A 72,089-nucleotide genomic window follows, 5' to 3' on the forward strand; every position below is an offset into this window, starting at 1 on the left:
TGTACAGAAAAGTGAATCCCTTGCATGTGGAATCTAAAATGATGGTACAAATGAACTTATTTACAAAACATAAACAGAGCCACAGATGAAGAAAACAAACTTATGGTTATGGTCGGGGGTGGGGGGGGGAGCCGTAGGGGGAGGGCAGAGATAGAGGATGATTTTCTATGCTTCTCTCCAAGTGGTCTTGGCTCAGAACCCAATAAAGAGGGTCCCTCTCTTCCTAGGAGTCTGTAATGGCCATCACAGCCTGAGCCTGTGTGAGAATCCTCCCACTTACCTGTTTGGCCGGTTCAGCTTTGTTCTGATCAGAACATATTTTTTTCTTCGTAATGTTATTCCAGGGTCAAATTCCTAGCTTCCCTGGTGTAAATAAATCGGCTGTGTGTAACTTGTCTACAACAGAAGGCACATCACCGTATATAGAATGTAAGAGAGATTTCCCTTTGATGAAATAAAAGAAGTTAAATGTTTATAAGAAATTCTGCAGGTCTGGATACCATTAACTTTAAACAATTAATAAAAGTGACACTAGGACACAATAAATTCTAGTTTTCAAAGAAACAATTTGACTTTCTACGTTGCTTCTGCCTCACTGATGTTTGAGATGAAAGGGACAGTAATTGAAATGAAACTCATCAGCATTAAAGAAGCCCTCATGGGGAGAAGCGGAGGGGGGCAGTGGTTAAGAAGGCAGTGGAATCCTGCAGCACAGGCAGGGGCTCCGGGATCTGAGGGAGGCAGCCGTGGGGACACACATCTACTTAAGGGCCAGACCAGGACCTGGTGAAAATATTTTTAAGTTAAAAAAAAAAGAGAGAGAGAATAAGCAAATGGTGGACAAAGTACTTTTTTGCATCTTATCCTCCTTTGTTCCAGTTTCGTTATTTAAAAGAAACTCTCATGCTCTTTTTTTAAACTTTCCATTTTATATTAGAGTATAGTTGATTAACAACGTTGTGTTAGTTTCAGGTATACAAAAAAGTGATTCAGTTATACATATACATGTACCTATTCTTCTTCAAATTCTTTCCCTATTTAGGTTGTTACATAATATGGAAAAACCCTCATGCTTTAACAAAAGAGTTTTATAAAACTGACTCTAGAAACCAATGGAAGAATAGATTTATTATGCAAATAAGGAATAATGAATATGTAACCTAAGGTGGTCCCAAGTTTTCTCACCAGACCTGGGCTTCCCCTTTGTTTGAAATCTAAATAGTTCTACTGGCTAACACCTGTTGAGTGCTTGCTATACGCTATGTGCTGATCTTCTATCAGCCTTTACTGGGACCATATCTAATCTTACCGCCCCTACTCCCTTACTCCTAAAGAGCTGAAATGATCTTTTTAAAGCGAATCTAATTGTCTTGCTGTGTTTCCAACCTCTCAATCTCTCCTCATTACTCAGGAAAATATCCCAAAGGTTTGATCTCCCCTGCAGGTGCTGCAGGTCTCCAGACACTTTATGGCCCTATCCTGCAAGCACTGTGCTCCCCTTCTTTTGGGAGCTTCAGGTTGCTGGCCTTTCCATTACTCTGGTGCTCACAGCATCTCCAGCCTCAGGGTCATTGTGCACGCTGGACCCTTTCCCTCTGCTGGTAGTGATGAACTCCGCATATTTCTCAGATTTCAGCTGAAATGCCACATCTCGAGAAGGATATCTTGACTCCCCAAGTTAGATCAGGTCCCATATCACTCTCTCACTGCATCCATATTTCTTGTTGTCCTTATCAGAGTTGCAGTTGTGAGTTTTGAGGGTGACCCTTTGATTCCTGTGTGTCTAGACCAGATGCACTATGCAGGCAAGGTCATCTCTAGTTTTGTTTACCAGAGCTCCTCCCAGCATCTAGTACAATGCCCGGCACAGAAAAGGCATTCAATACATGTACGGAATGAATGGCTGGACAGATGCTGAATAAAAGACCAACCTGACTTGCCTTAACTTGGGACTCGTATTAGAAGAAGCCAGCGTGCCCATGGGCAGAAGCACCTGCCACATCAACTGATCTCCTCTCAAGAGGCTACATTGTTGTTGTTTTCAAGGAACTCTAGACCCACTAATTTAAGCCCCATTTTCCTTGTTGAAAGTGGCTTTACCTGAATGCATCACTTAGCAGTGGGAGCACTGGGGTTATTTAGAGCCTGTGTTCCATAGGCTGCATTTTACTTAAGGCTTATATTAGTCCCAGCATCCTTTCTCTCTCCAAAGTATTTCACAGTCCTTCTACTTTGGCAAACTGTCTTCACCACAGTTGCATCCCTCCTACATTTTTAATGAAAAAAACTTCTTTCCTTTGAAGCTCATAGTTGACTTCAATTACTTTTTACCCCCTTGCTAGTGCATCACATTCCTTGAAGATGTAGGTGCCTGGGCTCATCGTTTGCCTCTCTGACTCAATTCCTCTTATGATCTGGGGGATTTCAATGTCCTTGAAGCTAATTCATACCAAGCGCTGTTCTAATAGCTTCCTTCACCTAGCACAACTATAGGCACACCTAGGATCCTCTGCCTCAAACCAGTTTCCACCTGCATTCTCACCCACATCTCCCTCAAGCTCACACTCCCTCCTAATGCAACCACACAAACTTCCTGCCCTATATTTCCTCTACTTCTAGTAGTCAGCACCCTGTACTATCTCTCCAGACTCTCATTGCTCTAGAAACTTTGCCCTGAAAATCTCCAACTTTGCATTAATCTCAACACACACCATCTCCCTTCCTGTACCAGAGCTTTAATGGAGCTCAACTCAGCTGTGCAGGTTGGTGGTCTGCAGTGGCAGCTGAGCCTGCAGTTCTGTTTGGAATGTCTTTCTCTCGTCCTTGACAGCACCCTGTGTTGGAAAGCTCTTCTCTCCCCCTTCTCAACCCTCACCAACACTCCATGAAGACTACCTGGTCTCCAACTCTATCAAGGAAATGACAGAGAAGAAATGGGAAGGATTTCATCATCCATTGCCCTTCCATCTTCAAATGTGTGTGCAGGCACATCCATCCCTCTGCCTGCCTAAACCCTACGGGCTGATGTCCTCCCTGCTGCCTCAGGACAGCCTCCTTCACCTCTGCTTGTGATCAGATCTCCCTCCATTCTCGCTCTTCCTTCCCCTTGCCTTTTGGCCACACTAAGCGATGACCTGTTCACTCTGCCTCTGCCTCTTTGATGAGCCTGGCGAGCTGGCAGCCACACGTGCAGGGGCCTCGTGTCCCGCACTGCTCCAGAATCCCTTCCCCTCCAGCTCCAGGATTGCTGTATCCCATTCTTCATGATGCGCTCTCAGATCATTGGCCCACTTTCAGATGCTTTGCCCTTGTGCTCAACTTGTATTTCTTCAGGGTGCTGCTTCTAGAATCCATGCTTTAGTTCTAAGTATGGAAACCTCAGGTACTAGCAATCTGTCAAAAGTGCAGAAATCCTGGCACTTGACCTTGCCTGGTACAAGGCTTTGAGGTTCCCCCTCCCAAATTAAGAAAGAATAGAAGTTTAGGCACTTGCATTTTAAAAATGCTCTCTTCCTCTTTGAGTACTGTCTTCTCTCTTCACTCAGAGTCACAGACTTAGAAAACAGACTTATGGTCACCAAAGGGGAAAGAGGGGGAAGTGAGGGATAAATTAGGAGTTTGGAATTAATATATACACACTACTATATATAAAATAGATCATCAGCAAGGACCCACTATATAGCACAGGGAACTCTACTCAATATTCTGTAATAACCTCAATGGGAAAATAATTTGAAAAGGAGTCTATCTACCTATGTATCTAGCTAGCTAGCTATCATCTCTGAATCACTTTACTGTATGCCTAAAACTAACACAACATTGTAAATCAACTATACTCCAGTATAAAATAAAAATTAAAAAAAAGCTCTCTTCTCTTTGAATACTGCCTTCTCTCTTTATTCAAACTTTCGGAGCAGAGTCTACATAGGTGACCTACTCAGACGTTTGACTAATTCAACATGGGGTGAGCTCATTCAATGTGAATGCAAGACAGTTTGCTTATTGGTAGGGAAGGGGGCAGGGAAAATGAAGGTATGAATAAAGGAAGAAATAGAAATTTAAAAAATCAAAACTTAGACACCAGGGCATGATACAGAGACTATGGTTCATTACTCTTATTTTCTATGTCCATAAGGTAGGATCAAAAACTGGGAATTTCAGAAAATAAATATGTGCCCATTATACCTTGTCAAAAAAAAAAAGAAAAAGGATGAAATAAAAGAAATATGTCCTTAAGTCTATCTCCTGGAAAAATATAAGTTTGGCAAATAAGGGAAATGATGCACTTTGCTTGAAGGAGCCTTGGAGACAAAGGATTCTCATCTGGTGAGCTGGACCTAAATTCAAGATCTAAACTCTGTATGACATGTGTTCATCTTGGTGGGCACAGGAGTAGAAACTTAGAAAGATCTTGACTAACTTTTAATTCCATATGCACTTCAGATTTACATATAATAAAAATGTGGTGTTTCCTCAAAAGTCAGATAACTTCAATGAGTGAGAAAAATTTGTTAGAGAAACGGTTTGTCTGAGAAGTCAATTCATAATCCGATATCTCACCAAACTGCCCTGGCAGCAGAGCTGGGATTGTGAGTGTGAGACCACTCTGACCCCCTGGGAGAACAGACAGTCTGCAGGGCTCTCTCTGATTCTGCAGTTAGCATAGCCATCTTTCCAAACAAGTAGTTAAAACCTTCTGATTGTATCCTCTTTTCTCTGTGCACCTAAAATTTCACGTAGACTCTTCTGTTGTTCCAAAGGGAGTAAAGGGAAATCTAGAAGGGAGGATGACAGCATGGCAGTGTGGGGTGAGAGGCACAGTTTGGAAGTGATGCTGAGTCCAGGTCTCCCCAGCATCCTCTCCCCAGACCCTCCATCTCTCGGGAGAGGTCCCTCCCATCTGCAGCCTCTTGCTTAGCAATTCTGCCTCCTGCCTTTAGGAAGGCTCTGTGTGATATTTTTTTTAAACAAGTTCTAGGGGACTGAAGTTTATGTTTTTGTTTTATTTAGTTTCTTTTCTTAATCCCTCAAATATGTTTCTAGAGGACTGGTTCCCAGACATTCATGAATAATTTTCCTTTAATTGAGAACATAGTTTGCTCTAGTGCAACAATTTTCAAAAATCCCACAGAACTCCTAAGATTATCATAGTCTCCTTTAAAACAGGATGTTATAACACTAATCATGTAAAATGGAGACAGGTCTTACATCACAGAACAATCTCTACCACAGGAGTTGAAAACCTTACACAGATGTATTTCAAAACACAATACTATCTTTATTTTTCTCATTTTGTCTTAACCTGTTTGAAACTTTTCCACAAATTAGCAGTGGTGCATGAACCAGCATTTTGCAATAACATTACTCATTTAGGGAAGACTCCTAGATAAAAACTGACGGCCCTTTCATGTAAATTTTTAATGCTGCTCTCGCATTAGTGAACTCACACCAGAAGGGTGGGATCACTCCTTTCTCATGCTGTATGTGTGTTGGGCACATTTTAACATGGCACATGCTGTAGTGCACTGTCTTCCTCTCACACATATGGGGAGGGCAGGGACCCTTTCAGGCTCTCCACGCTTCTGCAAAGAAGCAGGATGGGATGGTTTTCACTGGGAGCTATTCTTTTGTGTGTTGAAGAGGGGCCATTGTCCACACTCTTGTCCACAGACAAAAGCCCCGTATCTCCGGTCATTATCCGTGACAGGAAGCCAGAAACTCGGTCTAAACATTATTGTTGAGTATAGAAATTATTTTTCCCAAGTCAAGTGGATGGATTTTTTAGAATAAATACGGGAATGATAAGTTTTGCAACTGAGTCCTTCTGTGTTCTGTTTCTGATTTCTAATGTTAATAGATGCATTACAGTTTTTAGGTAACTTTTTTTTTTTTTTTTTTTTACTGGTTTAAAACCGAATATATCGGATGGGAGCTAAGAAACAAAGTTTAGCTGGCAGCGTGATTGACAGCTGTTGAATTTTCTCAGGGAAATAGACCCCAGAACTTGAGGTGGAGTGAGACAAAGAAAATTAACTTGGCTTGCCCAATAAAACAAGGAGAATTCAAAAATTTCATGGCAGCTTAAAAGGAAGGCAGTGTGAGGGCTTATGGATGAATGGGGAGTAGGGAAGGATGGGGGCCAGCTGTGCGGAAGGAGGTCCGAGGCGGGGGTCAGCCAGGGAGCTGCTTCCTCTGGGGGAAATGGCCAGGAGACTTCCAGGAACAGGAGGGTCTCATGTGCACTAATAGGCAGTTTCCAGCCATCTGCTGTACGGCTATGTGAGCTCTCTCCCTAATTTTGACTCCTTAGGAAGCTTTGTTAAAACTACCATCTTGTGTGGGTAATACCTTGTGTGGAAAAATTTATGGAAAAATATCCGTGTTTCCACATTTGGTTTGATGCAGAATAGAGTGAGGAAGTGGTTGCAAGAGATGAGACTCTAAGTGAAACAGATCATTGAACAGCAGGAAGATATTAGGAGAGGGAGCCATTATGAGAAATGGAAAGTCCCTGAGATTCCTGAGAAATACAGCTAAATGAGGGATGGTGGCGAAACTCCTTTTTATTTCAATATTAGAAAGAAGGGTACTCCCATAAGATGGGGGACTTGGAAATACCTACACAGCTGGTTCTTGGGTTGGACTAGTAATTTATCTGATGTTTTTAGAAATGGCATCTTCTCCTGACTTGTTGCTGAATGAGATGAGTGATGTTTTCAACTTTACAGTGTAAACAGGACAGCGAATCCCACCCACAGTACCCAACATCCTCACCTCCTGGGAGAACCATCCTAGAGTTTTACTCAGCACCCAGAACCTTCTGTAGGAAAATAATTTTAATGGTAAAACTCTTTCAAAATAAACTGGTTTAGTGATCAAGCCCATAAAACTATATTTTTTCCTCCAGAAATTATTATTATTATTATTATTATTTTTTTTTTTTTTGAGAAAGGAACATCAAACAGAAATTTCTGAGATCAAGAACAGGAAATGAGTGATTCAGCAGGCTGGATTTTGCCCAAGGAGCTGTCTTCACAGTTGTAGAGAATAGCTGAGAAAAGTTCCAGGGGACTTGCCTGGTACTGCTTGAAAGCAGTCAAGGCTGGGAACCACAGAGAACTCTTTGGAGTGTGATGGAGAACGGTTGGAAAGCCCAGCTTAGGCTCCCCAGAAATATGTCAGCCTAGTGCCGCCGCTCCACTGGAATATCCTTTAATTGCCTCTGATCCACATTTGGAGGTGGTCCAGGGTGACTCAGGATTTGGGAGAGACGGAGACTTTTCCCAGGCAGGAGCATCCAGGTGTTTGTTCTGCTCCACGAGACTAAAAAGACAATTGACCCTGGAAGCTGGCACTGCCATGCTGTGTTCCAAAATTGACCATAGTGCTGGTTATTGAGGGGGGACTACACTTCAGGTAGGGCTGGGGAGCTCAGCTACCATGGATTCTTCTGCTCAATCGCTCTCTTTTTCTCTCTCATCATAAAGTGCAATCAGCAAACACCTACCTTTGCCTGTTATCATCTGATGATTCTGAGTGCCCAACTCTGCAGTCTGTGGGGATCATTTTGGAGGGCATTGCCTAGGCAATATGACTGGAGGCTGGCCATTGGAAAAAAGGAATAGCCCTTAAATGTGCCTTCTTGAACCCACTGTGCCTTGATTTCAGCAAGGAGCAAAACCTTCTACATCCTGTAAGCACTCCTGGAACTTGATCAGTCCCCAGACTTGTCCCATACATTCTTCTCCCACCACAGGTACTGGCCAGGTACTCTTCAACCACGTGCCCAGATTTCTGTAACAAAGCTGTTTAGTGGGTCTCCTGGCCTCCAGATTTCTCACACTCTCACGCATCTCTCTAGCCATGCTCACTTTAATCTTTCTCAAACATTATTTTCATCATGTTACTCTCCTGCTCGAAAAACTTCACATGTATCTGTAGTATCTTTACAATATCAGATGGCTTTTCCTGCATCTTAATTGACGTATTTTTTATGCATTTTTAAATTTTTATGCATCTTATGCATTTCAGCCGCTGCACACAACCTTTTCAAAATGAGCTGGGGTATATACACAGGGACACATACGTGCGTAGTAGGCAATAAGATACAAGTTAGACTTTTTCTGCCATCCAACACTTCTGTCAAAGCCCCAAGCTGAGGACAAGGCCTGATAAGTACCCCCAAATTCTTGTAAGTGCCCATATAACCTCTTTGGATTACTAGGAGATGACCAACGTGGTCTTACAAGTCTCTGAACCAAACCCCAGGTATTCATAAAAAGAGATGACTAGAAAATTGAGGGGGGTTTACTATAGTAGAGAAGTTTTGGTAGTTTGGGGATTACTCTGCTGGCTGAGTGGGGAGTGCCAATCACTTCTCCTCTCCCAGACCAGGTCGACATGTTTGCCAAGCTATTTTGTCTTCAGGCCTTCCCTCGGGCTGGCAGCCCAGCAGAGGGAAATCTGATGAGAGAGTCCTTGGAATAATTTTATGTGTCCCCAAGAGTTTGTGGTGCTTGTGAATGTGGGTAGTAATGCTCATTTCTCACCCAGGGAATCCTGAAGGCAGGAGACTGGGTTGAACAGCCTGCAATTGCAGGGTGAGGAAAAAATTCAGCAGCTTGGCGAGGGTGCTTGAGTTTCTCCAGGTACCCAGATATTGAAGAATGTAGCAACCTCCAGACTTCTTAAAGGTGCCTCTATGAAAAGGACCACCTTCAGGGCCCCATGCCAGCTGTAACAGTCTTTGAGGGGTAGGAGGGCGTCCTCCTAGGGACAGGGAATTGAGGATGGTCAAGAGGAGAGAAGAGGAGAGCTGGAGAGTAGCACCTACGTCAGAGTCTGCACAGGGCTACTAGAGAAACAACACATGAACCCCAAGAGAAATGTAGCCTTAGCCTGGCCTGTGTTGACCAAAAGCATCATCAGGAACAGTTATGTTAAACAAACATTTTTTTTTTAACCCCATTCTCCATACTTGAGAGGGACTGTGGAATCTGGCCCAGACATTGCTAAGGGAAGGGAGGGCTGATACAGTATGTTTAAGGCAGTGGATGGACAAATAAAACTGTTTCTTACTTTTGCTCCAATGAGTTTTAGACTATAGGATAAATACTTTATCCTATAATTTGCACAAAATACTAGAGCTAAAATTTTTATTTTCAAAACATTGATTCAATAAGCACTTTGCAGATCTATTATATCTTGGCAAGATATGTGTCACCTGCGCTATAGAAGGACATAATTAACAGATCTTTCCTTAAGGAATCCATATGAGGGATGCTGTCATGAAAACACATAAACAGAGGGTAATATGTGCCGTCAGTTAGCAGGCATTTCCTGCTTATTTTCTGTATATGAGAGTTTGCAGTAAAGCAACGTGATGGGAATGCAGAGGAGGGGGGCATCCAATGGATATTCCCAGCTCTGATGACTTGGTCACAACCGAACTAATCAATTTCACTTATCACTTCTTTAAAAATCTGTTGCTTTGGTTTTCCCTAGAACAAAACTCATGCTTCTCTCTTCTTGTTTTCTTATTGACTTATTTCCATTGAAAATCCCATGCTTCCCACTCTGTGCTTATGAGATGTTACCCATCTTTGAGTTCCAGCTCAAGTGCTGCCTCTTTCCCATTTTTCTCTCTCATTGGTGCCTAACCATATGGTGTCTCTTGACTGTTTTTTAATCATATTGTGTCTTCTGACTGTTTTTTAACTTTAAACTTGTGACACCACCGTTTGCCAATTAACAAGCACTCCCTACTTTAAGGGTCAGATACACAGTTTTCTAGCTTCCTTTCACTAGTCATTGGTAGGTGACTTTCTCCTGGTCAATGAGGCTTGGCAGGAAATCTGCATCTCAGAAGAGAAAATCCCTCTACATCTTTCTCCAGACACTGTTTTGACTGTGTCATACTTGACACAGAGCTGCCATCTTTTGACTATGAGAGACAGGCTGGCCAGGCATTAGGTGAGGCATCCTTCAGGGCCCAGTCAGGAGACAGTCATTTGACTAGAAGGTTTAATAGAAGGGATTACTAACTGAACAGAGAGTTAACTCCTAAAGTGTAAGGAGAACTCTAAGAATCCAGGAATGGGAGAGTGTGGCGTGGCCCACTGGACCATGCAGAAGTTAACTGAGGTACCCCACGGTGGGATTGGCAAGCAGGAACCTGCCCATTGACATGCAGACAAGACTCACTAGGGAAGCACCAGACTTGCAGGAGAGCTGCTACTGGGGGTGAATGCTGCCACTCACCAGGAGCCGGCTGAGGTGCAGGCAGAAACACCTAGAAAGCTATTCTCTGGGATGCTGTTGAAACTCCCTGGGAACCTGCCTGCTCGGATACCCACTGGGATGCTGACTGGGGCACCGGCAGAATTCATTGGGAGTCCATCCTCTGGAGTGGAGGTGAGCACTACAGGATGCCTTGGGCACTGCCAGCCTCCAGGTGCTGTAGGAGCCAGCAGGTCATTGCTCACCAGCACCAGGAAGAGAAGCCCTTTCCTCCTGCAATGTCGTCAAGTGCCGTCTACTGAAAAAACTTAGATTTGTGCCTTCTGGCAAAGGAGAAATTTTTACAGAGCCAGCATCACGAAGCAGAGCAAGGAAGGGTGAATTTGAAGCTGAGAGGCAATATACCTATAACAGGCACCGGTGAAGAGAATTAATAAATGGAAAGACACCTGCAGGATGGCATTGACGGACTGCCAGTGCAAGCCCCAACCTGCTCTGTTTCCAGATCTCTTCTTGTGTGAAATCACAAAATTTTTTTAATACCGCTTTTACTTGGAAATTCTGTTACTTGCTGCTGAAAGCACTTTGATTTAAAGCTTACTTGTTTTGCTTTTATCAAAATACTATATGCACATGGCTAACAAACCTAAATAGTACAGAGAGACAGGACTTCCCTGGTGGCGCAGTGCTTAAGAATCCTCCTGCCAATGCAGAGGACACGGGTTCTATCCCTGGTCTGGGAAGACCCCACATGCCACGGAAAAACTAAGCCTGTGCACCACAACTACTGAACCTGTGCTCTAGAGCCCGGTAGCAGCAAGTACTGAAGCCCACATGCCTTGAGCCCTTGCTCTGCAACAGGAGAAGCCACTGCACTGAGAAGCCATCACACCTCAACAAAAAGTAGCCCCTACTTGCCACAACAAGAGAAAGCCTTCACAAAGACCCAATGCAGCCAAAAAGTAAATAAATAAATAAATATTAAAATAAAATAAAAACATACAGTTAACATTATATTAAAAAATAGTACAGAGAGACTTTTAATAAAATATGAGAGTCCCATATTCCACTTATCTCTAACCTGGAGACTACTAATTGCAACCTGTTCTCTATCTACAAAAAATTTTTAATTGTGGCAAAATGCACATAACATAAAAGTCACCTTCTTAATGATATTTATGTGCACAATTCATTGGCATTAAGTATATTCACATCCACACAGTTGTATAATTAATTCTGTTTTATAATTTTATTTTGGTTGCCTTCACATAACTGAGATATTTGCTTCATAACATGCTGGATTTATTTATCACCTGAATATATTATCTTTTTTACTGGATCCTAAAATACATGCATTAAGTTTACTTATTTGATATCTCCTCCTTCTTCAACCCAAATAACTACATAACTGTTTCATTTGAGACTGTAACTCTGTTCATTACTTTAAGAGTTTAACACGTAAGCAACCATTTCTTTCCTGTAAATGGTAGGAAACATTTCTCTCATTGTCCCTTTGAAAGTCAAATATGCCTCATTTTCTAATGGTAAAAGGAGATTTATAAAACCAGTTTATTTACCAAACGGCCATGTAATGACTAAGTAAACTTTTGGATTTTTTTACTGGAATGCCCAAGTGACCCAAGGTTACAGGTAGAAGGCCAAATTTCTGTGTTTTATTTCCCAGCTTAACTGTATGAAGGCTTCTAAATAAAGTCAGTCCTTTTCAGTGGTGTCTGTTTTGCCAGGGAAGGTCCGGGCATTAGAGATGCTGTGTGTACCCCTGCCAGGAATTTATGGCTGAGTGTCTCTAGTGCGTTCAAGTCATCCTTTGGGGGAATTCTGGCAGCATTTGCACTTGTGTTTTTGCTGCAGAGCCTACTTCACAGCTCTTATTCTTGGGACCTGATTTCTGCACTTCTTGGATTTCATGTTTTCCTCTTTTTGGGTAAATCTTGTTTTCCTATGGTATATGCTTTAGTAGCTTTTTAAGAATGGTTGCATGACAGGTACATTTTTTTTTTCTTTTCTTTTTTTTTTTTTTTTTGTTCATTTTCACCAAGAACTTTATTGAACAGTGTATTCACCCTTTTGTTACACTACCTTCTGCCATTATTCAGGCAACTTCATAATTGCATCTTCCCAAAACTTTTCATTTTTTTGAGCAAAGAACTGTTCCAGGGGCCTTTTACAGCCTTCCAGGGAATAGAATTTTTTTCCGTTAAGAGAATTTTGTTAAGACCAAAATAAATGGAAATCTGAAGGTGCAATGTCTGGTGAATATGGCGGATGAATCAGAACTTCCCAGACAAGCTGTGACAGTTTTTGACTGGTCATCAAAGAAACATGTGGTCTTGCATTATCCTGATGGAAGATTATGTGTTTTCTGTTGACTAATTCCGGGTGCTTTTCTTCAAGTGCTGCTTTCAGTTGGTCTAATTGGGATTAGTACTTGTTGGAATTAATCGTTTGGTTTTCCAGAAGGAGCTCATAATAGAGGACTCCTTTCCAATCCCACCATATACATAAAAAAGGTACATTTTCTAAATTTTTGCATAATTGAATTGTTTTTATTTGCATGTACACTTAAAGAATAGTTTGAGTATTTTGATTGTTGTTGAATACAATTCATCTAACGTAAAATTCGTCCTTTTAAGTATACAACTCAGTGGGTTTTAGCATATTCACAAAATTGTGCAACTTTTGTCACTAATTCCAGAATATTTTCTTTATCAACTTGGTATTTAACTTATGTATTTCTGTGTCCAATCTCCTATGTAACTTTCTGGGAGCAAGGACTACACATCAAGTACCTACTGCTAAACAAAAGCAGCTGCTCATTTATGTATTGAGTAAGAAGAAAGGTAAATGAATGTGTAGAGACTTCCATTGCTGGCTTGATGAAGCAACCACCATGCTGGGAACAACCACCATGCAAGCATCACATGGTAAGGACTTGCAGACAGCCTCCAACCAACAGCCAGTAAGAAGCAGAGGCTCCCAGTCTTACAACTGCAAAGAAGTGAATTTTGCTAATAACTTGAGTGAGCTTGGAAGAAAATTCTTCCCCACTAGGGTCTCCAGATAATAACACAGCTCAAGTAACATTCTGATTACAGCCTGGTGAGATCCAGAGGAAGACTCGGCTAAGCCACGTCTGGAACCCTGATCCACAGAAACTGCGAGATAATAAGTATGTGTTGCTTTAAGTTGCTAAGCGTGTGATAGTACATGATACAGCAATCGGAAATTAACACATCTGGCCTTAAGACCTGTTGCTCAGTGAGTACTCCTGCATCCTGAAATTGCGGCAGCCAACCTTTATCCAGCCTTTGCCAGCACAAGAATGGGACCTTATAAGTGGAAGAGAAGTCATCGAGATATTATTATGAATTTTACTCCAACTTTTAAAGAAGTCAATATTTTTTATATTCCTTTGAAGAACAGTAGCCTGAGCAAGGTCCAGACATGATGAATGTCTTCAGGAGTCTTTCCTCCCACATGGAAAAGCCTAAGAAATATAGGATTGATGTTAGCAGTGCCATTGCTAGGACTGATAATCTGAACGAGACAGAAGGTATAAATCCCCTCGTCCCGCCCCTGAGATATGATAGGAAACAGCTTGATAGAGTGTACAGAGCATCAGATTTGGAGTCTGGTAGACTTGTGTTCAAATCTCACATCTGCTACTTCCTGACCTTAAAAAAGTTACTTAATCTCCATGATTAAATCATCTCATACGAAGGAATGCAGCCAAAATTTACCTTAAAATTTTCTTGTGATGAATAAATAAGTAATCACTTATAATGCATTGGCACTTAGTACATGCTCAATTCCTTTTATAAACTTCCCATTCCCACTCCATTCATGGTCACACAGTTAGCCAGCCTATATACAAAGGTTTTATTTTGTTTAACTTTTCCATCCTAATTACTACAATGTTTCACCAGGAAGCCTCTGACCCAGCCATGGTGGGGTTTTTGTGTAGCATACCCCACAGTGCATTGGCAGAAGGTTGGCCATCCAGGTGACTTTGGAGCTTGCGTCTTGAGGTTTGCAGCTAAACAGGAAGCAAATATTCAAAGAGACAAAGTGTTGGACTCTATTTACCTATTGGGATTTGCTTTTCTATATTGAAACCTCCTGATCTCAGGTTTTGGGGAATCTCCTAGGAAACATGGGGTGAGACTCTACCTTTAACCTGACTCCAGTTTGCACTTGTCCAGATACCCAAGGTTCGTATGACTCTCAAACTCATTAAATTGAATGGAATTGAGGGTCGTGTCTTCACTGCCTGAGTCTGACTTTTTTCTGAGGAGCCCTTTTATACTTTCCAGGGACACATTTTTCCTGAATCTGTATTACTAAGGTTTCTGGGCAGAAGAAATAGCAGAAAAAGCACTGAGGTGGGGAAATATTTGGAGCATTTGAGGAAATAAAATAAAGTCAATGTGTTTGGAAAATGATAAATGAATGTTAGAGTGGCAGCAAATGAAACTGTAGAGGTAGAAGGAGGCCAAAATAAATAAATCCCCACTGCTTGTGGTAAGTAATTTGAAAATTTTCCTAATTGTAATGAGGTGTTTATCTTTTAACAATTTAATTGACCAAATAAACAACCAAATTTAAGCAGTGCACATCACCTATAGTGCCAGCTTGCCATTTTCCTGGAAGGCAGTCTCTTTAGGTTCTTTCTCTTAGCTGGGTAGGATTCTACAAAGAATGACTCTTAACTTGGTATCTTCCATGTCTTACTCTTCTTTTTTATATTTTCCATCTCCTTATTTCTCTGCTGCATACCAGGTAAATTTATTCAGTTCTGTCTTCCAGTTTACTATCATTTCAGTTGTTTAATCCACTGATGATATTTTCCTTTAATAAAATAGCTATATCTATTTCTAAAAGATTCTAAACAAGTCTGCCTGATCATTTTGTTAGTTTTGCGTTTCTTAGTAATATTTTATAGTCTGTATTTGTCTTGAAATATTTCATACATACTGACTTTATATTCTAAATTTTACCATTTTAATATTAGTAGTCCTTAAGGGGCTCTGATTTTTGTTCTTTATCTGCTTGCTTTTCTCATGAAGGACTATTTCCTTGAATGTATGGAAATATATTGTTGTAAGCTCATATTTGGTTGAACATGAGCTTTGGAAGCACTGGTGATAATTTTCTTCAGAAAAGATATTGTTTGATTTTAATAACCTGTTAACATTTTAATTAAAATTTTTGGGCTTGGAGCTCCCTGAATTCAGGTAGTGTGTGTTTGAAGTCTAGATCTGTAGGAGAGCAGGCTTAAGATTGCAAATTCTTAGTTAATCGTTATTATTATATTCCATTTGCAACAGGAGAAAAAAGACATGTTTCCTTATGGGCAACTGTGTATCAGTCAGAATAAACTATGTAATGCTGGGTAACAAACAACTCCAAGGGATTTACTCTATACTCTCAGTGACTTAGACTAAAAGAGTTAATTTCTTGTGCAAAGTCCAATGTGGGTCCAAAAACTCTTCAGGGGAGTTGTCTTAATGCAGTGGTTTAGAACAAACACTTCTTCAATTCCATGGCTTTTCCAGCTTAATATGATGCATCAGGATTTACCACAGCAGTGGAAAAGAGCTTGGAGAAGTTAAGCACCAAGAGTTCTACATAAGGTGACACATGTCACTTTCACTCCTAGAGTGCTGGCCAAAGCTGTTTTCATCCATCTGCAAGAGGGCTGGAATCTTGGTCCAGCAAGGAGAAGAGAGCTAGAAGTATTCGTGAGTACTAATAATATCTACCACACTCTCCTTTGACTGGCATTGGATTCCTTTTCATTTCTTAAGATTGTCCTAGCTTAATGCAGAAGACTCAGATTTAGCTCCCTGACCTTGTAGAATCCTATAGCTTAATCTATTTGTGGCATGCAAATGTTAATCCCCTAAATTCTATGTTCTTCATATCAGTATTTGGCCCAGGGCAGTCTTCATTTTTATATTCATTTACTACTTGCTACTCTATTTTTCAGTTCACTACTTTTTCCTTTGGGGACTGGGGTTTAAGAGAAATTTTTGGGGATTTCCCTTATCTTTTTGCTAGCTCCACAATTGATTTAAAAGTATGTTCATGGTAATTTGTCCAGAATTTGAGTTGTATTAGGGGCACTTTTGAGACTAGCTAGGTGATATTACTTCCAGAAACAGTTAAAAAAAATATATTCCCAAGTGGCAAATGACAAAAGAATTTGAGAATGATAGCAGGCCACTAACTTAATAAGAAGCTAATGAAGACCTAAGCACTGCTCAGTGGTTATCTGCAGCATGGTGTTGGGGTAATTGGCATTCACTTAGATAGACTTTTGCATCATGTAGAATTATGCTATATGTTTAGTTCTAATGTGAAACATTTTTTTATGGAGTAGTATCATATGGTAATGCCAAAGGACTTAACAAGGAGCTAGGAGGAACATGTCAGTCTACACATGCAATCTTCAGAAAGCTGTTTTGGAATTGCATGGTAAGAAACTAGTTAAGGATCCAAAAATCAGCTTGCATTAAAGGAATCTAAAACCAAGGGGCCAATATTGATATGTTTGATAAAGCCTTGATTCTGCTAATATTGCTCCCACTGTTCTGCTATATCAGAACAGCTTCACAGGGGAATCAGATATAGGCCTTTCTATGGCCAGGCCCGGATCACACACATGCTGCTCCTTCTGCTTCAAAGCAGACCCTGTGCTCTCACCCATGTCTCTTGACTTGATGGCAGTTGCTCCTACTCCATCCCATGGGTGGGGATCATAATTCTCCCTCCTCAGATGGGCTCTGGAGTGGAACAGTCCCCAGGCACACGTTCTCATCCCTGCCTCTGATGGTAGGCTCCTTTTTCATAATAATGGCTTTATGAAGGAGAAAAAAATGTAGTAAACATAAAGACATTCTGAAACATTTGTAATCGAATTTTCTAATTGTTTTAGCTACTGATTTCCTTTCTAAGAAGGAAATTGGGATCTAGATTGTTCTTTCTGTCCATATAGCAGAGAAGGACTTATCAATGTTCTTCTTCAGGTGTGATCATAATCCTTCCCCCCAGGAATTCCCCTCCTTCCTGGAAGGTATGCTGTAAGATGCCACCAAAACTCAGGTGAGTGTTCACACTTCTGAGGGCCAAGAGAATAAATTGAGTCAGACCCACTCCACAGAAGCTCTTTCCCATAAACATGTCTTAACCAATGTGTCTTTGGGAAATTGTTGGAGAGCCAAGTAGCATAGCGCTAAAGAGTTGGACAAGTTAGTTCACATTCTGAGTGGAACTTAGTAAGTGGCCACACCTACAAGCAAAAATCAGGAAAAGAAGCTGGGAAATATCATCTTCCATGCAGGTCTATGTTGGAATGTGGAGAATTGATATTGGGAGGAAATTATCAGTCTCTGTGTCTTCAATAGTTACTTAACCAATAGCTATCACAGACACATCCTGGCCAGTCTCAACACCTTGTTACGCAACTGGGGTATGAAAGTGAGAAAAGATACATACTGCGTCTGCTCATGGAGATTATACCCTCATGAGTAAAGCAAACATTAAACAAATTAATCCATAGTTAGTGACAACAGTTTAAGTACTAGGAAGAAACATCACCATCTTTTTCTGTACTAGGAAGAAACATCACCAACTTTTCCTGTCCTGTATCTTTCTAAACTCTTCAGCTTTTCATTTGTTTATCAAACTCTTTTTCAGCCTCATGTGGGATTTTCCTTCCCAACTGGTGTAACCATCTTGATATAATGCAAGGTCACATTTAGTGCAAGTATGTGGGTTCTGGCCATGCACCAAGTATTACTCCAACCCTGCTCCATACCAGAGATGTCCATCCCTGTGTCCCTGAGGGAAACTACAGATACAGGAAAATGACCAGCAAGTGGCACAAGGAGAAACTTTGTTTTTTAGCTGGGACTTTGGTCCCAAACCATAGCGTAGAGCTTTACAAAACTGGCCTGCACCATGTGTCACCCTCCTGTGCTTAAACCTGTGTGAGCTGGGGGATGGCTGGTCATTGCATCCTATTTAAAAACACTGATTCAAAAACTCTTAAAAAGCAATGCAAGACTTTGCTGAAATTCTGGAAGACATAGCAAAAGGTTGAATTACTTCAGCCCGTGCTCAGTATCCTAAAATTCTTCATACCTCTATCTCCCTTAAGTCCCTCCCAGCAGGTTAGCTGCCCTATTCTCTCTTCTTTCTCTTCTTGTTTATTTCTGCTTCCCCTCAGAACCTCAAAGTCAACTTGCAATGGCTTAAAGTTCTCCATCTCTCTCCTGCATCCCCCTCAACCCTCCAGATGGACTGTTTGGCCCTTACTCATAAATCCCATTAGAAATTTACCATTTCTTTGTCAGTGCTGGCTCAGCTGATTTCAGCCTGGCACCTCTACCTGGCTCTTCCACAGTCTCTTTGTAAGGTCTGGTTTGGTCTGCCAGGGACTCTCTCTCAGGTAAGATCTGGAAGGCATGCTAGAAGAAGACATCATTCTGGAAGAGAAGCAGTAGTTGCAGGTAGTTGCGTGGCCAGAGGCGGATCTCAACAACCACCCGCTTTGGCAGCCAAGAGCACTGGTGACTGCTGGCCCAGCAATTCCTAAGATTCACTGCAGCTTTGGGGCTGGCTTCAGGAGCCCCATCCCCAACCCTTGCTCCCTAGTGCGCCTGGTGGAAGTAAAGCTGTCGTTTCCTGTACAAAAGCCCCTCCTGCTTGAAATGTCTATAGTTACAGTGCTCAGACATCTGCTTTACCTGGGACGGTCCCATTTATACCTGTTTTTTCCAATTAATTATTAATAATGCCCTCTTTGCTCTCAAGGTGTTCCAGATTGAGTGATAAATTATAAGATGGCTTTGCCTAACAAGGCTCTTGTTTCTATGATGGAATCCTGCCTGATATACAGCCTTGTATAATTCTCTCCACTCATTGGCCTGTGATACAGGCAACAGAGAGGTCTGTGAATGCTTCCTTTCTGTCCCTGCCACACTTCAGATGAGGTATCCCCAAGTGGAAACCTAAAGCAGCCTCTGGATGGAGACTTCGTGTGCCTCTGGTCCCTGAGGCAGGTTCCGGGTACAGCAGGGGCAGCTCTCAGAGAACTGCTTTGAGTTTTTTTATCTGAAAAAGAAAGCCCACACCCACAAGTGCTCGGAAACTGCTGTGTTAGCTCCACCACTAGAAACATGGCTCAATGACAGGGCTTTGAACTTGACCAGACCAGAACATCAACTCCCCCCTTGGGGGTGAAGAGAAATGAATTAGATGTGAGAGATGGTCTTGACTTCCCTCAAGAGAAAAAAGTATCTGTGATTTCATGCTGAACTATTTCCCTCTTTGCTGACAAGCAAAATTTTGGTGGTAGGTTATTGTGGTTAGTCAGACCACAATAATTTCAGTGCTAGGTGGTGAGCTCGAGATGAGATGTGCTGGGAGCAAGTTGGTGAACAGCCCTCACCACCACTCCAAATGCAGCTGGATGTCTTCAAACTGTATTTCAGCAAGAGAAAAAAAAAAAGGAGATAATGTAAGATATTGAAAAATAACATCAAGGAAGACACATTGCCTCATTTTGAAGTCAGGGGGCCAGTGCTGGCCCAGCTAGGGTCTCCAGAGATCCCCCCCACCCCCAGCTTTGGGAATCACCGCTGGTCTGAATGCCAGACAGTGAAAACTCTGGATCTTGGCTCTGTATCAGTGGGATGTGCTGAAGATAGAATTTTCTCTGGACCCCGAAATGCTTTCTCTTTCTTCTAAGTTTGTCCTCTAAAATCTTTGATCCCTAGTCTTTGGATGTGGGAGAAGGGTGAATCAGAGTTAGAGGCTATAAATTTTATCTACTGAAATAGTGCTGTTTCATTTCCTAAATGACAAGAGAAGGGAATTTAATGGGATGAATAGAAATGAGAAAGAAAATGATTCGTGTAAAAAAAAGTAAGCAGAAGGAAAATTGTAGGAGGCGAAATAAAAAAAGAGCCTTCCCTTGATTGGAGAAATGGGAACACAGTTGAGGCTAGGATTTGTCAAATGGTAATACTGTCACATTTTTTCCCCCAGAGCTATAAATTCCTGTCACTTTTGGGAGTGGTAGTTCTGAAAGGTTCATATTTCCCCACCATGGAAGACAAAAAACTTTTGTATATCACTGTTTTTAATTCTCAGCTAATTTTGGATCTACACAGTTCAGTTTGAAGGGGAAAGCTGGGAAATGATTTGGATCAGCACCAAGGGCCAATTTGGATACTTAAGGATCTCAAAGGTGACTTTCCTTTTTTTAATTCCAGTTTTCTTGAGATATGATTGCCATGAAGCATGGTTAAGTTTAAGGTGTACAGAGTAATGGTTTGACTTCCGTACATTATGAAATGATTGTCACAATAAGTTTACTGAACAGGTGTCATCTTGTATAGATACAAAATTAAATAAATAGAAAAACATTTTTTCCTTGTGATATTAACACATTGTTTTAGGATTTACTGTCTTCACAACTTTCACATATGATGTAGAGCAGTGTTAATTCTCTTCATCATGTTGTACATTACATCCCTGTACTTACTTATAACTGGAAGTTGGTACATTTTGACCACCTTCATCCAATGCCCCCTCCCTTCACCCTCCACCTCTGGTAACCACAAATCTGATTTTTTTCTATGAGTTTGTTTTTTTTCTTGTTTCTGAAGTATAATTGACCTATAATACTATGCTAATTCCCATTAACGACATAATGATTTGATATTTCTGTGCATTTCAAAATGATCTTCACGATAATTCTAGTTCTGATATGTTACCATACCAAGATACAAATATATTACATAATTGTTGAATGGTAGAAAACATTATGGATTCCTCAAAAAAATTAAAAATAGAAATACTGTATGATCTAGCAATTCCACTCCTGGGTATTTATCTGAAGAAAATGAAACCACTAATTAGAAAAGATATGTGCACCCTTATATTCATTGCAGCATTACTTATAACAGCCAAAATATGGAAGCAACCTGAGTGCCCAACAACAGATGAATGAATGAAGAAGATGTGGTATATATACACAACAAAATATTACTGAGCCATAAAAAAGAATGAAATCTTGCCATTTCTGATAACATGGATGGGCGTAGAGGGTATAATGCTAAGTAAAATAAGTGAGGCAGAGAAAGACAAATACTGTATTATTTCACTTATATGTGGAATCTGAAAAACAAAACAAATGAACAAACATAAAATAGAATCATAGCTATAGACAATAAACAGATGGTTGCGATATAGGGAGAGGAGAGAAATAGGTGAGAGAGATTAAGAGATACAAACTTCCAGTTGCAAAATAAATGAGCCACAGGTATGAAACGTACAGTGTGGGGAACACAGTCAACAATTACGTAATATCTTTGTATCATGATTTCTTTTTTAATTAACTGCACATAAAGCTGCTGCATACACCTTGGTTTTGATCATTCTTTCTCTCTCTTCTTTCCTATTCTTAATTCCCTATATCTTTCTGTCCCCTTCTCTTTACTTATAATTCAGAGCAGTCACTGACCAGCTTTTCCACAAGGTTACTATTATTACTATCAGAAATATTTATTGGGATGCTTGCACAGTTATATTAAAAACCAATGAATTATATACACTTTAAACAGGTGGGTTGTTCAGTATGTGAATTATACCTCAACTAAAGTTGTCATTAAAAAACACAAAAAATGGAAATATCTCTTGAGTGTTCAATACATGACCAGCAGTTTTGTATTTGTTCAAGTGTTTTACATATGTTAGAAAATTTTAAATTCCTGCAGAGCTGTGTGGTAGTACTGTAATCATCCCCATTTCTCAGATGAAGAAGTGGAAGTAAAGTGGGGCTAAGCAAATTGCCAAGATCACTCAGTTAGTAAATTGGGAAGTTGAGATTTGAACCCACATCTCTCTGAATCAAAAGGTTATGTGCTTTTTCTCTCTGTGCTAATGCCTCAAATTAAGGTCATTTATGAAAATCAATACAAGATTCACATTCAGTGACCAAACCATATGATTACTTTTTGTTTTTTTAACTATTTAGCCATACTGTCTGAATAAAGGAACTACTAGCTCGATTTGTGGCCTCAGCCAAGGTCTGGGCACACTGTGGTGAGGTGGTAGCTCTGCTTGGGAGAAGTCTTCTAGCTTCAGTGGAGAAAAAAGCATATGAACCACAACTTCCAGGACTGCCAGCCCAGAACTTTTACAAATAGTGAATTCACTTATTTTCTCTCTCTTAGTAAAGATAGAGTCAAAGAATTCTAAGTTAGTCTTTCTGGAAAATGGTAGTAGCAGATATTTAAAAGAAAAACCCAAATCCCTTTCTTTTTGTAGGTATGTATCTGGTAACTACCAAGAATCAAAGCAAATTTTTCTTTTTTTTCTTTTTGGCTGCATCTGTTCTTAGTTGTGGCGCATGGGATCTTTCGTTGTGGTGCATGGGCTCTTCACTGCAGTGTGTGGGCTTCTCTCTAGTTGTAGCGCGTGGGTTTTCTCTTCTCTAGTTGTGGCACGCAGCCAGGGCGTGTGAGATCTGTAGTTGTGGTGCATGGACTCCAGAGGGCATGGGCTCAGTAGTTGTGGCGCTAGGGCTTAGTTGCCCCGTGGCCTGTGGGATCTTAGTTCCAGGGATCGAACCTGCCTCCCCTGCACTGCAGGATGGATTCTTTACCACTGAACCACCAGGGAAGTCCGCAAAGCAAATTTAACCACTGGTATGTTAGAGTAATAAATCAGAGATGGGGGGACCCAGGTGGAGAAATTGTGTGTGCAAAGACCCATGCGTGTGCAGCTAGGCACTCTGCTGTTGGCACAGTCTAGATGAGCTAGAACATCTTCAGTGGGGCAGGTGTGATGGAACATGAGTCAGGAAAGGATAGTTTGGGACAAGATTAGGAAAAGTCTTGCATAGACACTATACATTTGGGAGATTAGTTTGAAGGTAATAAGGAGCCACTGGAACTTTTTTTTTCCCTTTCATTTTTTAAAAATGTGATAAAATACACAGAAAATAACACGTACCATCTTAATGATTTTTAAGTATCCAATGCTATTAAATGCATTTATAATTGTGCAACCATCACCACCATCCTTCTGTACAACTCCTTTCATCTTATGTAACTAAAACTCTATATTTATTAAACAATAACCCCCTGTCCCATTGTGCACCCCTTCTCCAGCCCCCAACAACCATCATTCTTTGGTACTTGTTATCTCTGATTTTGACTACTCTAAGTATCTCATATAAATGGAATCTTACAATATCTGTCTTTTTGTGACTGGCTTATTTCACTTAGCAAAATGTCCTCAGGTTTGTCTATGTTGCAGCATTGGGCAGATTTCCTTATTTTTTAAGGCTAAAGAATATTATATTATTATGATACCACGTTTTTCTTATCTGTTCATCCTTCAATTGCTTACATGTTTTCATTGTTGTGAATAATGCAGCTATGAACATAACCTCTATGAAAACATCCCTTTGAGACTCTGCTTTCAATTCTTTTGGGTATATACACAACAGTGGAATTGCTGAATCATATGGTAATTCTATTTTTAATTTTTGGAGGAACTACTATACCTTTTTCCACAGCACCTGGAGCATTTCACATTCCCACCAAGAGTGCACAAAGGTTCTAGTTTCTCGACCTCCTTGTTATTGTTATTTCCATTTGTTTGTTTGTTTGTTTGTTTTGGATAGTAGTCATCCTAATGAGTGTGGGGTGGTATCTCATTGTAGTTTTTATTTGCATTTCCCTAATGATTAGTGAAGTTGAGCCTCTTTTTATTTACTTATCAGCCATTCGTAATCTTCTTTGGAGAAATATGTGTTCAAGCACTTTGCCCAGTTTTGAACTGGATTTTTTGTTTTTTGTTGTTGTTGCTGAGTTTAGGAGTTCTTTAAATATTCTGAATATTATTCCTTTATCAGATATATGATTTGCAAATATCTTCTCCCATTCTGTGAATTGCACTCTTACTCTGTTGATATTGTCTTAAGATGCACAAAATTTAACAATTTTCAAGAAATCTAATTTATTGCCTACGCCTTTGGTGTCCTGTTTAAAAAATCATTGCCAAATCCAGTGTCATAAAGGGTTTCCCTTATGTTTTCTTCTATGAGTTTTATAATCACAGGTCTTACATTTAGGTCTTTTATCCATTTTATAGTTAATTTTTGTATATGGTGTTAGGTAAAAGTCCAACTTCATCCTTTCACACATGAATATATTTTCCCAGGACCATTTGTTTAACAAATGTCCTTTCTCCATCAAATAGTCTTGGCATCCTTGTCAAAAATCATTTGGCCATATATGCAAGGGTTTATTTCTGGGCTCTGTATGCTATTTCATTGGTCTATGTGTCTGCTGTTATGCTAGTATCACACTGTTTTGATTACTGTAGCTTTGTATTAAGTTTTGACAGAAATTATGACTTCTCCAGGTTTATTCTTTTTCAAGATTGTTTTAGCTTTGGTGGGGGGGCAAGTATTCCTTGAGATTCCATGTGAATTTTGGAATGGGTTTTGGTATTTCTGCAAAAACATCATTGGGGTTTTGATAGAGACTTCATTGAATCTGTAGATTACTTTGGGTATTATTAACATCTTAACAATGCTGTCTTCCAATGTGTTGTGTTTCCAATTATTTGTGCATTTTAAAATTCCTTTCAGCAATGTTTTGTAGTTTTCTTTATACAAATCTTTCACTTCTTGGTTAAATTAATTCCTAAGTATATCATCCTTTTTTGATGCAATTGTAAATTGAATTGTTTTCATAATTTCCTTTATGATTGTTCAGTTTTCCTGTACAGAAATGCAATTGATTTTTGAATGTTGACTTTGTATCCTTCTACTTTGTTAAATTCATTTGTTGGTTCTAACAGGTGTGTGTGTGTGTGTGTGCGCGCGTAATCTTTACTGTTTCTTATATATAAGATTATGTCATCTGCAAACAGTTTTACTTTTTTCTTTCCAATTTGAATGCCCTTTCTTTCTCTTTCTTTTTCTTTCCTTCCTTCTTTCTTTCTTTCTTTCTTTCTTTCTTTCTTTCTTTCTTTCTTCCTACCTTCCTTGTTTCCTTGCTTCCTTCCTTTTTTCCCTTTGTTTAACTGTTCTGGCTAGAATTTCCAGTATGAAGATCTTGTTCCTGGTTTTAGAGGAAAAGTCTTCAGTCTTTCACCACTGAGTATGATGTTTTCTGTGGGTTTTTCAAAGATGACTTTTATTATGCTGAGATAGTTTCCTTCTATTTCTAGTCTGTGGAGTGTTTTTATCATAAAAGACTGTTAAATTTTGTCAAGTGCCTTTTCTGCCTCAATTGAGATGATCGTGTGTTTTTGTCCTTTATTCTGTTAATCTGGTGTGTCACATTGATAATTTTTTTGAATGGTAAAACACTTGCATTCCACAAATAAATCCCATTTGGTCATGGCATACAAGCCTTTTAATATTCTGCTGAATGTGGTTTATTAGTAGTTTGTTATAGATTTTTTTGTATCAACGCTTATAAGGGATATCGTTCTGTTGTTTTCTTTTCTTGTAGTGTCTTTGTCTAGTTTTGGTACCAGGGTAATGCTGGTCTCATAGAACAAGTTAGTAAATGCTCCCTCCTCTTCAATTTCTTGGAAAAGTTTGAGAAATATTGCTATCAGTTCTTTTTTAAATATTTGGTAGAATTCACCAGTGAAGCCATCAGGTCCAGAGCTTTTCTTTGTCAGAAGAGTTTTGATTACTGATTCAATCTCCTTACTGGCCATAGGTCTATTCAGATTTTCTATTTCTTATGGTCTTGCCTTGGTAGGTTTGTGTTTCTAGGATTTTTTTCCACTTCACCTAGGTTATCCAGTTTAACAGATAATTGTTCATAATACTCTCTTACAATCCTTTTTATTTTTTAAAAATTATCAACCAAGCACCCATGTTCATTTTTGATTTTAGTAATTTGAGTATTCTCTCTTTTTTTATTAGCCCATCTACATAAAGTTTTGTCAATTTTGTTTATCCAAAGAAACAACTTTTTTTGGTTTTATTGATTTTCTCTATTGCTTTTCTATTCTCTATTTCATTTACCTCTGCTCTAATTTTTATTATTTCCTTTCTTCTTCTAGCTTTGGGTTTAGTTTGTTTTTCTTTTTCTAGGTCCACAAGTTGTAAAATTGTTGATTTGAGATATTATTTTTTGTAGTAAGCATTTGTTGCTATAAATTTCATCCATAAGTCTTTGTATGTTGTGTTTTTGTTTTCATTTGTATTTAAGTATTTCTAATTTTCCTTGTGATTTCTTGTGTGATCAATTGGTTGTTTAAGAGTGTGTTGTTTAATTTTTATGAATTTGTAGATTTTCCAGTTTTACTTCTGCTGTTGATTTCTAACTTTAACCTATTGTGGTCAGAGAAGATACTTTGTATGATATTTATCTTTCAAAATCTATTGAGATTTAACTTTTGGCCTGATAGTTGATCTATCCTGGAACATGTCCCATGTGCCCTGGAGAAGAATGTGCGTGCTATTGTTGTTGGGCAGTTTTTTCTATATATGTCTGTTAGATCTCGTTGGTTTATTATATTGTTTAAATTCCTATTTCCTTACTTATCTTCTTTCTGGTTACTCTATTATTTATACAGTTCTCAGTTGACAGCTCTTTTTCTTTTAGTACTTTAAAAATGTAGCTTTTATGTCTACTTGTTTGCATTATTCCTAATAAGAAATCAGCTGTCATCTTTTTTTGTTCCTTGTATACAATCTACCATTTTTTTCTCTGGCTGCTTTAAAGATTTTTCTCTTTTTTCACTGCTTTTGAGCAAATTAATTATGATATGCCTTGGTGTAGTTTTCTTCATTTTTCTTTCTTTTTTAAAATTAACTAATTAATTTTTGGTTGTGTTGTGTCTTCATTGCTGCATGCGGGCTTTCTCTAGTTGTGGTGAGCAGGGGCTACCCTTCATTGAAGTTCAGTGGCTTCTCATTGCAATGGCTTCTCTTGTTGTGGAGCACGGGCTCTAGGTGCACAGGCTTCAGTAGTTGTGGCACATGGGCTCAGAAGTTGTAGCTTGCAGGATCTAGAGTGCAGGCTCAATAGTTGTGGTGCATGGGCTTAATTGCTCTGTGGCATGTGGGATCTTCCCAGACCAGGGATCAAACCCGTGTCCCCTGCATTGGCAGGCGGATTCTCAACCACTGGGCCATCGTGGAAATCCCTTCTTCATTTTTCTTAAGCTTAGGGTTTGTTGAAGTTTTAGGAACCATGGGTTTATAGTTTTAATCATTTTTGAAAAATTTCAGCCAAATGGTTTTTCACTTCTTGTTTCCCTCCTCTTCTACAAGGACTTCAATTACATGCTTGAAGTTTTTTCCACTTTCACTGTTCACTCAAGTCCTGTTAATTTTTTTAATTCTTTTTCTCTATATTTGAGTACTTCTTTTTTTCTTTTTCTTTTTTCTTTTCTTTTTTGTTTTTTGCCATGTGGCATGTGGGTTCTTAGTTCCCTGACCAGGGATTCAACCCATGCCCTGCAGTGGAAGCATGGTGTCTTAACCACTGGACTTCCAGGGAAGTCCCTCTCTGTATTTGAATTTGAATATTTTTTATTACTATGTTCTCAAGTTTACTAATTACTTTATTCTGCAATGTCTAGTTGTCATTAATCCAATTTATGTATTTTTCATCTCATTGTTATTTTCATCCCTAGAAGTTGATTTTTTTATATATCTTCCATTTCTCCACTTATCCATTTCTCTACTTATCTTTTAAAATTTTTTTTACCTTCACCTATGTTTTGAACATATGAATTACAGTTATTTTAATATCTTTTTTTTTTTTTGGCTAATTTTTACATCTGTGTCTTTTTTTTTTTTTTGGCTAATTTTTCAATTGATTGATTTATCACTTCATTAAGTACTGGATTTTCCTATTTCTCTCCATACCTGGTAATTTTTTATTGGATTCCAGATATTATGAATTTTATCTTGTTGGATGCAGGTTATCTTTGTATATCTATAAATATTCTTTAGCTTTTTTGGGGGGGTGGGGGAATTTACTGGAAACCAGTTTAATTGTTTTGGGTCTTGCTTTCAAGGTTTATTAGGAAGGATCAGAGCAGCCCTTCATTTAGGGCTAGTTTTTTTTCCCATTGATGAAGGATCCTTCAGGCACTCTATCCAATGCGCCATGAATCATGAGATTAGCTACTCAGTCTAGACTAGATTAGGCATTTCTCCTGGTCAGGTTATTGTTACCTCTGTTGTTTCCAGGTATTCTTCTCCTGGTCCCTTACGTGCATGAGCTGATCAGCACTCAGCTGAATACTTCGGGAGTACCCTTTAAATATCTCGAAAATCTTCTCTCCATGCTTCCCCCTTCTCTTGGTACTCTGTCCAGTATATTCTAGCCACTTTGTCTCCCCAACTAAGGGATTCCACTAGGCTACATCCAGCTTCCCTTGCCTGTGCCAAGATCCTGGGACTCAGTTGGGTCAAAAGAAGAACTCACTTCATTTGTTTTCATAATTTCAGGAATCATTTTTCTTTACTGCTTGATGTCAAGTGTGTTGAAATCTGTTGTTTCATATATCTCAAGTTTCTGCATTTTGTCCTTTTTTAAAAAGTTGTTTCAGCTGGGAGAGTCAGTCTGGTTCCTGTTATTCCATCTTGGCTGAAAGCAGAAATCACTTCAGTGTCTTTTAGCCTCTCGTATATTCCACATCTTTATCACTCTATTTTATATTCTGCCTGTGCCTTTTCAAATCAGTCTTTCAGTTTTGAATTCTTTTTTTTTTAAAGCTGTGTTTATTTAATCTATTTAAACTCTTCAATGAATTTTGAGTTTCAATGACTATATGTTTCACTTTTAGGAATCCTTTACTTTTTATGGTTTCTATTGCTTCTATTATTATCTTCCAGTCTATTTTATTAATATTATAATGATTTATAAAGATTTTTCTGTCGTTTTTAGATTGTAGAGCACCAATTCTCCCTTTTATTGTATCTGTAAAGTCTCTCTTGTGGTTATTTATCCCTTCACATGATTTGATTTTTTATTCTGACTATTAATCTTAGTCTGTGTTTTTTATTTTCTTAATTTTGTTCTTTGTGATTTGGAAAAGTTGCTGTCTATGGGCCCTGAGCTATAGATGTGCCCCTACAGAACAATATTCTATTTCTCTGCAGGATTCCCAGGTATTCCTTAGTTTTGGGATGGGATTTTGTTTTAATGACCTGGTTAGGGTTCACTGAACCACATATGTGGTATAAATTCTGACCCTACACCTGCCCATTGTACAAGCTTATATTCAATTTCTCACAGTACAGTTTTTTTCTCCTTTTTACAACTGGTTTCTCCCCTGGAGTCTACATATTGCAGTCTGTTCTATCTTAAAACAATAAAATTTGCTTGAATATTCTGCCCTTTTATCTTCTTTCATCCTTAAAGTCCTTAAAATTATAGTTAATACTCACACCTACGCATTTCTCAACAACCAACACTGTACTAAAATAGCTTATTAAAGAAGTTCTCAGAAGGCCCATTGAATGGTCTGGCATAGTCTTCATCCTCTTTTATTTCCACGACATTTGCTGGTGTTGACCCCCTCCCTTTTTTTGCATGTTCTCCTTGCCCTTGCTGAGAACTCATTCTCAGTGTAGTAAGGGGGCCATTTAAACAAAAACTCTGCACTTAACCTTCTAATGAGTGAGACATAATATATATCTCTAAGGAACTAAATGTTGATACTATTCCACCAACAGTGACAGATATTGGTGGGAAAAAGCAAAAGAAAGGAGATTTCAAGGCTTTGGCCAATTCTTCTATATTGCTAAAGGGTAATTTAGTAGATGACACTTTGTTTAGCCGAGTATATTTATGAGTCTTTAGATATCTAAATACAGGCCCAATGCCAAGGAAGAGATCTGCAACAAAATAGGTCTGAATAATAAAGTGAAAAGAATTACATTTTAGCAGTGAAGGAAGAAGGAAGGGAAACTCAAGAAACGAAGAGACATAGAGAGGCTGGCAGGAACTTGAAGGAGACAGGAGAGAAGCCAAAATAACCCTGGGCTGGACACCATGCACGTAGTGGCCAGGAAGAATCTTCCTGTCAACTACTAGCTTGTCTCAGGGCCTGGAGGCATGGCGGGACTGCCACGAATCTGTTTTCTGGGAATTAAAGAAGAACAACATACGAGGGACAAAATTATTCAACTGGAAATCTATCAGAAACCAGTCAAGACTCTTTTTTGCACGACTCATACTGTCCACACCACTTCAGTCAAATTCCTTAACCAAAGAGACAAAAAGAAACTTTATTCTAGAAATAAGCACAGCCTTCCCTTAAACCTCAACAGAAAATTTATCTCTATAGACCAGTACAATGCAATAGAAATTTCTGCAGTAATGAGAATGTTCTCTATCTGCCTTTTTCAACATCGTAGCTTTTAACTACACATAGACATTGAGCACTTGAAGTATAGCTAATGTCACTGAGAAACTGAATTTTCAATTTTCCTTAGTTTTAATGAATTAATATTTAAATAACAAATGGTTAATGGCTACAGCAAACTTTTCCTGTAAAGGGCTTTGTGGGCCACATATGGTCTTTGATGCATGTTCTTTGGGTTTTTTTTTTGTTTGTTTTATTTTGCTTTGACTTGTTTTAATTTATTTTATTTTTACAATGCTTTAAAAATATAAAGCATTCTTAGCTGGAGGGCTGTACCAAAACAGGCCACAGGACAGATTTGGCTTGTGGTCCGTACTATGCTCACCCGACCTAATCTCACGATGCTTTTGAAAGTCTTTGTTTTAAATGTTATTAAAAGTAACCATTACTATCATTCTAGTTTTAGAGGTGGTAGTGGTCTTTTTTAATCTTCTAATAGAAATTCTTGCAAACTGTGTTCCGTGGTACTCATCCATTTTAGGTTCTCTCCACAAAGATTAAGTTAGTGTTTGATTAAGTTGGGAAATACTCAATACTGAAATGCTTTTTTTTAAAGATTTGTAATGCACATTAGTATATTAAGGCTCTGAAGAATCGATGCAGAATATTGGTTTTACACTGATTTGGGTTTTCTATGCTTATTTGACCACCATGCAGGTGGCATGCAGGGTATATATGTGTGCAAGAAGGAGTGTGTGTATGCATTGCACACAATGTGCATAGCTACGTGATGTGTATGTGTGTAGCATGTATGTGTAAGTGTGTACATGTGAGGGGGAGCAGATTTGTAGTATGTGACATAATATTCTGCAGAAGGAGTGTTCCACAGAACCCACTCTGAGAAACACTTGCTTAACAAGCCTGACGATCAAAATCTTTTTCTCAAGGCTCAGAGCACAGGCATAGGTAGTAATTAAGTGATAGTCAGGAAGAGTGGGAGGATTTATTCCTGTTGAACTAGTTTATAGAAGCTGTCATTAAGACTTTTCAAGAAGGGCTGGTGAGGTCAGCTCACCCTGGGATGTTCACAGATTTAAACAATGGGGTGAAAGAGGCTGCCACCTGGAAAGATGCCCCACCGGCCCCTCAGGTGGCCACAGTCAGCTTTCGTTCACGCACCACACAGAACAGAGCAGTCTATGGGATGCAGGGAGACAGCTAGCAGAGGTGACTCTAAAGGGACTTCAGGGGCCCTTGGAAGAGCAATTAAAAGTCACAATACCTCTGTGAGGAAACGAAAGTTCTTGGCCGACATTAATTGAGGAAATGGAGAATGGCTTGAATTCAGTGGAGACCAAACAGCAGATTTTGAAGACAACACTCAGGAACCCTAACTGGTTAATAAGGAGAAATTCCGCCCTGAGGGCAGGAAAATTGAATGGCTCCATTGCTCTGCTAAACCTGGGAGAAGCAAGCTGGGTACAGAAATGGCACCCAATTCAGGGGCCTTCAGGGAACACTTTTAGCTTCTCCAAGAATAAAACGCCTAGATCCTGTTGTTTGTTTTTATATTCCAAGATGCTAAGAAGATAGAATAAAAGTAGAGTTGACTCACTGAAAATGCCTGGGTTTGTGCGTGGCCAGGAGAGGCACAAACCATCTTCTGCAAAGTTTGTCCTTCCTTTAGGATATCTGGAAGCCGAGTTGCCGCTTTCTGAGGATGTGACTTCATATATTTACCTCCTGCTAAAGCCATTTTCATGTCTGCATCTTGCCTAGGGAGACTGGTATGTTAGTTCTTTTCTGCAGATGTTTATAGCAACATTCTGTCTCCACAATGGCCCAGTTATGCTACATTGATTTTTCCTCTTGATGACTTTTAATAACAGTTGAGGCAAATGGGGGATGAGTGAACAATTTTCCTTTCTTGGTCCAGCACAGATGGTGGATAGCTAAGCCTGTGCCTGCCTCTGCTCTGCCTCTACTCTCCACGTCTTCTGAGGCTGCCCGTGGCTCAGAGCATGTGTCTGAGAGAGAGAGAGAGAACCCAGTGGCTGAGGACGTGGGCCTCATACACTTGGTCTGTGTTTGGGGTGGGTTCAATGGGGGGTGCGAATTCGGTCAGCTACGAGTGAAGGAGCTGGGCCTGTGATACCAGCAGACATGCCTCCTCCCACAGACAGCTGGTTGACCTTTCCTGGGAGTATTCAGATTTTAAGAAGAATCTATTGAAGCTAGAAATGCCTTCAATATATAAAGGGACACATTTCTGGTAGTGACATTTTTCCTATCTGCTTTCCTTGAGCACTCACCAAGGCCCTCATAGATGTGAGCCTCTGAGCTACTGATTCTCAAGGCCAGAGTGAAAGAGGATGCTGGTGGCCCAATGTCAGGGCCAAGTGGTGTTTCTTAGCCAGAAGCAGCAGTGACAAATGAGCAGCCAACACATTCGTCAGAGCCTGTGACTGGGTACAGCCAGCCCAGCATGAGTACTGAGTTTAAACAAAGAACACAGGAGGCCTGTGGGGCTGGCTGTGGCAGAATTCCCACTTCGACACCAAGACAGTCTTCTTGCTGTTGCTGAGTTTTATGGCCGTGATGTCACCGCATGCTGCCGACAACAGAACTGTTATATGGCAAGTGAAAGGGCCTTAAAACTAACCAAGGGACCCCATTATGCCAAGACTGGAGCTTGTCATAAAAAATCATCAGTCACTGATGCCTCTGAGCTTCTTAGTCGGGCCTGGAGGGAAAAGAACTGTGAAATTTGGGTTCCATTCAGTTGTTTTGATCTGAACTTCTTTATGAGTAGAAAGAATGAAATTGGCCATATGTGACCTTGTATTTCAAGGAAATCAAATCACTCAAACAAGAGAATTTAGTCTGTTGCCTAATAATTCCTCCATTTCTCTTCAATGCCAGGGTAATGGACTGAGGCCCTGCCTGGCTACATTTTACTAGCATTTAGAGAATTGTAATAGTTGCATCATTTCTCTGGTTACACCCCAAAAATGCATTGCAGATTTCCTCAACTGAAATCACTCCCTGCCATTCATATGTTGTTACAATGAAGGGGGCACAGCAGAGCTACAATCCAGGCAGTGATAACAGCCGAACTCCTTTCTGCCTGTCTTCTTTATATATCCCTTCACCTGACAGTTATTCACTGAGTACCAGCTATACACCAGGCATTTGCACTAGGAACTGGAAATGTGATGGAGCCCTAGAAAAAAAGTGTCATTCTTGCCCTCACGGAGCTTTGCATTGCTGGCAGGAAATACACTTTTCTTTTGCTGCCTTAACTCCAAACCAAATCATTTCATTTCCATAATGTCCAGCCATTTGGTGGCAAGACATATTATCCTGGAAAATGATGGGTCAATAGCAGAAGCTGGCCTTGAATCAAAAAAACAAAAAAAACAAAAAAAAACCTCATGGAATTCTACATAGGAGTCTAAATAAATATACAAACATACAAAACAATCACATCTGTATGATATATGTGGGAATATTTGGAACACCCAGCCACAGATAAGGCTCATCTGTGTGTGTGTGTGAAGAAGAATGAGCTCAGAGACCAGGGAGGGACACGGGGGATTGCAGCCAATGTTTAAATATTTACAAATTAAATGTTATTTTTTTAGCTGGGTACTGGGTGCCCAGGTGTTTGCTGTATATAATATATATACCAAATTATATGTACACATATGTGTATATATATATATACATATACACAATATATATACACAATCCACATACAATACATAGAATGTTTTGAAATACATACAATTTCCATTTTACAATTAAATTTTAATTGTAAAATTTCACAATTTCCAGTTTACAATTAAATTTTTATTGTAAAATGCCACGATTTTAATTTAATTTTGAATTTAGCAATTAAAAATCAATGGCTGAAGAGTTGTTACAGAAAATTAGATACGGGCACTGAGAACCAGTGGGACTCACGTATCTGCTCTTCACCACACCCTTATCCCCAAGCACGATTCTCTGAAACATACCTGTCCATTTAATATTTTAGTTATATTAGTCTCTGCTCCCTTTCTTTCCCAGATCTGAAACTCTAGCTAGAACCCTTAGTTCAGAACCTCCCTGGCAAGTGAAAGAAGCTTTCGAGGAAGCAGCAAGGGATAAAATCACCCCCTCTTTGCTCATTTACCCCCATTTAAGAGGGGATGATGAGGAGTCTGAGAGCATCCTCAAGAAGTACCCAGTTCAAAGAGTTAATATTTATTTGTTACATTTTACAAATTGTGGAGAATGGTGTGGAAGCTGAGGTACAATGGAGAACTAACCCTTACCTTATGAGGGCCAGACTGAACTTTATGTAACTCCTTGGGATTTCTCAACTGGAATATTCCCATGAAATTTTGTGTTGGATTATGCTGGAGGGGGGTTGTTTAATTACTGCTGCCGTTCTGTGTTTTATGCATTTTAATTCGTTTTAATTTTGTACTCTACCCTGAGTCAGTTCCATCGAAGGCACAATTTTGAAAATAATAATGATAAAAATGTACCAATTTTTCCAGTAAATGATTATATGCTCATCATAGCAGTGGAGAAATCTGACAGGGCCAGACCATCATATTTGCTCTGACTGTTTTATGACTGTGAATTCTGAATGTATGAGCTGTCCAAGACAGACATTGCCTTTATCCAGACTTTAGACCTACCTTGACTTGTATGGCTTTTTGACATAGCTGATGCATCAGTGGGCAATTTACTAAGACATCATGCACCCAAATTGGGATTCCAAAGGTTGATCTGAAATGCCAGGGTAGAGTATGCTAAGTGGTTAGAAGGTATTAGTTGGCTGGCAGGGGATGGTGGGCAGAGGAATGGGGCATGGAAATAAAAAACAAATGAGAATTTCATTCTCATTGATTTTATTTGGAGGGCTGGTCTCACAGTGGAGATAGAGTCACCCAAGTATAGGCTTGGCTTAGAAGACTTTCAGAACTGAACTCTGCTGCTGACAGCCACATGAGTTAACCCTCCTGTGTTCATAGCCTGGGCAATTTCTCCCCCCAGATGTTGAAACAAAAATACGTTTGTATATGTGAGGAAGTAGGAACATACGGTCTGGCATGGTTTACTCATGGTCATAACGGGAAAGAATATTTGAAGTCCAGATTATTCTAGAAATCTAATCACTATAATTATGTTTGGAACAGATCGACTATCTGATTTTTTAAAAATATATGTATACTATTAGGAGAATATTTTTTGTGTTCGAGAATTGAAAAATCAATGGGGTATGTATAAACACCTATTATTTGGTTTTGACAGTGAATGTGACCCTTGGGAGCTAACTGAGCCTTGGAGTGGGGGATGGGTCAGCAGATAATAATGAGCACAAATGCTCAGACACAGTGCTCTCTGTGTCCCAGCACTTCACAGTGACTCTGGAGATAGGTACTGCAATTATTCCTATTGAACAGACAAGAGAAGCTGAGGAAAGTAACTTAGGTCACACAGCTAGTAAGAGGTATAATTGGTATTTAAACCTAGACAATTGGACTCCAAAGTCCACCTTTTCTAACCATTATACACATAGTTCCTCTTATATTAAAATTTCCTTTTGCTAATTCACCTCCTCTCTGCCCCTCATCACCATTTCCTCCTTGTTCTCTAATTTTTCTCTTCTTACCTCTTCCAGAATCTCCTCTGGCTCTACTCATACCTCTGCCTCTTTTCTGTCTTTGTTTTTCCTTTTTTTTTTAAATTAATTTTTATTGGATTATAGTTGATTCACAATGTTGTGTTAGTTTCAGGTGTACAGCAAAGTGAATCAGTTATATGTATACATATATCAACTCCTTTTTAGCTTCTCTCCCCATATAGGTCATAACAGAGTATTGAGTAGAGTTCCCTGTGCTCTACAGTACATCCTTATTAGTTATCTATTTTATATATAGTAGCATGTATATGTCAGTCCCAATCTCCCAATTTATCCCTGTCTCCTCCCTTGCCCCCTGATAAGCGTAAGTTTGTTTTCTGTATCTGTGACTCTATTTCTGTTTTGTTGTCTTTGTTTACCATTTCCCCTCTTTGTTCTTTTTTCCATGTTCTTTGTTTCTCCCTCACTCTCTCTTTGTTTCTTTCTCCTTTAACTGGCTTTCCCATTACATGTTCATGGGTGTGCCCCTTTCCTCTGTCCCTAACAGTCCTTTTCTGTAAAATAAGGGAGGCTTGGTACATAGTCAGTAAGGCTATTTATTGATCTAACATTACATGTGTATATGTGGTATATACACAAAATGCTATACTGTATGGACTTAGTATTCTTTGAATGATTTAATTTAAAAAGAGATAATTCAGGGCTTCCTAGGTGGTGCAGTGGTTAAGAATCCGCCTGCCAATGCAGGGGACAGGGGTTCAATCCCTGCTCCAGGAAGATCCCACATGCCGCAGAGCAACTTAGACCGTGTGCCACAACTATTGAGCCTGCACTTTAGAGCCCGTGAGCCACAACTATTGAGCCCATGTGCTGCAACTACTGAAGCCCATGCTCCTAGAGCCTGTGCTCCGCAACAAGAGAAGCCACGGCAATGAGGAGCCCGTGCACCACAATGAAGAGTAGCCCCCACTCACTGCAACTAAAAGAAAGCCCACGCACAGCAAAAAAGACCCAACACAGCCAATAAAATAAATAAATAAATAAATAGAGATAATTCAAATGTATTCTACTTGTAAAACTAATGCCAGTAAAGATGACTATATAATACTTATACTACACTCCTATGTCTTTTCCTTTTCACCTTAATAAGTGAAAAAAAAAGGAAAGAAAAGGAATTTTCATCCATAATCTAGAATTCATTTAGAAATCTGTATATACATTTTATTTGACAAAAGTAGATTTCTCCTTGTGAGATGGTGATGGAATATGTGCCTTTTAGAAGAGTTAAGAACCATTGCTGCCCAGGAGAAAGGTGTAAATGTATTCAGATGCTATATATGACTGGGTAACTTTTAAGAGCTCTTTTATAAATCTGAGGTTCTATGAATCTAGGCAAAGCAGAAACATTATCATTAGCTAGACTTTTCCAGCAATACTCTAAAAGTAGACAAGTTCAGAATAAAGCTGCCTACCTGTGTCCTAAAAGACAACTGGACAGACTACCATCTTCAACTGTTACCTTGGATTCAGGTGCATCTCAACAAATATTCACCAGTACCTGCTTGAGGGAGGAAGTGGGTTAAGCATTGTGGCTACCAGGAAAATGAGGTCAGAGCCTCACAAACGGAAGAGCTCAAGGGTCAGGGTAGAGACACATCCCTGTGTCCCACCCCCCACCCCCACCCCCTGCCACCCGGAGGAACAGACAGTGAAGCTACATGGTCCTGCTGAGCTGTCCACCCAGCAATTAGAAGGGCATGAGAAGCTGCACAGTGACAACCACAAGGAAGTCATCGGCTTGAGTCATCTGCAAATATAGCCAACTTCATGTCAGCTCCTTGCTTTAGCAGGTGGATCATTTATATTTTCCCTGGAAGCCATCCTCTGATCTAAATGTTGGGGTTGATTTGTTTTTCTGTTGCAGGGGAGAAGAAGGTGACTTTTCCAGAAGTAACTAGAATATGCCTGGACTCGGGCAGAGGTCCAGGCACAAGGAAAAAGATGGGGAGCTTTTGAAATTCTCTCTCTCCTACTGTGTGCCAACTAAAGGTCCACTCATTTTTCCAACACTCTAACCCTGAGAGAAACATGCAGCTCAAGTGGGGTCACCACAGGGCATCTTTGTTGACTTTCTGATCTTTTGGTATTTAGCAGTTGGCAGTTAAAAATCAGGATGTAGCTAAGAAGGGCGAATTCACAACTCACCTCATCTTTTCTGCACACTGTTAATTCCTTTCGCATCTAATGTTTAATCAGAAAACATTTTGACAGTTACTGAAAAAGAAGAGTAGTAACTATTGACTATTTCCACGTACGTCTTAGTTTGGGAAAGAGGAATCCTGAGATAGCAAAATCAAAGGATATAAAAGTCTGAATAGGGAATTCCCTGGCGGTCCAGTGGTTAAGACTTTGCCTTCCAATGCAGGGGGTGTGGGTTCGATCCCTGGTCAGGGAGCTAAGATTCCATAAGCCTCGGGGCCAAAACAACAAAACATAAAGAAACCAGAAGCAATACTGTAACAAATTCAATAAAGACTTTAACAATGGTTCACAAAAAAAAAAAATCTGAAAATATAAATATTAGGGTGTGGAGGTTTAAGGAAAGGTGTCCTTTATCTACTTGAACACAAGTGTTCCAACACTATGACAAAACGGAATTTCTCCTGTATGTATTCATTTTCCCTTAGAGTTGGAGTCATATTTTTCTGGCATGTTCTATAGAATCTGGGCATAATCAAAGAAAAATAAATATTACAGTGGGCTTTAAATCCTAAATATAGAGGAAAACTAATTTTCTAGTTAATGATTAGATCAGCAATGATACTCTATTATTTTCACAGATGACAGAATAAATGTCTGAAAGGGAAGAAGGAATCGTTTTGGCCGAGTGATTACCTACCTCAGCTTACATCTTACTCCCAGGTTGCAACCTCAACGTGTGGCAAATTCAGACTTTCATGGTCTGACAACTGTTTTCGCTGAGGCAAGAAGGCAAAACAGCTGGTTTTTAACTCCAGCCCAACATAACTCTGCATGCTGGAGCCACGCTAACTAAGCCTCACCCCGCTTCCTTCTGGCAGTCCTTAAGAGATTTGTAAACAGCCATGTCATCTGTCCTACACTCTTTCCTCTCCAGATGAAACGTCTTGAAGTGCTGAAGCAACTCAGCCTATTCTGGAACACTCTTTCCAGGTGCGTCTTGTCATGGGCGCCCTTATTTGACATCACCCAATGCAAGCCCCCAGCGAAATCAAATTTCACAATGTCTTTGGGACTTGTGTCTGGAGGAAGGGAGTAGGAAGTGGGGAGACAGGAGAGGAATGCCCCACAAAGTGATGCAGGAGAGGTTGCGGGCCTTTCCCTTGTGAGTGGCCTATTTGTTCTTCCTCTGGCCAACAGTGGGAGGAAATGCAATTCCTCTTGGCCAGCCTCGATTTACAGCAAGATTTTCTGCCCTTTGCTTCAGTGACTGGGGATCCCAGACATCAAACCTCTGACTCTTGCCTTGTTTTCAGGTGAAGTCCCACTTTCAGACATCTGCCCAGCTCTTGGCACCACTCTACAGAGCTGACTTTTCATTACTAATCATTCCTTTCTCTAACATATTTGTCTGTGAAACCACAGAAGGCAGATATATATGGAAAAGGAGCCATCAAATATGGGCTTATCCAACATTTAAGGGTAAAACTCTTGTCTGGAAAGATAAATATCCTATGATATCGCTTATAAGCGAAATATAAAAAAAAAAAAAGGTATAAATGAGCCTATTTACAAAACAGAAATAGAGTCACAGATACAGAAAACAAACTTACAGTTACCAGAGGGGAAAGGTGGGGAGGGATAAATTGGGAGATTGGGATTGACATATACACACTACTATATAAAATAGATAACTAATAAGGACCTACTGTATAGCACAGGGGACTCAATACTCTGTAATGGCCTATATGGGAAAAGAATCTAAAAAAGAGTGGATATATGTATATATGTATAACTTATTCACTTTGCTGTACGCCTGAAACTAACACAGCATTGTAAATCAACGATAGGCCAATAAAGATTAATAAAAAAAAAAATCTCTGGTCTGCCTGTGAACTTGAGTGACAAGCACTGACTAGGCATGTGAGATGGCCCTTTCCTCCTCAGGATCCCACTCATGTTTTTAACCCTTGATGAGACCGGCCATTAAATAAACTCACGGGCAAGCTCTCCATCAATTGGGCTGCATATCAGCTCATACATATCTAACTGGGCTGGACTCTTTCTGTGGCTCTGGGTGTGAATGTTTCTGTTACTCACCAGACACAACTGCTGTAATTCAGGAAAATGCCTGTCTCTTCCAAGGCTGGGAAACTCCCAACTTGTGTCCAACGATTTCTCCTGGCCAGCTGCACTGGGAGTAGGAGAGATCCAAGCCACAGAGCCCCTCTACTGATGCCTTCCACTGTCCAATTGACATTCGAATGAGTGTAGTCACACGTGTCAAGCTGATTGTAAAGCCGAGGCTCTTCATATTGTTTTGTTTTAAGGGAAAGGAAACCAAAAACTTCCTGTATCAGTATGTTCCGTGTGGATAGGCTTGAGAGAGAGAAAATGGGGAGATTTAGCATTAAAATGTGAAAGCAATACTCTTAAAATTGACTCAGATAAATATGACTTTTTCAAATATAGGTTGTAAGTCCCAGGAGCATTCTACAACTGATTTGATCCCACCCATTGGTTTTGGAGACAAAGATCCAAGGGAACTGACACCAGGGTGTTGATTTTGAAGAACGACCAACATGGCTATGTGCAGAAAGTCCGTGATGACAAAGAGCCCTTCTGTCTCCCAGTCAGTGAGAGTTGAGTTAGAAAAGTGAAAGGGGGCCTGATCTGCAAAGATGTCACCATCAGTGCTTCTGCTTTCACCACAGCAAATGTGAGGAAATTGTGGGCTCTGTCCCAGCTTTTCTGCCACTAACTAGTTTTGTTATTTTATACTTATCCTGTAATTCCTCTGGACCCCATAATTGTTCATTGCACACCTTTATAATGCAGGTATTGTTCTAGAAAAACTGCAAAGTATCTTCTCAAATTTGAGGGTTTATTCTCCACAGTTCTTAGCTTGAGTCAAACCACACAAAGAAAGATGATAGTTACATATATGTTTCTTTTCTTTTTCTTCCTTTTCTTTATTCCCACCAGAGGCCATTCTGGTTGTAGATTCAGGGGAGGTAGTCTAGGAAAACACTTAATGGGCCTTTTTGGTCTTCAGATCCCTTCCTGTTCAGTCTTCCGAAGTACCGGAGCATGCTTTCCTGGGTCTGCTTCTTTCCAGAAAGAGGCCCCAGGCAACCTAGATGACCTGGTGGAGAACCTCACCACTGGTGTAGATTAGGGACCATTCTTTCCAGGCTCTTTCTGAGGCAGGTCTGCACAACTTGCTCAACCCACACATATTTGTGTGAGTTTACTTTGGATTCTTTATTCTGTTCCATTCATCTACATGTCTGTCTCTTCACCAATATCACACTACCTTGATTACTATAGCTTTACAGGAAACTTTAAAATCTCAGTATAACTTCTCCAACTTTATCTTCTTTTTCAAAATTGTTTTAGTAGCTGTTCTAAGTTCCCTTGCTTTTACATATAAATTTTAGTATTAGTTTGTGTATATCTACAAAAAATCCTGCTGGAAGTTTGATTGGGCTTGTGTTAAATCTATAGATCAATTTTGGGAGAGTTGACATCTTTACTAAAACTATAAAACTTCTAGAAGAAAACATAGAAAAAAATCTGTATAACTTTTTATTAGGCAAAGAGCAATTATCTGTAACTCCAAAGTTCACTGTACTTGAATGACCTTCTCCAACTATTTATTAATGAGTTAGGCGAATCCTTGCCTTCTGTGTGCCCACTCTGCATTGTTTCTTAGTATAAGAAGTCCTTTTACTCATGGAGTGTTCTTTTAGATAAGCTTTATAAAGAAATTCAGGCAGATCCCATTCACACACTTACTGTGTTTTTGTTCTTCCTTAAAGAATGATTGTTTGTGTGTGTGCATATGTGTGTAAGACTATGCGTCTTCTTTTTTCACATATAAGTTTTACATAGAAATCCTTTACACATTAAGCAGAGGTGAAAAAAGATAACGTTCAAGGATTCTGTGTTGGTTTTGGATCTGTGTGTATAGACGCCAGCACTGTGGGGGTAAGGTAGGGGTTTATTGGGGTAAAGGTGTCTTCCCAACACCCCTGAAATTGTACCTCGTGGGAGGTGTGTCCACTCTCAAATCTCCTAGTCAGTATTGTCCTAGAGTGTTATCCAAAGCAATAAGGCAAAAAAAAAAAAAGAGAGAGAAGAGGAAGGGAGGAAGAAAGAAAAAGAAAGAAAGAAGAAAGAAAGAAAGAAAAAGAAAGAAAGAAAGAAAGAAAGAAAGAAAGAAAGAAAGAAAGAAAGAAAGAAAGAAAGAAAGGAAAAAAGGAAGGAAGAAAGAAAGGAAGAAAGAAAAGTTTACAGATGAGAGAGGGAAAAATAAATCTGTACCTATTTACAGATTTTCCAGACATTTCCCTAGAGCAGAAGGAAATAACAAAAGGGAACTCTCATTTTGTTCTGAGAATGTAAGAAATTCGTTCCCTTGCAAAGGAAAACAGGAGAGACTCACCATTTAAGGAAAGTATCTGCATAATCTACTAAGACAACTACAAGGACGGAACTCTCACAAGTCTGTGGGGAATGAGTACCCTCTTGCTGGCTCAGTTTCTTTCTGACCAGGGAACTGCTGATGCCCTAGCCTCCTTTCAGAGATGCAGAGCCAGGGGATTGGGGACAAATGACTCAGGGAGGCAGGGGGCCTCCTCCTTGGCAGCCCAGGGGGCTGGACTCTCACCTGGAAGACCCTGCTGTTGCCCCAGGGGATGCACTAGAAGCCTATCCTGTGGCTGCTGCGGGAAGAACCACGGAGGGAGGGCTGATGGTGCCCACCCCACCCCCAGCCTCTGGGCAAAGGAAATGTGCTCTCTGTCTCCCACCCAGGGCTGCTGCAATGATTAATGAGGCCACCAGCTCCCAGAGTCCTTTCTGAGCTGGCCCAGAGCTTTTCCACAAGGACCGTGGTGAGCATGTCTTAGGCATCTCTGTCTCTTTTCACTTCCCATGTGATCCTTTTCCCGCCTGCGTTGAACTGCCTTCTCATTGGATTCATTTTCTTTTTCTTTAGAAGAAGTGTGATATCCCTAAACATGCATCAGAGCCCCAGGGATACAGCTGATTATTCTATTGATGGTGACAGTAAAATAACTTGAGATTTCAGCAGTGAATTTCCAAAATGCTGAAAATACTGTGCATATAATCATTTACTCCCAAAATAATCCAGTAAGAAAGGGAGCATATTATATTTCCTCCCTTCCTCTCTCCCCTCCCCTCCCTCCCCACTTTCTCCCTCTCTCCCTCCCTCCCTCCCCACTTTCTCCCTCTCTCCCTCCCTCCCTCCCCACTCCCTCCTTTCGTTATATTTCCTCCCTTCCTCTCCCCCCTTCCCTCTCTCCCTTCTTCCTTCCTTCCTTCCCTCCCTCCCTACTTCCTTCTTCCCTCCCTTCCTTCCTTCCATCCTTCCATCCTTCCTTCCTTCTCTCCTCCCCCATTTCTTTCCTTCAATAAATGTTTATTGCTCACATATTAGGAACCAAGCATTTTGGCGTATATGATAAACAATAAAGCATAGAACATAAAGTATTTTCTGAAGTCACCTGCTGACTCAAGATATACAGTTGAAAATCTGATGCCTCTGGTTCTGTGATATTCATGACTCAGATATTAGACCTCATAGATCTAGTGAGATGACATGGTCCAGGTAGGGAGGTGGAGGCAGCTAGGAGCCTACTAAACATCCTTTGAAATGAGCGAGCCTGAGAAAACCCATCTGCCTGTGCAGCCCATTGAGTCAGGAAAAATGTCCAAAACACACCTCTGTCTCAAGCACAGTTTCAGACATGGTGAACAGTAGGAGAGTTTGAGGTCAAGATTTTAGCAAGTGGGCAGCGCATGGGGAAAGGAAATCTTGGAATCTGCTTCTCAGACAGGAAGAAGACATTACCTGGGAAGGACCTCCATGGGTTTTCTGCCTTAGCCACTGCTGGGGTCCAGGGATGAGGTTCTCCTGTCTAGGAGAGGACTTGCAAGACCAAGATAAGTTACTAAGTCCAAGTCCATTAGGGACAGGTAGACCACATGAAGTTAGCATCAGAACTAGAGAGAATAGGGACCAAGGCAGAAAAAGCAAGCATCAAGGGTGAGGCCAATATAGGAGAAGGAGAGAGATCCAACTTGTGGGCTACATGGGGACTGACAACCTTGAACTTATCTGAGCCCTGTGTTCCTGGAAAGCAGAGAGAGATGAAAAATCTTCCCATTGTGTGTTTCAGGAAACAAAGACCACCTCCTCTCCATATTCTGAGATAAGTCCTACCTCCACCCTTCCTAAGTGGCTATGACTCCCTGTGTCTTTGCCTCTATGGAACCCTAGGCACCCTTCCTTTTCTTTTAGATGATCCTCATGAATGAACATTCTCCCATAAGAATATTTTCCTTAGGTGTCTGGTGCATTTTGTCTTTCACAGGACCCAGATCAAGTTCCGGTTAAGCCCAGAAACTCAACATGGAGAGGAATAACAAGTAGGCCAACCTACAATGTGGCTCTGGGGTCTTCAGATTCTGGAGCTGGTGAGGTCAGCCTTCTAAGTCCCAGAGCATGGAGACCTGGGCCATTTGATACGTATCCTGCAGGCTTCAGGATTTGCTTAGGGACTGGAGTAAGCCTGAGCACTGTGCAGTGGCTCTAACTTGAAAATGCCTCAGAGCTACCTAAAACACCCCGAGTTCCTGATTCAATAGGTGTGGAGGGTGCTAAGAACTTTCCTTTCCAACAAGTGCCCAAGTAACACTGACGCTGCTGGTCCAGAGACCACGCGTGGAGAACCACTGGGGTAGTGAACACCAGTCAACTGTGAACATCAGTCCAGCAGTGAAAACTCAAAGAAGACAAAGAAAATGAAGCTGATTCTCAGCAAAATGAGAATGCCTCTGACATCCACTTCGTAGAATTATTCTAAGGCTTATAGGCATAGGTAATGCATATCAATATAAATTATCAAGTGCTATACAAGTATAAAGTCTTTTATATTACCTTCAATACACGGGGTTCTCTGGAATACTTCCATGCCACAGTCCTTAATTGTCAAGAATTAAGTGATACTTGCCAGTGAAAAATCATTGAGTTTAGGAAATGCAAGCTAGGTGAGGAGTAGAAATGGCATTTAGGATTAATAAGAGGTATATTTCATGGTGGAAGAGATGAAGTGCTTGATCCTCTCTCAGTTTCTAGGCTACATTAATGAGAATTAGGACGCTCCTGCGACTGACACTTAGATATAAACCACCTTGGAGATGCCCAAGCATGTGTATGAGTCAGTGTGTTGAATACATTGAGTTCTACATTCATGCAAAATGGCAGCCATTTGCCACTGCCCTCCTTGGAATATTTTACATCCTCAACGTCCCATAGGGTGCATCCCTGCATTGTAGTTCTATTTAAAAAATGCTATTCTGAAGATATGGTTGCTGCTATTTCCAACCTCAGAATCTCTTTGCAGCTCCCACTGCTGGTTTTAGCATCTTTAAGGTAAAGACCGTGCTGACATCTTTACCTGCTGCCTCGTCAGAGGGAGACATTGCCTGTGCCTCTTACACACAATTACTTGAGAGTCTGGCTCTTCTTTCCTTCTCCCCACCTCCCTACCTTCCCAAGTATAAATCACCAGCCATAGTCACCCCACTTCTTTCTTAGGGCTCAAATGCATTAAGCCCATCAGAAAATGGAAAACAACCCAAATACTTAAAAAGCCCAAAGGAAAGATAGCCGGTGTTATTACGTTTGAAGCCTCTATCTAACGTGAAAGTTATTTCCCCAAATTGCCTACTATGTAGGCTTCCACCATTCTGCTTTCTTTAAGCCTTTTCCTAAAAGTCTTAACCTTTTCTACAGAGAGGATTCATGGTAGCACAGTAATGGGAATTCCTCCCTCCTTAGTACTGCCTGGGGCAGGTCAATCCCACAGTCAGGTCTCAGTTTTTTTCAGTATGGACTCTGGGGAACATGGGCTCATTATCCTAATAGGACAAGGAAAGGAAGGAAGGAAGGAGAGGGGAAGTTTTGACCCAATATCCCTGGTTCCGGTCAAATGGAGGTTCCCAACCCCAAGAGCTCCAGCATGGAGAAGGGCAGGATAATCTCCTCCACTCTTGGATTCTTGGCACTTCTTTTCTCTCTCGTCTCCACCATCAAGCATAAAATATCCTGGGACTTCCCTGGTGGTCCAGTGGTTGAGTCCGCACTTCAAATGCCGGGGACGCGGGTTCCATCCCTGGTGGAGAATTAGGGTCCCACATTCTTCACAGCCAAAAAGAAAAAGAAAAACATGTCTTCAGGTGAGAAACAGTTATTCGCTTTCTCAATGTCAGGAGGACTTGTGGGCACATTTTTCCTCTGATAAGAACCACATTGTTGATAAGCTTTTTGCATTGGTGACCTGGGCAGATAAGCTTATAAAAATCATCTTTTGGACAATGGCAGGTCCTGAAAGCAAACCCCCTTGTTTAATTTCATATCCCTGACATTGACATAAATGTATGGTCTTACACAAATATCAACTTTAGGTCTCAAGTCTCAAACACAGAAATTAAGGGGCTAGGCTAGATGATGTTTAAAAAATGTTCTTTTGGTTCTGCAGAGTTTTCCTATCAGAAAAAATGCATGGATTTGAGTGCCAGATCACTGATCCTCAACTCAGTTTTAATTTGTTTCTTTAATTTGTTTCAAATGTGTTCATTTGTTTGTTTAATGACTATACGCTATAGTTTATAGTAGGATACATGTAACTGTATCAGATTGAACAGTGTGAAATTTGACTTTGGAGGTCAAAAATGGCTGAATATTTTCTATGATTCAATCTAATATATCCTAGAAAAGTTAACAGAAAGCCACATTTCAAGTGGACTTAAATTTTTTTACTGAATATTGTAGAATCAGGTTTTAAATTGGATATGATCTCTTAAGATCGACATTTTAGTTCTAAGTTAACGTTGAAGAAATCTCTTTGTCAGAAGGAAATTGATTTTTTTTTTCTTCCTTTCCATCCTTCTTCAATTCTGGGAAACCAACTCCCAGATCCTCTAGCCTGAGCTGATGGCCTAAAAGTCCTTGTAAGCCTGGGGACTCTCCGTCAGCAACTGGCTTACAGGTGCATGGAAACTTGGGTGACTTTTCTTTGGCATGAAAGTTCAAAGTATGGAAACATCCATATTTTTCTTTTTTCATAAGTCACACTACATTAGCACAAGAACTCTGGAACTGACCAGAAATTTCAACAGCACTGGGCTCGGCTTTCTCTCTCTAACCATGCGTTTCTCCCTTTCCTCGTGTCTTCACTGGGATGCCCTCTCCCTGATGGGCTGAGATGCTCCACGGCCAGCCTCCACCCAGCCAGCTCACATCTATCTTGATTATCTGGCTTTCTTCCCTTCTGCCAGAAGGATTTATTTTGAAGGTTTGCTATGATCTAACAAAGGGGGAAAGTGGGGTCCATCATATCGAGTGTGATGGTGAATGTGCAACAGAACTACCAGAGGACGTAAGGTACCAAAGCTAAGCGGGGCCCATGGTTTCAGGGCACACTCTGTGTTTTTTAGGGATTCCTGTTGGCTTCATTCCTCAGCTACAGGAGCTTAAGGATACCTCAGATTGACTTATTAGTATTTCAACTTTATTCATGTTTCAAGAGGAACTATGTGACATCTTTGGAATGTTTCAGCCAGAAATTTCAGCTCTTATGCTGCTCAAGTCTGTTCCAAATGGGAAAAAAATTGAAATTTTGAAACTTATCTCCTAATATCAGTTTCTTCTTTGTTCCTGCCACATCCTGTGTACTCTTTAGTTTCTAGACCAGTGTTTGATAAAAGAGTTGATTTTAAATGATCATTATTTCCCTAGACAACTAAAACAAGTTAGTTACTCTGGGGAATTAAATTAGCTGAAATTGTACATGCAACACAGATCCCCATACAGAGCTGGGGTACTCACTCAGAAAGAAGGAGACATGCAAAGATGGGCTGTCATCTGAGAGGCAGTACTCATAGCCTCAGGGCTTCAATTGCTACCCTAAATTCTTAACTGGCTTCCTACCTCCAGTGTCCAGCTCCATACAGCCCATAGCTCCATCCTTGGTTAATCTTCTCAAGGCACCAATGTTTTCTTGTTATTTCACAGCTTAAAGACCTATCCTTAAAGACCATATCCTGCCCTTCCCTTGTTGTGGAGAATGGGTGGCCTTCAGCTTGGACTGGAATACAGTATAGGCCACCTTTTCCCATGTTAGCATCGAAGGCCAACCATTCCACTTGTCCATCACAAATCTGAAGCACATGGAGCTCCCCGTTTATCTTTTTAAATTTATTTTATTGAAGTATAGTTGAGTTTCAAAGTTGTGTTAATTTCTACTGTACAGTGAAGTGATTCCCATTCTTTTTCATATTCTTTTCCATTATGGTTTATCATAAGATATTGAATATAGTTCCCTGTGCTGTACAGTAGGACCTTGTTGTTTATCCATCCTATATAAAATAGTTTGCATCTACTAATCCCAAACTCCCAATCCATCACTCCCCCACTCTCCTCCCCCTTGGCAACCACAAGTCTGTCCTCTACGTCTGCGAGTCTTTTTCTGTTTTGTAGATATGTTCATCTGTGTCATACTTTAGATTCCACATATAAGTGCTTTCTTATGGTATTTATCTTTCTCTTTCTGACTTACTCAATTAGTAAGATAATCCCTAGTTCCATCCATGTTGCTACAAATGGCATTATTTCATTCTTTTTTATGACTAAATAATATTCCACTGTGTATGTGTACAGGTAGGTGTGTGTGTGTGTGTGTGTGTGTGTGTGTGTATACCACATCTTCTTTATACATTCATCTGTTGATGGACATTTAGGTTGCTTCCATGTCTTGGCTATTGTAAATACTGCTACAGTGAACATTGGGGTGCACGTGTCTTTTCGAATTATGGTTTCCTCCAGATATATGCCCAGGAGTGGGATTGCTGGGTCATATGGTAGCTCTATTTTGTGTTTTGTAAGGAACCTCCATACTGTTTTCCACGATGGCTGCACCAATTTACATTCCCATCAACAGTGTAGGAGGGTTCTCTTTTCATGGAGCTCCCTGTTTAGAGCTGAACGTCCACTTCAGGCACAATTCAGAAACTCGACCTCGAAGTGTTTCTGCCAAAAATAGGGCAGAAACTATTCTTTAGTAGACATCATTTAAGGCTTATACCCTCCATCCATTTTTGCAGGTCCTCTACCCACTCATAAGTTAGGTTACCAAAATACAGTGCACGTGCTTGGCTCTCTCAAGAAAGCTTTCCCAGACAGTCATGATTATACTTGCCTTCATTTAAGGAACTCTGCAAAAATATCAGTATTTTGAAGAAAGGACTTATAAGTCCCGTGAAAGTACAGCTAAAGATAGTGTTCCTGGTTCCTCCACATCTGTTATGTGGCAAGCATACTGGACAACTCTCTGGCTGGCAATTTTTTTTTTTTTTTTTTTTTTTTTTTGGCTATTAAGAGAGTTGCTGGCTCCAGTTTGGCTCTCCCCACTGCCCACCTTTTAAATAAAAAACCTCATTTATTCCTCACCTAAGTTCCTCAGGTGTGTTTCAAATAATATTGAAAAACATCTTCAGTTCTTTCCAAAAAAAAGTAGGTTACCAGCAAGTACTCCAGACTGACTTTGGGCTGGACATTTCAAGAGACAGAAAGGTCAGATCTCAAATGTCAAAAAATGTTCCATGTAGCACCAATCAGAGCTGATGTCTCCGCGACCACATCACAGGCCCGGATGCTCTGAGCTTCCTTGCAGAATCCTTCACAGCCTGTTCTATTTTCTCCCTGGGTCCCATACTGCCCCACATTCTTTGTTTGGTTTGGCCCCTGTGGGTAACTTCATTTTCAACTCAGGTGCTTTTGGAATCCCTCCTCAACTTGACTTCTAAGGTTCAGTCATTTGAACCATTTAAACTAGCCTGCATGGGAAGGAACTTCTCATATTGCAACATTTTTTCAAATTGCAGTCAGTTGCATCTTGCTTCACACCTGTATGCTTATTCTGCTCAGCATCCTTAAATTCTCTCCCTTGTATTTCCAGTTGGACCTGAAATACACAGAGTTGAGTTCATCATTATTTTTTTTTTTGATTTTTGACAGGCTCTCCTCATCGGCCCAATCAAAGCTTACATTTCCTTATTTTGTTAGCTACTTAATTACTTGGGATGTGTAATAAGTGTCTGTAAACCACCACCCCAAACAAAAGCCAGGATCTTGACGATAAATCCAGCCCTATTATCCCCTTCCACAACATATCCTCCTGCCCACTGCCCCCCTGAAAAGCATCTTGAGTATTGTGTTCATCATTTGGTTGCTTCTTTTTACACATGGTCTCATTTCATCAATACATACATCTAAAATGTGCATTTTTTTACTTTTATGTTTTTAACCTTAAAAAAGAATATAGCTGTGTGTAATCTTTTGAGTCTTACTTTTTTCACTTTATATGACTTAGATTTATCCATATTGTTCTCAGTGACTGTAGTTCATTCATTTTGATCGTTATATAATATTCTGTTATGTGAATTCACCACTTTTTTTTTGCTCATCTACTTTCCTGCCATTGGGTCTTTGGGTTAGTTCCTGGTTTTGCTATTGTTAAGAGGGCTGCTGTGAACCTTTTTCTGCATGTATTCTGCATTCAAGGGCTAAAATGTATCTTGGATATGGACTTACGGGGGGGATGGTGGCTCATTAGGGCAGGCAAATGCTCCATTTAAGGAGGCAATGACAAATTGTTTTCCAAAGTGCTCACACCAATTTATTCTGCCACCAGTCACTACAGGAAGCTCTGAATCCACACCCTCCTCAATGCTTATGAGTGTTAGATTTCTGAGTTTTTACCAACAGGATAGGTGAAAAGTCTCACTTAAAAAAGGTATTGTAAAGGGAAATTCTATATTTTTAACTGTAGGTCAGAAACTCGTATCACTTGTCATAAATAGGAAACCATGAAAATAAATACAGTAAGTTCTCTACATATGAACGAGTTACATTGAGAGAGCGCGTTCCTAAGTCCAATTTGTTCATAAGTCCACAAAGTTAGCCTAGGTACCCAACTAACACAAGCAGTTATATAGTAATGTACTGTAATAGGTTTATAATACTTTTCACACACACACACACAAAACAAACAAAAAATAAAGAAAACATTTTTAATTTTACAGCACAGTACCTTGAAAAAGTACAGTAATGCAGTACAACAGCTGGCATATATGGGCTGGCATCGAGTGAACAGGCAAGAAGAGTTCCTGACTGGAGGAGGGAGAGGAGATGGGAGATGGTAGAGCTGAAGGATCATCAGCAATAGGAGATGGAGGGCAGGCTGCAATTTCACTTAAACCTGATGTTGATGGCACAGGTTCTGGTTCCTTGCTGGATTCAATTCTATCCACTCTCTTGAAAAAAATGATCCAGTGATGTCTGGGTAGTAGCTCTTTTTCTCTCATCATAGATGACACGTAGCACTGGACTGCATTCTGAACGGCTGCTGCAAACTTCATGTACCATTCTACATTCGGGTCCTGTGCCTCAAAAACTAACAGGGCCTCTTCACGTAGAGAAAATCCCCTTGCCGTTTCCTGTGTCGAGAATCTCTTCAGTTCTTCAGTTACTTCCCCCTCCTCATGTCCCTACACTCTCTCAATTATTTTCACATTTGTTTCCATCCTTATCACTCGGCACTTCCTAGCAGCACCAGCTACATCACCGCTGCTTTTATGCTTGCTTCTGGACATCCTGGGCTTGAAATAAAGATAGTGTACTACTGTGCTCTATACAGTACTGTACAGTAAAGTACCCAAAAGCACAACCACTTGTAGAGGATGCATGTATGTGACAATATAGGCCAGACACGTGAACTAACTTATGTGATTGACATGTGAACACACGTTTGTATCTTTGAAAATTTGCAACTTGAAGATTCCTATGTAGGGGACTTACTGTAAATAAAAGGAAACCAAAATCATATTCAAAATCATCACTAGATATTTCTACCTATTGAAAATGATTAGCCTGAGGTCACTGTTTCCTATATTAAAAGAAAAAGCTAGCAGGTATCAGAGAGCATTAGAGTTAATGACTTAACAACAAACTGAGACAGTCTGACTGAAAGAACGTTGACAAGGAAGTGCGTTTCTCATTCTGTGATTTACTGAATTTAATTTTGAATACTCTTAATTCTTAACATCATCTGCATTGCCACCCACACATTTGCCCTTATTTGTTTCTCTGCAGTATTTCCTTAAATAATCTCTTGTTAATTACAGCAATTCCTGAGTGATCTTGTGAGGTTCTGATGCACTGTTAACAGTGTCAACTTATAATATGGATCTCTTTGAATAAATTCTATTACATTTCATATCAGGAAAGAGTTCATTCCTTGGCTGGACCTAAAGAAGACAGCAAAGTCCATTTGGATTTTACATTCTACTTCAATAGTTAAGAGACTCATGTTGTACTTGAGGACTCTTAGTCAAATATTCTCTTGTCTGTTTGAACTGATTCTGATATTTCTTTCTTATTTTTAATGTTTTGTATCACATGTATTTTAACCCAGGAAGCTACCTCAAATGTTTTGGATGGGTGTGTTAAATAAATTATGCCGTAGAAAAAAGAGCTTCTGCTGTGAATGAAAGAATGAATATGAATGGAGGCAGTGATCTACTTTGTATCATTTTTTAACTATTGTATGTGGTTACCTCTTGTCTTTCTACCTAGATTATAAACTCCTAGAAGACAGGAATTCCCTTACATTAAATGTATGTGTTCCTTGGTCCTTAGCAAAACATTGGATGGTAGGCATCACGAAAACACTTGTAAAGGAATATAAGTGGGACAGTCTCTAAAGTAAAGGCAGGAAAGCTGGAAGTGGCAATGATCTCAGAAGAAGGTTGCCAAATTTTGCTTGAAGACTCGAAACTGAAATTCAAGGCCTTATTTAAGTTTAAGGAGATATCTGTATAGAGAGAAGAACATATGCTTTGATAGTCAAAGAAACATGGGTTCAGGTTCAACTCAGCCAATGATCAGCTGTGCCATCTTGGCTACATTACTTAATTTTCCTGGTATGAGTGCTTAGTCTATAAAATAGGATTCATGAGTCCTTCCACATTTGACTAGGTTAAATAAAGGCAAAACCTGGGCTACATAGCAGATGTTTAAATATTGCTAATTCCCCTCTCCCAGCTTCTCTGAAGCAATTATTTCCTATGTAGATTTGAACTTCAGTGACAGTTCCTGCTCACGCTTAATAATTAGCATTCATGTTAGCATTAGTTAGATTATACACAGTGGATTTGAGTGTTAAGTTTTCATTGCCTTGATGTATGACATCAGGCAAGCAGTGTCTCACGTTGTAATAGGGAAGAACAAATCTGACTGGGTATTAGATCTCTTCCTTTTACTTTAACCCTTGTTTTCTGTTTCCTGTGCCTAGTCATGCTGGCTCTGCACCTTTCGTAAAAGAATGTTGCCTATAGCCTGAAATATACAGGATAGTCTATTCTTAAGATTCTGACCTTTAAGAGTCCATTCATATAGAGATAAGAAGTTGAAGAACAGAAAATGACATTTGTTTTATTGGAGGCTTACAGGAACATCCTGACCTGACCTACCGGGACAGCTGCAAGAACAAAGGATTCCTACACCAAGAAGTTTGCAACAACCAACTCATCCCGCCCCCATCTTGCCTTTAAACGTGCTTTGCTGAAACACTTTGGGGAGTTCGGGGTTTTTAGGCACAAGCCACCCTTCTCCCTGTATGGCCCTGCAATAAATCTTTCACTGCTCCAAACACCGACGTTTCAGATTATTTTGTCTCACTGTGAATCAGGCACATGAATTTCCATTCGGTAACAATGTCAGCTATCCTTAAATGATATCCGGGTTATCTGTCCTTCTCCTGAGATCAACCTTATAAAACAAAATGAGGAAGCCTTTCTAAAATCATGCCAACTTCCCATGCAGTAGAACTACTATGATACTGTTTTTCTTCATAAAACCAGCTATTGGTTTGCTGGGTGATAATTCTGCTTCAGCTCTGAATACTCAATGTTGCTTCACCTCATACATAATCAAGGAGAAAAGATTTTCAGAATCGTGTGGACACTGCACCTCTCCCAAAGGATTCTATTGACCCTGAGAATATGTGCTGCAAATGAGGGATAACATTTGTGTTCCGTGTGGGATAGGGCCTTACATACTCCAAGACACCCTGATGAGAAGGCTGGAGAGTGTTATTCACACAAGGCCAGCATCAGATCCTGGGCAAATCAATGGGGGTGCTTGTAAGATATGAATCACGTTCATTATTTGGCCCACACTTAAGATTCTGAGTCTGTCAATGAAGTTGGTCAAATTGGCAGAAATGTCTGTTCTGGTCTCTGTGAACACTGGGGAGCTATAAAATTGCTCTGAGTGGAAAATTCAACTCTAGCAGGAATTATGAGTCTGCAGCCAACACCACCAAGCAAACTGAAAACCAACCAGAATATTAAAAAAACAAATGACCACAAACCATACAAAATGTTCAGGTCTGTGGTATAAAGAAAAACACTCCAAGGACTCAAAAGGTCTGATTTATTAAAGACCTCAGTTCTCGCAAATGCATAAAATTGCACAATGACTCATAGAAAATCAGTCCCTCAATGCATTTTGCACCAGGTAGAAGATATATGAAGAAAAACCCCATTCATATAAGGAGCCCATGATCATTGTGATTTATTAGGCAATTTCCCCACGTGCAGTACTGTGTGAGCACCAGGCCCAGCATGGAACCCTAACCAGAAGAAGAAGTCAAGATGAGGCCAAAGGGCCTAGCTAATGTCTGGATTCAAAGGCATGTTTGTGTGCAACTTGGCAGCAATGAGACCAAGTAGGGAGGCTGGAAATCTTAAAGAGAGCAAAACATTCCCCTTTGGGCTCCAACAACTACAGAAGGAAGGTTTTCCCAGAGGAGATCATTCATTTCCAGCTAGCTCTTCTGTCCTACAAAAGATTAGGGCCTCACCAGCACCCCCACTTTCTTCCAAAGAAGGTAGATGTGGCCTGATCCATTGTGCATCGGCTCCCAGGGGCCTTTATTTATTGGAAGTGTCTGTTCCTCTGTGGGTCCCCCTTCCCTGAGGGGTGGTTCCATTGTGCTGGTCCAGAAGATTAAAATTTGCACTGAGCTGCTCAGAAATATTATGCCTTAGGGATGCAAAGGCAGGGAAGAGGATACTGGATGATAATCTTGAAGTCATGTTGACTGAAAACAAAGTGTGAATTTTAGTCTAAAAATACCTGGAACCATTCCCTCTGTGATCCTGGCTGCTACATCTAAAATGGAGTCTGTTTGGGATGCTCAAAGTCTGTTAAGGAAAGTTCATTTAACCAGATGACTAGGCATAAGGCTGAATCTCTTTCATGTGTCCATGTTATGACTTTCTCCAGCTAGTTTCATGGAATATTGCCATGGGACATATTTCTGTCTCCAGGCATTCACAGAATATTTAAATTACATGGCTGGAACTCCACATGAGATGATGTTAAAAAGTTTAATTAGGAAGTTCATATATATATGTATATAATATATATATAAACTAATGATGTATGTGTGGAAAAAATATATATATGTATGCTCTTCACAGACACAGAGAATTCCTGGGCAACTTTGTTCTGGAAAACCCATTCTCTTTCCTTTAAGAAAGCTCAAGGCATCTGCAACCTTATTTCAGGCTTTGCAGTTTGAATGTCATGGTGGAATTCTGTCTACTGTGTTGACTAGAGCTGCAGAAGCTGGTGGGCCTCCATGTCTCTTCCTCTGGGTGTTAGCACTGGAGATGCTCAGAGGATGAATGGTCTTAGTCTCAGGCTCCACTCTGGATTTGACTTTTTAACTGTGGCTGCAGGTCAATGAGACCAGGATCCTTCTGGGAAAAGGATGGGAGGAAAGCAAAAGAAAAACTTTGACTGTTTCACTTGAGGTTTCTCCTGTCCTCTCTTTTCTTCAATAAGATTTTTCTGTCCCCAGAGGGTCATCCCCTGATTTCCTGAGTTCCCCTTTTCCTGTATTTACCTACTCAGCTCTCCAACTGCATTAACAAAGCACATTTAAGGAAAATAAACATGCAAACAGTTAACTTATCAAAGCACATATTTTCTTTTTTTTTACTATGCATTTTTTTTATTGAAGTATAGTTAATTTACAATGTTGTGTTAGTTTCAGGTGTACAGCAAAGTGATTCAGTTATATATATTATAATACATTATTATATTATATATTATATATTTATATAGTATTATTTATGTATAATTTATCTAATATTATAATATATGTTAATAAATTATATATTATTACAATCTACATTATAATAATAAATAATGTATAGATGACCCCAAATTTGCAGACAACAATCTCTCTTTTCATGCTTTAAATTAGCTCAGGACATCTGTTCTGATATCAGAAATGTTGTTAGAATGATGGTGGTAAAAAGCATTTTTGACTTATTTCTTGGTCTGGCTACCAGTGTACAAAATTAACTAGTTCAAGAAAATTCTTCCCATAAGCTGGAGTGATATAAGGGTGTTACTATCACCCTCAAGCAAAGATTTCTGCTTTTCAATTTATTAACTGATAACTTACCAGCAATTATTGTAATTGGACTATATTAGGCCACCGTCTTTATCATCAACATGAATTTCAGAGCCTTGTGAAGTTCAATTGTCAAAAAGTAATTTATAAAGTCCCATGGTTAAATGTGGAAAATATATCTCAGCTTGAAAATAAAATTATATATTGTGGTTTCAAATACTATATTTTAGAGAGATATATTTAATAATTACTGAAGTTAATTAAGTAACCATGAATATTAAGTGCCTTGCTTCCCCACTTTTTTAGTGAGACTATAAAGTATAGATGGTACTTGGCATTGTGGGCATTTGTGGGGAAGAGGGAAAATGAACTTTATGTTAAAAATTCCTGAGGAGGTCCCCCCACAAATAAATTTCCGTCTCATTCTGTCTTACCAATAAAACTTTCAGGGACTAATTGGTTAATTAGAGGATACATTTGAAAATATTTCACTCATTTTTTTTCCTGGTAAGACAAAATGATGAAAAAAAGTATAAAGTGTAAGAAATTGATGAATTTATGATCTAATATCAGTGGAATCATGCACAAGTTTTATGTATTTTTTTTTCTTATTTTGGGGCCCATCCTGATTCACTACTAATATGTTTTTAAAATTCAAGGAGGAACTTGTCCAAACCTCAGTTCATAGGAATGGAATTAATGTTGCTGTAAAAACAAAGAGTGGGGGAAATAAACTCTGGCACTCTAGCTAACAGGAACCGTTGAACTCAGCAGCCATGAGGACCGTGTGACTCATTCCGGGAAAGAACTTTCCTCTGCCATTCTCTGTTGGGGATTCGACCACTTCTATCAGCTGTTAGCTCAGCTTTTTAAATTAACCGTATTAAGACCCACCAAAATTGCCTAGAAAAAGTTGTGTGTTGATGTGTTGTCCATGTATTTGGAGATGCAAGGATTGTGAGAGATGGATGCTCTAAAGAATGTTTTCTCTTTTTGTAGCATTTCTTGTAAAATTAAAAAAAAAAAACAAGTTGGAAAAATAAAGTTTTATGGAAAAATTTCTGAGTCCTGTTCAAATGAAAAACATTACAGGGATTTTTTTTTCCCCTTACCTCAATTGGTCTTGTTTTCAAAAAAATATGACACATGCCATTTAAAAACTTCAAGATGGGAGAAGAAAAGTCATATGCTTTCAATTAAAATAGGTTCTTTTTGTCTCCCAGAGAGTAGTTAAGTATTCCATGGGAGCCTGAGAAATCAGTGCAGTTTTATACTTTTTTCAGAAGGGATGTGCTACATTATCACACAATGTCTTGCCTGTGGTCTGGTCTTGTGAAAATGTCCCAATTTGCTTAGAAGAGGAAGGTTATTTCCTGGTTGAAACAAATTTCTCTTTCATGTATTTTATCAGAGAAGGCTTCAGTGATGAACCTTCACATCTCAATGGCTAAAACCATCGTGGTTTATTTCTCATTCACACTACACAACTACACATCAGTCATGCTCATTACGGGCACCTCAAGGACCCAGTTGCTGAGAGTCAAGCCAGGTGGAAGGAGCACCTTGGAAGTTCTTCCCTTAGCAATTAAATGCTTAGCTCATAACTAACCCAATACAGATATTGGCCAGAACTAGTCACATGATGCCATCCTACCCCAAGGAAGCCAGGAAGTACAAGCTTTCTGTGTGCTGGGTTTATGTGATGAACCATGTGAGCACAGCCACACTTATGATTGCACACCTACATTAATTACTTGGAGCTTGGCTTCCTCCTTGGCATGGAGGTGTGTGTGAACTCTAAATTCACTTGCAATTCATGTAAAATGTTGACCCATCTCTCCCCACCTTGTTTTTTATCAACAGACATCAATTTAGGTTAAACATATGGACATTTTGAGTATGGTTATCATCAAGCTAGAGGTTGGACATATATTTACCTTAGAGTCCTGTATTTTCATAAGCCAGATAATTCACCAGTTATCATCCAGTTGAGAATTTATTTGTTCTCTCTTTTTCATTAATATGAGATTTTATATTTTTTAAATTACAACTCACCAGAGAAATCACTAGTTGGAAGTTGCTTCCCCTCCAGGAACTCACAAAATCTGACTCAGCTTTCTGGTTAGAAAAAGAGATGTTTTCAAAAATTAATTTTAATAGCTGTCCATTCAATGAATACTTTGAAGATAGCATGAGGATTTTGCAACTATTTTGGAAAGCACTTCAAAATGTACCAGTACTAATTTCAAGATTATGTCTAAATCTATTTTCAGTCTAATATCTAATATGTGAAGGTATTTGGCAAATGCCTTCAATTCCTCATTTTAAAGATATTAATCATGAAAGTTGAGAAGTTGCTCTAACTAGATACTACTGCTAGGAAAAATAGCTTTAAAGTAATAAATGAAAGAGTTCAAGAAATGATGAGTTTAGAGATCAAATGCAGTGGTCGTGAAGCTTTCCTCTTCCCCAAACAAATATTTACTCATAACTCTAAAAATATTAAAAGGTAAGAGCAGGTCCACTTTCCTTGACATAGAGCCACTACAGGTAGTAGGGATGAGGAGGGGGGTGAATGAAGCGGGGCTATGGTGGAGGTTTTCTGCTCTAACCATCTGGCTTTTTCCTTGCTCCACTCTACTTCATGATGGCTTTGGGGGCACTTTCAGAAACCTCTGGACGTCCACAGGTTCAAATTTGTTGATCTCTTCCAACTACTTATTTAGCAAATGAGGGCAACCAGGTACGGAGAGGTCAACCAGTGAACTAAAGGGTGAAGAGTAAATTGATTGAAAACTCAGGTGTCTACAAGGAAGACACCTACAAAGTCAGGTGTCTAAAAGATTGAGGTTTAGGGGTTTTATGAAATTATTTTATTGACAGACTCCAAGGCTGGCTCCTATTCTAGCAATATATGCTAAATATACATATAACACCTTGGCATATATTTATTATGTCTCTACTTATTTACTGAGTAAGGCCATCTATCCTAAGTGCCATAGGATTAAAAAAGTAAGTCACATTTCCCACCCCCAAGGAATTTGTTGTCTAGTTGGAAGAGAAAATTCTTTTAATCTATTTTTCTGAATCTATCATTCATCCATCTAGGCATTCCATGAGCACTTCTTCAATAAATATTTAATGAATATCTGATTTATCAGATATACTCTATGTCCACGCATATGCCTCCTCTACCTCTTGTATCTTCTGCTTTGCAAATTGCCCCTTTTCCTTTTCTTATTTCTGGTCTCTTCCTTATTTTCTTTCTCCTCCTTCACTACTATCTAAAATACCCCTGAAAACTAGTTACAGCCTTGTAGCATAGAAAATAGCCTTTCATTCCACACTGGAAGATAAAAGGATTAAAATGCAAATGAACAGTTGAAAGCACAGGTTATACTTGTGTGACTAGATTTCAGTTAAAGTGCAATTAATCAATCCATCATCAAGGGTAAGTGACTGATAACAGAGTCTTTCCTGTTTTCATAGGTGTGGTGGGTGGGAAAGAGAGGAGAGGGAGTGAAGACAGTAAGAGGCCTTTGGGCAAAGGGAGGGCATGGGGGAGAGGTACCATCAAGAAGCAGAGGGGGTTTGGGACTGCCCAAGTTTGATGGTTTTGCCTGGGACAAATAGAAGCATTACCCTGAAGTATCTGTGCGGTGCAGCTGCACTGCGAAGGCAGCTCTACGTGATTTATGAAAGAGCTCACATGATTTATGAAGACTTAAAAAAACATCAGCACACAGCTGACTTTCTATAAAGGAGCTTCTTTCCCCTGGGATTCAAGGAGCTTGGAATTTAATGAGGGAAATGGAATCTACAATGAGAGACGATAAGGAAAGGAGACTGTTTCTCACACAGACAGACCAGAATTTATGTATCCTGATACTTTGGCCTTCACAGGCCTCAGCCAAACCCAGCAACTCCTTGTTCTCAAAACACACTTTGGAACTCTTCCACTCTGCCCATCACCCTGACACCCTTTCTAATACGGATCACTCCGAGGATTTTCTCAGAACCTTTAGTTGGCCTGGAATGCCGGCCCATCTCCTCTCCACCCTCCCCCAGGGCTGCCAGTTGAAATCCTATACAGCCTTCAAGTTGTAATCCAAATATCACAGAGCATCTCTCTTGCCTCCAAACTTTCCTAGCACTCTGTTCATGTCTCAATCATGCTATGTAATATATTTTACTTTGTTATTGGTAAACATTTTTTCAGGTGTGTTTCAACAACAATGAAAACAAAAAAGGCAAGACCAAACAATAACAAAAAAACAAAAAGATGAAAAACAAGGAAGTGTTAGGTCTAAATGGGTGGGCCACATATGGCCCTAGTGTGCTGCATGTGGATAACAGATAACAAAGGAATCCCCATCTCCTAGTTTACTCCCATTGCCTCTGTGTAGAGAATGGGAATTGCTTCCGTTTGTTTGCCTGGCAAGTATTCCCATTGCCCTAGTCTTTAGCCATCCACTGTCAGTGTGGAGTGGTGAGGGGCAGGGGAATGGCGGCACAGAACAGGCCTGGGCTTGGCCCGTTATTTCAGTCCCATTTCTGGAGACGTGCTGGTTGGTCTGGGAGCTGGCAGGTGTCTCAAGTCCAGCCAATCGGAGCCCAAGATCTCTTGATGTAAAATTAACTGAGAAGCGTTGGGGCTGTGATGCAGGGCTGCTGGAATGAAGTCAGATGGACAAGTGAAGAAGCAGATGGAGGGAGAAAGAGACCTGGGTACATTACTTCCTGGTTCCAACCCCCAAGGTTTACAGTTCCTCCAGTTTTTGTTTCTCGATATACCCTAGTACCTTCTTTTTTGTTTGTGCTGATTTAAGTTGGTTTTCTACCACTTGCAACCAAATATCTTTGATAAATTGATCTCAATTCAAGAGAATTATCTTAAGACCTGAATGAGTAGAATGAACTTCTTTTTAAGGCAAAGTAGAATCACTTAATGAATGGCTGAAGCAATTCTGAACTTTTAAAAAACTGTTTTGATGCCCTGGCATCCTTACAAATGCCTGCTAGCAATGCTCAGCAGAAAAAATGAGAGAAAAAAGAGGTACAGATGTTTGCAAAAAGAGTTATAACTTTCAAAAGGAAAACAGGAAATATCATTGCTGACATGGCCAGCTGCCCACCAAAGATTTTGTTTCCCTTTGCATAGCTTGGAGTGTGGCTGGAAGAGGCTAGAACAACACTCCCATTTGGTAGAGTCATGTGACTGGTTATCACACACGACACGTGGGTAAAAGTGATAGAAAGTTAAGGGTCAGTTGTACCTTCTCCAGCTTCTCTTTCCCATGGAAACCCTAGTGAATAATAGAGCTGTGAGTGATCAAGTCCCTAAACCATGACATGGACGGTATAAGAATCACGAACTGCTCTGAGAATGAAATAAACTTTTGTTGCATGAATCCTCTGACATTATGGAGCTTACCTGCTATGGTAGCCAGCAGAACCCTACCAGCACAGGCAAGTTTCTCAAGCTCAGGTCAGAGAGCGTACAGCGAAGTCCTGGAAAAATTCTGTGCCAAATCTTGTATGTTAGAAAAGGAGGCTAGGCCCTTCCCTGGCAGTCCAATGGTTAAGACTCTGTACTTCCACAGCAGGGGGCACAAGTTCAATCCTGACTGGGGAACCTGCATGAAGTGTAGGAGGCGAAAAAATAAAAATTAAAAAAAAATTTTTTTAATTAAAAAAAATTATTCAAAAAAACAAAAAAAAAGAGAGAGAGAGAGAAAAGGAGGCTAGCACCTAAGAATAAGTTGTCAGACTACCCTCAGTCTTTACTGAAACAAGAGTGAGATGTGTGAGTGTATCTGGCATCTCTGGATGTAAACAAGAAAACTGACATGGCTCTCGCTATCCTTGGACACAAGGCACATTTGTAAACAACTGAACTAGAGGAGTTACTGTCCATTGATTATTAGATTGATATTACCTGGGGAAGGCCCTAGTGGTACACGACAGGACCCAATGTTATTCTTAACCCTGCCCTGCTCTGTATGCATTTTTAGACTTCATAAAAGATATGAAATGTTATCCTTATCAGATTGGAGCCCTTGTGTAAAAGGGATGGACTCTTCTATGTTCAACAGAATTAAAAATCTAGATGAGGGTTTGGCAAACTTTTCCAAAATATTTTCTAAAATATTTACACAGTGAGTATTTCAGCCTTCATGATCTAAGGGGTAAAACTGAGGATATTATGTAGGTACTTTGCTGTAATTTCCAAGTGTCACTAAAATATTTTTCTCTTGATGTTTTTCCAATGATTTTCAAGTATAAAAATGATTCTTAGATGGTAGGCAATAATAAAACAGGGGGTGGGTCAGATTTGGCCTATAGGCTGCTATTGTCAACGGCTGATCTGGAACAAGATATTGGAATGAATGAATATAAAGATATGAAGTGAAGTTATTGTAGACTGAAAATAGGACAATGACATTAGACCTAAAAAGTCAGCCTTACAAGCATAGAGTGAGGGAGATGAGGCTTCGGAGTAGATGAGTTTCCTCCATGGACCACATCACAGAAAAATGTTAAAGCCTCTGGAATCAGTGCTAGGAGGGACAGAGGACACGGAGTTTGCGATAACGGATGAGCTGCTCCCTGGAAGAGGAACCAATGCCTTTAGCTTATGACCCAGTGAGTCACCAGGGGCCTGCTTCCTAGGCTCTAACTCTGCCCAATAAGGAGACAAGCCAGGGGATCTGAGCTCCCAGGGCTGGCCGGCCTAGAGAACCATTAAGCCCTTTCCAATCTTGAGAGTCTGTTTCTCTTCTCTTACAATCAGGCTTCTTTAAGACAAGGGAGGTATCTATTTCATGATTCTATCTCTCACCATAAATGAATATTTACTAGTGAGTGAATCTACTAGAATTTGCCAATTGCTTTGATATATGAGACAAGGAAAAGTAAATTCTCCAAGCAGAGGGAGGTGGACTGCCTGAGTGAGGGGCTTGGTGGGGTGAAATCTTCAGGGGTTACTGGATTCAGTGCAAAGTTTGGCTCCAATACTTTTTAACCTTGGCCTTGAGAAACAGAGAGCAACCCTGGGGCTTTTCTTTCCAGCGTCGGACTGCATCCCATTACCCCTTTCAACACCAGGACAAGCGTTCCTCCAGCTTTCAGGCTCAGCTAATCCCAGATGCTTTCTGACATTCACCCACACATGGCAGGGAGGGAATCTTCCCCTGGAAAGGCTGAGTTTTCCAGCTTGGCTTACAAACAGGCAGCACACAAGTCCTCAGAAACTCATTGAACGAGTGTCATCCAGGACTTACAAGCTGGCTGCAAAAATAGAGAGAGCTCAGTAAAACACCCAGTAGTGTCAGAGCTTCTGGAAACCGAATGCAGGAACAGGCACCAGGGATCTTTTAGTGAAAGTAATTTCCAGGGCTCACGTTCAGTGCCTGGCACTTTGATAACCATTTAGAAAGGGTCCTATTACTACCAAGAATGAACCAGCAGCTGCCTCGCCTGGATTTTGCCCCAAGGGGGAGGGGTCAGCAGAAGGTCACCCCAGAGCATGGCTGAGACCAGGGGGGTGGATGGGGGCTACCGTGGCCTTCAGTCCTTACCCTTAGGAGTAGATGCTCTTCTCAGAATAAGTTCCATCAGGAAGGTCAGGCCCGGATGACGGGTAGGCAGTTATTTTCAGGCCAAAATGGATGCTACTAACTACATGGCAGCGAGGCTAGGCCCAGGGGCCTGCAGACCCCGCCTCCTAGGAGCTCACACGCCAAAGTGCAAATGCCTCTTCCTTTCTGCACATCATGTCTAGCAGGCTTTATACAGACACTGAAAAGCTTGTTGTTTTAATGAGAAGTTTTCTTAAGAGACAAGTCCCACCTGTTCCTTCTGCTCCCATGAGACTGTCCGTTTACTCAACAATTCAGTCCTTTCCCTGGGAATATAATCAGGAAGGCAGAGACTCAGCGGCTGCTGGCCTCATGCAGCTACCCAGACGGCCTCTTACCGCAGGGCCAGGGCACCCAGAGGACAAAGTGGGCCATGCATGGCCCTATAACTCAGACATCGCCCTGAGACTTCCAGTTTCAGATTCTCTGTGTGGATTTGAGAAACCCCAGGGGGAGCTGGGATGCTGCATAGGCCTGGGTGAGATTTGGCAAAAAGCTATTAGCACGCTTACTTGTTCCTGGGTTATCTGCTGTGGCCTTGAACTCATTCTGGGCCTCACCCCTGCTCCTCTGCTAAGGACAAGTAGGTCAAGAAAAAGAGGCTCAAGGGACCAACCTTCTTTGATCCTCTGAGGGCACGAGGGGCAATGCAGATGAGAGACAAGATGAGGGCAGATGTTTAAGAAACATCTGTGCTCTGGTCTCACCTCCTGTGTTGCCAGCTGGCCCCTAGGGCAGGTCCAGAACTTGCTGGCTCTCAGGGCCCCTGTTCCCCCAACTACAGGAGATTCCCCAGCCAGCCCAGAGGGGTGGCCCTGCTACAAGCTGACAAATGCTCCAGACTTCCACTGGCACTGCTCCAGCACCCACATCTGCTTTGATCATGCCTTGATTAAAACCCTTAGGAGTCAAGTGTAAAGTTCTTAAAATAGTGTCAAAGGGGCCCCTTCTGGGCCCTTCCATCCTCTCTCATAGCATTTCCTGATGTTTTGTTCTCTGTACTCCTTACCACCAGCTCTCCTGCAGGTCTCCACTCCTTCACTGGGCCTCTCCACACTGACAAACCCCCCCCCCAACCCCAACATACATGCAGACACACACATACCACCTGACTAGCACCTATTTGCATTGACAAATCAGCATGGATACCACTGCCCTTAGAAGCCTTTCTTGATCCCTTACCTCCTAAAGTATATTAGATGTCCTTCTAGGTTCTTTCTAAAACTTTGTTCTAACTTTCATTGTTCAATGGTTACACCATCATGACTGAATCACCATGATGCAGGAAGTTCCAGGAAGGTAGGACCATATCTTTTTTTCTCACCTTTATGTTGCAAGCAGTAGCACAGAGCCTAGAACTTAGTAGGGGCACAGTGAAAACTGGTTTATTCAATGAAAGAATGAATGAATGAATGAATGAATGAATGCATTTTCCAATTGCTTAGTTCCATTTGTTGGCTGAGATTACATCATAGGCTCTGCAACAGATGCCCATCTATAACCATGGATGCTCTACTGATGCAGCTAACCTGGACTGTCCCTTACATTGTCAACTGGTTCCAACACAATACCTTCCTCATTTGCACAGGGAACTCTGATTCCAGGCTCTGGTCTCTCCTAACCTACTCCTTTGGGTAATAGTTGACTGGGTCTTGCCTTGTGGTACTTATAGATGCAACAAGTGGAGCTTGATGGAAATGCAACTTAGCATCAGTATATCAAGAAGTATCCTCAGAATTTTAGTTACTGGCACATTGTGTGAGTCTGCTGTGGATCTTCTGAGGAAGCAAGTGCTAAGGTACTACACTTCCTGCACTACTGTCCTGATGAAGAGGAGACAATGACTTATCCTACTGGGCATGTCTCATACCAAACCCATAGAGCCAAAATCAGTTCAGCACACCCCCAAAGAGGGAAACAGACTCAACTTGGGAGAGAAACATGGCAAGTGAGGAAAGACTTGTTTAAGTCAAGTTGGAGGTAGAGAAGAGAAAATGATACTTGAGAGCTCTCTTCAGATACTTGAACCTTGTCATTGGAAGGCATAATAGGCCCAATAAGGGTTATAAATGTGCTTTGTTGGGATATGGCTAGTCTGTGAACTCCTTGAATTATAAGCATAACTTCAACTGTAGGTACTTTTTTCTTCCTAAAGAGAAAGTCTGTAGTTTAGTTTTATTTCTCAAAGAGGTCCCCAAAATATTAAAACAAAACAAAACCAACAAAATATGATTGAAAGCCAAAAAAGTATTTAAACCACTGATGTCCATTATCAAGCAGAATTGGAGATAGATTCAAGGCAGGATCAAGTAGGAGATGAATGTATCTAGTAGGAGAAGGGGCAAAGGAAAGGACAGAAGGAAAACCGTAACATTGGTTATGGCAAGTGTTTATAAAAGTGCTCTTGAGGTGAGGTTTCCAGATGATGTTTACTCATGTTCATTTTGCTGAAGACTGACCACTCCTTTAGTTTCTTCCTGTGATTTCCTTCAGTTTGTCTTAAAGGTGAGCTTTTCTAGCATCTGACACCCTTAGTATAGTATAAGTCTTTAGTTTGATTACTATTTTTTTTCTAGATGTCTTTAGCTGTGTACAGTTGCTGGGCAGTGCTGAAGAGAAGTCAGCCTCAGAAATAGCCTGAGGTAGTCCCTGAAACTGTCTTGATTCAGGGTGCTCTCTGTGTAATCATCCAGAATCCTTGACACTCCTCCATACACCTGAATAAGCAGCCACACAGGTGTGTAATTACACAGCAGTAGGTATGAGAGGCTTTAGCCTTCCCTGGTGGGAGAGAGGGAGTCAGTATAGACCAGGGCAAGGGTCTCACTCTCACTCTCCAAAGCCCCAAGAGTGGCCCTGCTTCCAGGAGCATGACAGAGTTGAGTATTAATTACTTGCTGAATTTCATGGCGAATAAAACCACATGTGTCTTTCAGCTGTGGTTTGGAAACATTTCTACCCTGGATATTATCTGTGAAAATTGGATGGGATTACATCACCTTGCTGCTGGTTTATGTGTGTTCAAATTTCACATCAGCAGGGAAGAGAAGGCGCTTCTGTGTGCTTCTAACCTCAGCCTGAACACCACGGAGAGCTACGTCTGCCATCTTGGGAGTCCAGAGTTGACCCTGCAAGCAACAGGGAGCCCATGTTTAAAAGGTTGAGTGAAATGTTAGCACCAAGCTAACAGCATGGAGTAAAGACAGTATAAGAAGAGAAACCAGAGAAAAGTTAGGGATTGAGACCCTGAGAATAGAAGATAGAAAAGGTAAGAAGCATTTTGAAAAATATTTAGGATAAAAAGTGGGTAATTTTGATGATTCTTTAGACATTGGACAGTGAAGGAAGGGGAGACATTCAGAGGAATCCAGATTTTTGGCCTAAGTGGCCGGTGCATGGTGGAGTCATGATTAAAAAAGGGGGAAGAAGAATTACAGGAATAGGTCTTAGGGGAAATAATGAGGCATGTTAGACTCTTTGAGCTGTGAGCTATCTATGTGACAACTAAGTTACATATTTCAGGGAGCAAGTAGATGTACATGTTTGATATGCTTGTGAAAAGTCTAGGTGAGAAACATAGTTTGGAGGTCATTGTCCCACAGGTGGCAGATAAACTTGAGTGTGGGTGGAATTGCCCTGGGACGGCAATCAAATGAGGACCATTGCAGCCAAGTTAGGAATTCTGGGGACACTGTTGTTCCCAGGAAGGAGACTGAGAAGAAACACTCAGATTTGGGGAGGATGGGGATAAAGAAGGAGGAAAAGTAGAGGGTTTGGAAGGAGAGGAAATATTAGGAGGGAGTGGTTTCAAGAATTCAGGTATACACAGAGTTCCAAGTATAATAGTGAAATGAATCAAATTATGCAGAAAATCAAGGACCATAATAGCAAAAGACAATTTTTTTTTTTTTTACTGAAATGTCAATGGGGAGAAAGTTGGTGATTTTTTTCTGGAGCAATTTTAGGGTTTTAGTGAGGGTTGAAAGCTATATTATGAAACTTCAAGATGAGAATGGGCAGTGAAAGAATTTAGTGAGGAAATATAGTCTACTTCTTCAGGATCTTTGATTTACAAGAGAAGAAGTGGTATAAGTCAAGGGTGAAAGGATATTGTTAAGGGAAGGGTTTAAGTTTTAGGGTTTTTACTTGTTTCTGTGTTTGTTTGTCTTGATGAGGGAGACTCTGTCAAGTTTATAAGCCAGTGGAGTAGGAGAGGTTAAAGGCAAAAAGATTATAGTGATAGACAATGGAGCCAGGTTTTTATTTTATTTTATTTTGTTTATTTATTTATTATTTTTTGGGGGGGTACACCAAGTTCAATCATCTGTTTTTATACACATATCCCCGTATTCCCTCCCTCTCTTGACTCCCCCCCACCCTCCCTGCCCCAGTCCTCTAAGGCATCTTCCATCCTCGAGTTGAACTCCCTTTGTTATACAACAACTTCCCACTGGCTATCTATTTTACAGTTGGTAGTATATATATGTCTGTGCTACTCTCTCGCTTCATCTCAGTTTCCCCTTCACCGCCCGCCCCCTCCCAAACCTCGAGTTCTCCAGTCCATTCTCTGCACCTGCGTCCTTGTTCTTGTCACTGAGTTCATCAGTACCATTTTTAGATTCCGTATATGTGAGTTAGCATATAATATTTGTCTTTCTCTTTCTGACTTACTTCACTCTGTATGACAGACTGTAGGTCTATCCACCTCATGACATATAGTGGAGCCAGGTTTTTGGGGGACAAAAGCAGAGAGGATCAAGAGCTCAGGTAGATATCTTGGCTGTTAACAGAGGGAAGAACTAGGTGGGAAGGAGAATGTGATATCTAAAGATTGAGAAATTCATAGTCAATCCCCTCAATATCCTCCAAAAATGTTATAGAATACAAGGTGAGCTTTGGAAAGAAGGGTAAATATAGAATAGAGGGCTTGAGAAAAGTTGTGAGTGCTTTAAATTATTGCTTAGGTGAAGACTGAGCTAATCAAAGAGTAGCAAAGGAGTTGTCAAGAAGTATGACTAGGAGGCCAGGAAATTGTAATTGCACTAATGTGGAGAATTGCAGGATTTTCCTATCAGCTTTCAGCCACTCAAGGGCATCAGTTGGCATGAAGCTGTGAAAATGAGGGAATGTTCTGTAGTATGTTTAAGAGCATGAGTTTTCAAGGCAAATACACCCAAGTTTGAGTCCCAGTTCAACCACTTACTAAGTGTAAGATCTAACTAGTGGCCTTGTGGCTTCTTGTTCCTTGCAGTCTGCAGTGCTGGCCAAGGTACCACAAACTGGTATACCAGATGGCCAGAATGCTTCCTTTACCATATCACTCAAACCAGAAGAAGTGAGTTGTCTTTAACCATTGGTGTCTGTCCAAACTAGTATGTCAGCCATCATCATGCATGCTGTCTCACAAAAGAAGTGTTTCATGTGGGAAAGCTTGAGGTAAGAGAGAAGTTTACCACTGGTTGTCTTTCTGCTCTAACCAGGCCATAAAGTTAGCACTCTGCTCACCAACCATGTACCTTCTTCACTCCTAGATGAGACCATGGCAGAAGCTGGAGATAAAAAGTAGAGATGTATCCAGCCTTACATCCAACCTAGTGGAAAGATACATTAATGCAACTACTACTACTTATATCTTGTTAGAAAATGAAAAATCCAGGACAAATGTAAAACCAAAGGGGGTTCCAAAACAAAAGGCATAAACTGGAACTCTTTGAGGCAAATCAGAAAGTAAGGTCACCTTTGTGGAAGTATTAACACCACCCCTAAGAAGAACAGATTAAAGGCAGCATCCTCAGGGAAATAGCTTCAGGTACAGCTGAGCTCAGCTCTAACTTCAGGCAGCTGTCTCCAAGCCTGTTTCCTACTAAACCAATAAATCTCCACCCTCAAACACAACTGAAAATGCAGGTATTTTCAGGCATTGCTCAGCCTGGTCAGAAGAGCAGGCAGTGCTGGGATGTTTTCCCATCATGGCCTCTGCTAGGGTTGAATTCTTGCTTTCTTCAGTGGCAGCAGCTAAGAAAAAATTTTCTGCTGTGAATATTAGCTTTCATATTTGAATTGTGGTTTCTGGTTTGGAGGCCACAGGGATAAAGTTAAAGGCTTCTTCTTGCCTTCAGAAGTCCCTTTGCTTAGAATAGACAAAACCTTACAGGGCAGAGGGTCTTGGGTCTGCTCACTGCAAGAAAACTAGGGTAACACCATCCTGATGTATCGTAAAAAGCTCACCCAAAACCTCCCCCAATATTCCATCACCACGGCTGATCCTTTGTGATAACTTTTCCCTTACCATTGCCTTTGTAAAATGTAGACAGGCTCTGGAAATTTAGAATAATCCCTGCTTTTTCACATTCCACTGTGAATTATTTTATCAGATCCTTTTTTATCAGACATAGAAAAATCTGGATTAAGCATGGTGCAGGGATGGGACTTACAGATCAAAAAGGCAAACATAGGGCAAAAGGACAAACAGGTGTATGTATGTGTGTGAGGAGGCTGAGGACCATGTGCCTGAGACAATTTATCGGCTCCATAACTTTCCAGAAGCAGATCTGCTGGGGAATCTGGCTTAGTGAGCACTTCTTTGTTCTTTGCTGTTTGAATTTTGGTCTTATAAACACTTTAGGTGAACTTACTTGACAGAGTCCATATTTGTTATCCCTGTGTCTGGTCTGGACTTGGCAGCAAAAGTAGAAAGATTGAGGCGTTTGAGAAATGACTTTCATTCCAGCCCCTCTGGAAATATTTAATGTCTAAAATATTTGGATAGTTAGGATTTACAACTTTAAGGTACCTGCAAAGAGTAACAGCAACTACCTAACTACTGAATCTGATCTTTCAAAGTTTTATTTTCACTTGCTTTACTGTAAAATAAAGCATATGCATATGTATTTATATAAAATAAATATGCATGATTTTAAAATAATACAGGCATACCTCACAGACATTGTGGGTTCAGTTCCAGACCACCACAATAAAACAAATATCCCAATAAAGTGAGTCACATGAAATTTTTGGTTTCCCAGTACACATAAAAGTTATGCTTACACTATATTATAGTCTATTAAGTGTGCAATAGCACATGTCCAAAAAAAAGCCAATATACATGCCTTAATTAAAAATACAAAAAAACCCCAATTACAATAGTAACATCAAAGATCACTGACCATAGAAGACTATAGCAAATATTACAAGAGAAAAGTTTGAAATATTGTGAGAATCACCAAAATGTGACACAGAGACATGAAATGAGCAAATGATGTTGGAAAAATGGTGTGGATAGACTTGCTAGATGCAGGGTTGCCACAAAAGTTCAATTTGTAAAAAATGCAATATCTATATGACACAATAAAGCTAAGTGCAATTAAAAAAAAAAGGTAGGCCTGTAAATCAGGG

Source organism: Hippopotamus amphibius, chromosome 4, assembly GCF_030028045.1.
Source record: "Hippopotamus amphibius kiboko isolate mHipAmp2 chromosome 4, mHipAmp2.hap2, whole genome shotgun sequence".
NCBI lineage: Eukaryota > Metazoa > Chordata > Mammalia > Artiodactyla > Hippopotamidae > Hippopotamus > Hippopotamus amphibius.